Genomic DNA, 72,089 nt, shown 5'->3' on the forward strand with positions numbered 1-72,089 from the left:
TTCTTACAAGTTGCCTCCAGTCAACATGGAAACTAAGAATAATTTTCTGAGTGCAAGAGGAAAATCGTGAATAAAGTGAGTGCATCTTGACGTGCATATATATTACAGGAGCCTATATTGTTTTAACCTGTCAAATTATAGAGGAAAGTGAGATTACAAGCCCATAGATTTGCCTTTGCCTGATGGGGTGTTATTAGCAGACAGAATCAAATTATACTTTTGTGCAATATGTGTTTTTTGGAATTCTACACATACAAACATACAAGTACGTATACCCTCTGAACATCTGTGCATTTAAGTTTGGCCTTGAAAGTTTATTCTATGTCTAGGTGCTCTTTGATTTCAAGTTGCATGAGTCACACTCACAAAAAAGAAACAAGTAACATGTGTGCCTTTAATCTCTCTGTTCATATTGCTCAGGAAAGGCAAAAGGGTTATTTGCAAGAACTGCATTTCTTGAGAGAGGGAGAGAGAAAGGAGACCAGTTTAGATCAGCAGAGAAGTTCCTGTGCAGGGCAGTCTCTGCCTTGAAGAGCTGGCATCTTAAGTAACTGAATGATGGAACCTTTAGCATTTAAGTAATATGGGTCACAGGATGGAACATACTCATAGGTGTCATAGACGTCCACAGGACATGACTTTAGATCTTAGGAGTGCAGGTCTACCATTCTGGGCTGCATCAAAGGAAGTGACCAGCATGTCAAAGAAGGTGATTGTCCCTCTCTACTCTGTCCATACTCATGAGACTGTGTCCAGCTCTGGAGCCTCCAGCACAAGAAGGACTTGTTGGACCAAGTCCAGAGGAGGACCATGAGGATGGTCAAAGGGCTGGAACACCTGTCCTGTGAAGACAGGCTGAGAGAGTTGGTGTTGTTCAGCCTGGAGAAGAAAAGGCTCTGGGGAGACTTTACAGTGGTCTTCCAATACCTAAAGAAGGCCTACAGGAAAACTGGGGAGGGACTCCTTGCCAGGGAGTGTAAGGATAGGACAAGGGGGAATGGCTTTAAACTAAAAGGGGAGAGATTAAGATTAGATATTAGGAAGAGGTTATTTACTCTGAGGGTAGTGAAGCACTGGAACAGGTTGCCCAAATGAGCTGTGGATGCCCCATCCCTGGAAGTGTTCAAGGCCAGGTTAGGTGGGATTTTGGGTGACCTGCTCTAATGGGAGGTTTCCCTGCCCATGCAGGGGGTTTGGAACTAGATGATCTTTGAGGTCTCTTCCAACTCAAACCATTCTGTGATTCTTTGACCTACACCACAAAACTGATGAAAAGAGGACTTCCATGCTATGACTCCAAAGAGAGAAATGAACCTGCCCAGCCATCTTAGGTACTGCATCTTGGGAGGCCCATGGGAGCTTACAGGATCAGGCAGGTGGAAAGACAGTATGAGATGAAATGTCTAAAACAAAATCACTTTAATTTTCTTTAACTGGAAGGCAGTACAATTGCTTTTGATCCTCTAGTTTTAAAGGCATTTGTGAAGCTTTAAAAAAAGAATCTCAGATGATGATCTCCTGAATCACTTTATTTTGATTGAAAGAATCATACTCTTAAATTTACAGCCTTCACTGAATCATTCAGTGAACTCCTGGACTTTCTGTGAAAGATGTAGAATAAGGATCTTAATTGTTTAGATTTTATTTTATTTTATTTTTTATTATTATTTCATTTCATTTCATTTCATTTTTTATTTATTTTTATTTTATTTTAATCTGGTAGAGAAGCTCCATGTTTTAAGGCCTTTATGAGTAAAATTCTCTCTTTCATATGGTCTACATTAGATGACATGCTCTAAGTGTCAAGGAAAGGGCTTTATCTGTTGCTGGTGGCTAAAGTACAGCCTAGATTGTGGTACCACCTACACTGGCCTTTGCAGGGAACAGGTCATTAGGTTTGTGAGTCAAGGTTAGATCTGTATGCACATCTGTGAGTAAGCAACCAGAACACACACTGAGTAGTTGCTATCCTTCCCATAAAACTATCAGCTTCTGAGCATCTTCTTGTATATGGTAGAAAATGTATTAAAAGAAACATTGTCCACCTAGGTCTCTTGTGTGCTGGTCTAGCCCCACTGTGTTGTTGCAGCCAGTTCTGACCAACCCTCCAAATATGAAAAAAACTAGGCCCCTTTTCTGACTCATAATGGATGGAGATTGGCAGAATTGGAGGAATTTATTGTTAAACAAGTTTATAATCAATATGGTAAAGTCAAAACTGTTTTGTTGGGAAAGGTCTGAACTATTATAGAAAAATTCCTCACCTTCCAGATGGCTTAAATTTTACATTTTTATGTATGATGTTCCATTTTGTGGGATGCAAAACAGCTTCTTTCAAAAATTAAATTTATTATAATAATTAAGCAACATAAACAAAGATTAGTCAAAGCAAAATCAGACATTTGAACTGAACCCAACAAAAATGTTTTGAAACAAGTGGTTTTTAGTATATTTAAGATTTTGATTTGTGCAGTAATTTGGGGAGATGAACATTTTCAAAAAGATCTTAAAATGCAAGAAAACATTTTTTGTCTAACTGTATGGACAAAATTTTTGAATTTCTGTGTTCAGTATTTCTTATTGCTCCTTGCATATATATATATATATATTATTATTATTCTGTTGTTCATTTCTTCTACAACTGTTCTGATTATAATACAAATGGCACACAACTGGGATACATTTCTCAGTCTCTTTCTCAGTATTTAACCTCAGTGACCTTTTTAATTGGTTTGCAAGTCTCTTTCTCCATATGTAGTATGATCATATCGACCAGGAAACTGTCTGACAGTGTCAAAGTCAGTTTTACTACAGGCTCTTTTTCATCACAGATAGTTGGAGTATATATTGTGCAGCTACAGATATTCCCAAACATTGATCATCTGTTTTTATTGAGTTTAGACTTTTTTTTTTTTTTTTTTTTTTTTTTTTTTTTTTTGAGGCCTGACAGAGGTGTTACAACAGAAGAGTGTAGAAGTTATGGATCCTTTTCACTCATCCTCCTCCTAACATAGCCTGTAGGATGGTGAGAACCTAACTATAAGGGAATGCCAAGGTAAGATATATGTAATCAGCAGAAATACATCTTCTGGGATGTTCCTCCTGCTGTGGATGGGCTTCATCAACAGTTTCTGGTTTATTAGCAATAAGCAAGCACCTTGCTGTGACCTACTTCCCTCCAAGTCTCACAGATAAAGACAGGGTAAAATCCATGTCAATGTTGTGCACATGAAGTAGATGTTTGTGACCGAACTAGTTGCTATGTAGCCTTTATAATCAATGCAGAGAAATGGGCACTTCTAAGGCACGTCATCTTATTCCAAGATAAATACCTAAAAGAGAAAAACTACACCTCACAGATACCTATTTCTCATTACTGTCTGTGGAGAATTTAGACAGCAAGTTTCTCTAGCAGTTGTTGAAATGGGTATTGTTGGAGAAGTCTTCCAGTACTGTGATGAGATAGGTGTTCTTCCTGATCTGGCTTTGGCAGTATTCCAGACTGGATCAGGTCTCATCCCAAGGTGTAGTGCACAGGGAGGTCTTCACTATAGTATTCCAGGAGGAGTTATTACATCCAAGAAAGGTTGTAATACATGCTCGATTGCTCAACATTCATCAAACCAATGAACCAACCAAACAAAAAAACACAAAATGGGATTTCCAGGAATTAGAAAGGGGATGGAGCAGAAAATTCTGCAATTCTGGAGCCATGGGGATGACAGTTGCCTGATGAACTCCTGAGAGCTGCTTAGCCACTAGATTGGCTTTGAGAAACCTGAGGCAGTGGCAATGGCAAAAATCCAGGGCAATGGGGGATGGACTAGATGATTTTTAAGGTTCCTTTTCAACCCAAATGACTTGGTGGTTTCCTGGCCAGAGCAGATGTGTCCAGTGTGCAGGCTGACAAGGTTAGAAACCTGACTTTCATACAGTATTATTAGTGTTTCAAATCTTAAGTCACTGATATCAGTACCTTTTTTTTTTTTTTTTTTTTTTTTTTTTTTTTTTGGGTAAAGTTTATACCAAAAATGTTAGAGAAGTGTGAATCCTAAGATTGAGCTAAATGGTTCACTTAATGTTGTATTCTTAAAAGACATAAAATGTGTGGATGAACATGCACAAACACACACATTTTAGAAAGACGGTTTATTGAGCATAGCCACTTCTACAACTGAAGTAGAGTATGATGCCTGAGGAAATCTATAGTCATGCATTCCATTATCTGAAGATACTTTTCCATGGAAGGCTCATTTATTTTAAGCCCTAATATAAAATAATGAGTATTTGTTTTAAGTCAAGTCAGGACTAGAACTTATCTCCCAGGGGATATGTGTAATTCTGGTAATAACTAGAGAAGAATTTCTTTCCCCGGAGTGAACTGTACTGGATTTAGTAATGCATTGCTACACTGAGCACCAAAACTGTGCTCACTGTTAATTTAGCTTCTCTTCAGTGGAGCACTAGGGTGTTTCTTTTCTTAAACAAGCAAGTAGTCTCAGAGATTGACTTCAATATCGATACTCAGGAAATCAAGATGAAAATTATTTCTGTTTATTTCACAGATCTAATACTTCTGATTTTAGAGGAATAAGCTTTTCTGAAAATTGGATTTTAAGACCATAATAATAATTTTTGGTTCCACCCATGGATCTCAAATCATTATATAGAGATCAGTACTAATGGAATCAATATTTGGAAAATGTAGCAATTTATCAAAATTAATTTTATGAGGACAAACTATATAATTTATCTCTGGATTAAAATTTAAAATCTGTAGAAGGCCTCTTGTATACTTAATATATTATATACCTCAAAATATATAATACTATTGCCTAAACTGTAGACACAAACCAGGAAAAGCTTTCAGGTTTCAGTTTTTGTTCTAGTTGGATAACTCATGATTATGTGTATATATATATATATATATATATCAGGGACTTTTTATGCTGAATGACATAATATCCAGGAAAAGGGGTTGTTCTTATGCAGATTAAAGAAGCTGGATCTCACAGTACAGGTTAATCAACTCTCAAGTGGCGAAAGGCTATAGATGACGGTCTTCTGTAGTCCTGGTGAGTCCTCTGCTGAAGACATCCTATATGGGATGGCAAACTACCACTGTCTCCTCCAGTGCTGTTCCTCAGGGCTTGGTATTGAGGCTGAAACTGTTTAATGTCTTCATTAATGACTAGGATGATGGGACAGATGACAGCCTAAGCAAGTTTGTCGATGACATCAGGCTGGGGGAGCAAACTGACATTCTGCAGGGCTGAGCTGCTGTTCAGTGGACCTTCAGTAGTCTGGAGGAAGGGGCTAACAGGACCCTCATGAGGTTCAACAAATGCAAACAGAAATTCTTGTCCCTTTGGAGGAATAACACATACAACAATGATGGCAGAGACTGCTTGGATAGGGAGCAATTTTACACACTTAGACTGGGGGAATCCCAGTGGGTGGTAAACTGCATGAGTCATGCAAATTTGCCCAAAACACAAAAGACACTGGAAAACTGGAGAGAACCTAGTGAATGGCCACCAAGATGGTTATGAGACTGGGGAACATGATGCACAAGGAAAGACTTGCGGAGCTGAGTTTTTCCAGCTTGAGTTTTATCAATGTTTGGTTAGACAAAAAAGGAGGAAAAAGAGCAGAGGAAGAGGGGAGAAAAAAAAAAAAAAAAAAAAAAGAAAAAAGAAAAGAAAGAAGAAAGAAGAAAGAAGAAGAAAGAAAAGCATATAAAAAGAGAAAAAACATAAAAGGAAAAAGGCAAAATGAACAAACAAACAAACAGAAAAGCAAAAAAGAAAAAAAAGAAAGCTGTGGAATTTCTTATTTCTTTCTTTAGGAGATTTTCAAATTGGTTAGACAAAACCCTCAGCAATTTAATCTACCTCTAAAGTCAGTCCTGCTGTGATCAGAAGGTTGGCCAGGATGATTTTTAGGCTTCATCTGAACCTGAATCACCCAATGACTCTCTGATTCTGCAGTGAGCTATAAGAGTGCTGCGCTTTAGGAGAAGTTCTGGTGATAACCTTAATTTGACAGCAAGGCCCCTACAGAAGTAGAATTTAAGACACAAATGACTGTTATAATTTGGTCCTTAATCTGTATCCCAGGCAAAAGCCTTATGTTTCTTATGTTGATTCTTTCTTCTGTCACCATGGATCTTAAAGTCATCATTGCACTTTCAACAGGACAGGTCTATCTGCCAATACAGACCTTAAGATCTAGTTTATGCTTTTGGTTCCCCAAGAGTGCATTGCTGTAGAGGAAGACAGACTTTAAATCCAGATTGACTGAGCAATCCAGTGTGAGAAAATTCATGATCCTGAAAGAGCCCTAAAACAGTGATGATGATAGTGATGGAAAATAAGCTGCAGAACTTGGTAAGCTGTGACCACTGGGATAAAATATTTGTCATACCATCAAAAACAGAATGATGCTCTTAGGAATGAGAGAGGAAGAAGACAGGACAGATCACGCCATCTGACCATAAAAGAGCTGTGCCACACAGCTAAATGCAAACTAACGGGTGGAGGCTGAGTTACAATTTCATATTTAATACCTAAAACTTTTTTTTTAAATGGGGGGAGGGAGGAAGTGGAAGAGAAATCTGACACTAAAACTTGAGATTTCTCACCTCTGTAATAAAAAGCACAATAAGATTCTAAATCTCAGCTTTGCCATAAAGTCACTGGTGGCAAGAAATTAACAAACAAACAAACAAAAGAAAGACAACCATCCAGTGACCTTTCTTTTGCTGCCATGTTTCTTTAGAGTTAAAGGATGATTAGCAGCCACTTGAAAAACATATGTAAGAAGGGTGTCATGAAGATTCCATTTAATATGTTTGTGCAGCAGCAGGGAAGAGAGCTGCAGCTGCAAGTAAACCTGTTCTTTGCTCTAGTGAAAGTTTTGGCACAAAGATCAATACAGTGAGACCACAAATTAATTGCAATTATGCTAATATAATATACAGGGGTTAATGCAATTAAATGGAGAACAACAACAACAACAAAACCAACAACTAGGATTTGGTTCCTTAATAGGATGCCTGGATCCCATCTGGACAAACATGCTAGAATTCTAGAGACAGAAAGACTCTTTTAAAAGCTGCCTGAAGAACAGATGCTGTAAGTAGTGCTGGCTGGAGCTTACCAACCTTTTATTGTGTCCAAGCCACAAGTACAAAACAGCCTTGGTAAAAAAAAATAATAATGCTTTTGATAGAAACACTCAAGAGAACACTCCCCTAGTGCAGTGTCAGCTGAGACAGAATTAAATGACAGGAGTCAAAAACTAGTCAACAGAAAATAAATCTTGTCAAACAAATCTGTTTTCATTCTTTCATCAGAATGGTTCTTTCTGTTGAAGATACTTGTGCTAAGAGGGAATGTATTTAATGCTCCTACACAATATATGTTGCAAGGGATAAAAGTCAGCTGCACAGCAAACTAAAAGAGACTGTCAACAGAAAATTTGGGGATGTTGCAAGGGCTTATCATGGGGAATTTGACGGCCAGTCTAAACTACTGAACATTTTCATGGATCGTCTGAAAACCATGAATATAAACTCAACCACTAATTAAAAATGTATATATCAGCAATGCAACAGTTCACAGAATACTAAGTGATGGTCAGCTATTTATATAAGAAGATTGAGTTTTCTTGCTCCATTCAAGTAAAATATGATTTAATACAATTAAATCTGAAACTATGTATTTAGAACAAGAAATGCAGACATTTGATAAAGATTCAAATAATGCCTCCTCCAACAACATGACTCTGAGAAAGTACTAGAGGTTATGGTGAGTAAGCAATTCAACATCAGTTTCTAAATATGCTCCGTAGCAGCAACAAAAAAGACTAAATGTGACCTTTGAGTAAATGAACAAGGTAAAGTAGTGCATGGAGGTGAATTATCTCTGACTACAGCACTGGTTGGGATGATACTGAAAAATCTTTTGTTCTGTGAGTGTGCATTATTTGACAGATATCTAAAAGCTGGAGTGTATGCAAAAACTCCCTACAAAACAGCGAATCAAAAACACATAAAAATACCATGCGTAAAAAGGCCAGAGTCTGGTTTGTTAAAAGGTGACTTGATCACAGAGTACACTGAGAAAATACCAGAAGTTAAATATTTGTTTAATGCCTCAAGGGGAAATATAACAGAATCTGGTGTCAGGAAGTTGAAGCAGTATGCTGAAGTGAGAAAGAACAGCAGTGAACACAGGTCACTGGGACACACCACTGCAATAGTGGTGTCTTCATGTCTCTTGGGGTCATTGCATCAACACTGAATGACCTTTGGGAAAATTCCTGTTAAAAAAAACCATATTATCAGGCTCAATATAAGGGGTGAGGAAAAAGAATATTATTCTGAAAGAGATGGAAAACAATGCCGCTTGAAAGAAGAAAAAAAAAAAGTAGAAAAGTAGTATAGAGAATCTTCCTTTGATGATGAGACTAAAAGTACTTAAAGTATTTGCTATAGTTAATTCAGGGATATAAGTCTGAGCAGAAACTCATAGATTGTTACAGATGATAACAATTAGCTATGCATTTTTTCTCCATCATTTAAATATTCAATCAAAAATCTAAGCTACCACTTAATTTAATTAAATTCTTGTCATTAAAAATAAATAAATCTCAACACAAAATCTGTCTCTTTTGTCTGTGACACAGGTTAAAATTTGCATCTTCTATAAGTCTTTAAGGCTCCTTCTGCTATTTGGAGGTCTAGTTTAACACCACTGGCTTTTCAAATGTCATTTTCAAAATATGCTTTCTAATGATGAGCAAATACTGTTGGAGGTAAGCCATCACATAGGTTTGACTAAACCAATTAGCACACTTACATATTCAACACCTCCACCCCCAAAAATATGGTGAACACTTATACTAGCCTGTGCCTCACATATGAGACTTCCAGAATTTATTTTTTATATTTCAAGTTTTAAAAATTTTTGAAGAGTATTATACCACTAGAATCATCTCTAGAACTAAAACTATTTCACCAAAGTGTAGTCTAAACAGTAAAACACCATTACGTGATTTTTGGAAACATAAAAAGACTTTCATCAACCTTTTGAGCTGGCTGGGAAGTTGTCTAAAGACCTTGGGAAGAATAAATAGTTTAATGGGTGGATAAGATAAAACCAGATAATAATGAGGACATGACAATAAATATAGAACTCCTATAAAGAACTGTGAAGGTCATATCTCAAAACAGAAAATGCTGAAAATCAGTTCTCTATATATTTAGAAAACCCACAATTCAAGTGTTTTTCTTTTTCATCCCACAGAATCTCAGCTTTGATTATAATGAAGCTGATGACCTTTGTGATGTCCCGATAGTTTCCAAAATGCAAACAGAGATGCTGGAAGAAGCTAAATGAGAACTTCCCCCTCTTTCTTCAGCACTGGTTCTAAAGCCCAGATATGTCATTTCAACATGTTGTGAATGATCAATCCAATCTTAATTATCCCAACCTTTACCATATTACAGATAGCAGACTAGTTTGTTGACTGATAGAGGCTAAAAAATTTGCATGAAACCAAAGCTGAATCTATTGAATATTCAAACATATAGAGGCAGTGTACAGACATATAAAAAGTGTACAGACTTTTGTTTATTGTATTAGAAAATGTCTTATGTTTGAATGTGTCACAGAAACACTATGAGGAATTGGAGCTTTTATTTCATTTTGAAGAGAATGCTTAGATCCACAGAGGTATCAAGTTGGTGATTTCCAGGTAAATTGGTTATATTTAAGAGTCTGAATATATTTGAAAGCTTGGAGCTGAAAGACTTGTGTACAAGAAGCTTGCAGATGAATACAGGTGCTCAACCTGTGCCTCCCAAGAGACACCTCACGTCTAATTGATTTCTCTTTTGCTTCTGCTAGTAGTATTAGAAAAATGTGCTTAGTATGGTCAGTCTTCAAAATGCTTGCTTGACTAAAATTAATTAGACATCACAGCATCCTCAGAATAACTTACTGTTCCCTGCTTATTAGCTAGTAAACTGAAAGGAGAACTGAAGTTACTTTCCCAAAGCCACACATCACGTTGAGATTAGAACTTGTATTTCCACATTCTCAATTTTGTGCTGTAACAGTCTGATTATACTGCCGGTAGTTTATCACTTTGCCAGTGCTGTATGGCTCCCCTAGGTCTCCTTCTTTCTAATAGTGGTTAACTTTCAGACCATGTTAAATCCTCACTGGAAAGGTGGATGAGGGGGATTGGTTAGAATTGTTATGATGTTATGATGACTTTTTCACAGAGTTTTTAAAGATAACAAATTTTTTACTGTGTGGATGCCTAGAGCTAAGCGCTATTATACAACTAAATTAAGGCAGAGTTGCTAAGCACCATAATGCCCAATTAAATCAACAGAGGAATTGCTTGGTGAGCATCCCTGAAAACCTAGAAACTGTTATTTAACTGTATGAAGGTGGGCACTTAAATCTAAGGCTTGTCGTGCTGAACAATAAAACTGGGGGAGTTAGCCAGGGGAGCTTCTGCTGTTTGGTGACAGGCTGGGCATCCGTTAGCAGGTGGTGAGCAATTGCATTGTACATCAGTTACTTTGTATATTATTTTAATATTATCATCATTATTATTTTACCCTTCCTTTTCTGTCCTATTAAACTCAATCCACAAGTTTTTACTTTTTTTTTTTTTTTTTTTTTTTTTAAATCAATTCCCTTAACCATCCTACTGGGAGGGAAGTGAGCAAATGGCTGTGTGGCGCTTAACTGCCTTTCAGGTTAAACCAAAACACCAAAACACCTTGGTAGGCAATACCTGTTCTTATGAGGAAAAGGAAAATATTTGAGATGGATTCTTGTGGTCACAACAAGACCATTTGTTAGGCCATTGTTTCCCAGCAACTGTTGTAATCTTTGTCAGTCATGGGGACTGGCTTTCACTATATTGGGCTGCCCTAATCCTAGTACTGTAGTTCAAAAGAAAGGAAGCAAATACATGAAGGTTATGGAAGTACAAATGCAGTTATAGCCCCTATGTATTAACAAAGAGTAAAGATAATGCTAGCTGAAAAAAACAAGGAAATTGGTTGCCAAATAGAAGGTTTCCGCACCGTATCCCTTCAGGAAAACAGAAATAGCAAGTCAAAGCTTTAACGCAGAACAGTCCTATAATATCATATGTAGCCCCTCAGCTGTGGTAGACTGACAAGAAAAGAATGAGTACTCTTGAAGTCAAGAAAGAAAGCCCTAATAAAATTCCCCTGCACCTGAAGTTATGGTATCATTAAATATCATCCCTGTGACTCTTGTAATCTATATGGGCAGTTAAAGACTTGAGAGCTTGTCTCACAAAATTGACCTCCAAGGATGCTTACTTTTAATTTTCAAAGCTTCTTCCTGCCCAGCATGATGTATGGTGAGCTCTTTGCACCCTTCATTACAGATATGACTTCCCTCTTAGTGTTACTGAAATACTGGACAAAAAGAATAATCCAATTAGTTAAAGGTTCTTACCCATGTCCTGGGTTTTAAAGAATCTTGCACACATCAGTTTTACTTTTTTTCCCCCAGCCTCTGTTAATATGACCTGATTAGATATGAAGGTTTCAAATTCAGTGATTAGATATACCAGTAGTTTAAATGAAATCAGTACCTGTGCTTCCCTTTCCAGCTTACTTACTGTCACGCTTAAATAGATGTGGCTGAATATTGCAGGCAAGTGAACATCCAGATAATATTTTGCATCTAAGGTCTCATTCTAAGGTGTCTGCTTATTCAATGAAGCAACAGAATTAGATATTTGACTTGTCATGGCCTATCAAGACATGTCAGGCTAAATTTCCAGCTAATCTAAATCATCACAGGTCCATGTTACCCATGGACCAAAGCTGATTTCCAAGTTGAAAATCTGTCCCATTGCTTTTTCAGGACTTGAAATAAGTTGTTTATAAAAGAGCTCCTAGCCAAGAATTACTCATAGGATTTGGAAAGCAACTTCAAACATAAAATAAATTGTCCAGAATAGAAAATTCTCTGCATTTTCTCAGTGAACACAATGCAGAATTCATCATTGCTGCGGGAAACTTACTTTAGCCAGAAGCATCTGGCAGAATGCTTCCTCTGCCAGGCAGCAATATCATCATCCAAATACAATAGCTGGAAGCTCAGGGCATTCTCCTAGGTGCTGGAAGGTGTGGATTCCATTTCAAGTACACTGAGGAGGACTATCATGGCTGACAGGGTTCCTTTTGGTTTCAAGCCAGTCCAGCTGCCTTATGGCCCCAGCAGCATTTTCCTGTGACACAGCTAGCTGGAGCAGGCAGCAATTTGGACAGGTTCCCACGTGATCCCTGAATAACCTGTGGGGCTGGTTTCAATATGCTGAGTTAAAGTTGTGTGTGCTATGTTTAAGTTATAGCAAAAATAAGAACTTATATGTTTTTCACTGAGATGGTGGAGTGTTTTACAGAAAAAAAAAATAAAATTAAATAAAATTAAATTAAAAATAAAAATCAGGATTGTCTTTTGTTTAGCCAGTATGTTTGACAACTCTGCTTGCAGCAGCCTTAGACCCTAATGAAGTATTCAGAACTGCTCTGCTCCTACTAAAATCTAGGACATTCATTCTTGCCATTGGCTTGTTTTGTCCAACATCCCCGTCAAGGCTGTTGCACCAATGTTTCCAGATCATTAGCACTCCAGATATATAAGCTTACTTTTCTTAAAACTATCTATAATGACTTAATTGGTTCAGAGTAGCTTCACCAAGGTAGCAGAAGAACTAAGACAACTTGAATAAGCAGGTTTCTCATTTGCACACTAAGTTCTCCTTCCTCTATCACTTCACTGGGGTGAATCAACTAATTTTTATTTCTACTACCACAAATATTGCATTTTTAAGCCAACCATATTTATTACCTCTGTTTAAACACAATGCACACGTTTATCTGAAGCCAAAGACACTTTCTGTTTATTGTGAATTCTAGTGTGCAGGAAAAATAAGAGACTGATCTTGACCTCAGAAAATCCAGCCACGGAGAAAACAAATTATTTCATAGAGGGCTATCTGATCTCTCAAGAAATAAATGCTGTATCTCTGTTCTGCTTTTGTGTCTGTGTCTGATGTTCACATCACTCATACATCTTTATTTCTATAGATGACTAGGATTCTTCTCTATTCTTTGTTTTTGACTTATTATAAGGTGGCAGTTAAAAGTCCCTTAAAAATCAGAAATCTTTTCCATGTATGACATTTATTTATATTCAATGACAAAGGCACCTGCTATATGACCTTGTCATCTAGACATTTGTCACTGTCAGCTTGGGATTCCAAAAAGGTTTTAATTTTCGTTTGAAACACTGCCCTTCTCTCTTTTGGAGTGAACCTCTTCCTTGAGTGGCCAGCATGGGCTATTGACACCTTCACAATCATCACAGATCAAGACTGTAAATGTATTTTGCAAATGCTGAATCAAATACCACAGTTGTCTTATGAAATTCTACCTCCTTGGGAGAAATTCTACGGATCTTTCCAGAAGTGTAGAGCCAAATTCTCATCTTGAGATCTATCAGCTCAATAGGAGTTACTAGCTAGAATTTTGTTGCCTATACAATTCTGTGATTATGCAGGTCAGACTAGAATAGACTAACATTTTTTTTTTTTCACCTTAAAATTGATGTCTCAATTAAGCCATTTCAGTGGAATAATCTGAAATAACATCAATTGAAGTTGTGATCTACTTCTCTTTCTTTCCTTCTTTCTTCTTTCTTTTTAGTCAATTTACTTTGGTTCCAGCTTGCATTAATCAGGATTATCAGACCCACAGATTTTTATTTTGTTATTTTTTCCATGATGCCATTCTAAGGCCAAATTATTTTCATACCTTATCTGTAGAAAATCTGACTCACAATTTTTTAAAACTGTTTGGCATTGAGTAAATAATTCACAGAGCCCAAAGAGCAGAAGAGTCCCTGAAACAAGACAGTGGTATGGAGCAAAGAGCAGTTATTAGAAATAAATTAATACATGATGCACACTGCACTACACAACTTTCTCTTGTCTTATCTTTGCATGACATAATACAAAGTAAACACCTTTAGGGATGATGTTAAGAGATAATCTAAATACCTTCTTCATCATCTAGGAATTATTAAATTAATTTCTAGTGTATAAGGTATGCATAAAATTACTATTAAATTTAACTTTTTACTGCTTAAATACTGACATGGGGGCTGTGATTTAGGTAGCTTGCAATTTTAAAGAATCAAGGTAAATAACTTAATTAAATATTACATAACAGCCTCTGGGGGACATTGTCTACATTTTAAGCAGAAAGGGAATGAAAGTTTGAATGTATTAATAAGCAGGGGCAAAGATTTATGCCTTTAGTAACAGAAAGAGTAAACACTGCCATGATCAGATAAATCTTTCTTATCTAGAAGCATTAGGAATAGGACATGTGCATCCATTATATCTAAATTTTTAATAACTTTTGACAAATTTCACCTTTACTCAGGCATACACCTTGTCTTCTGCTTAGAATCATAGAATCATTCAGGTTGGAAAAGACCCTTCAGTTCACTGAGTCCAACCATCCCCCTTACCACGAAGTCCACCACTAAACCATGTCACTAAGTAACATCTGCACATCTCTTATATACATGGGGATGTCAACCCCCACTTCTCTAGGCAGCCTGTTCCAATGCCTAACCATACCTTCTCTGAAGAAATTATTCCTATCATCTTATCTAATCCTCTACTGGCAAAATTTGAGGCTGTTTCCTTATGTCCTATTATGTGTCATCTGACAAAAGAGACCAACACCTTCCTGGTGACAACCTCCGTTCAGGTAGTTGTGGAGAGCAGTGAGGTCTCCTCTCATCCTCTTTTTCTCCAGACTAAACAACCCCAATTCCCCCAGCCACTGCTCATAACTCTTGCTTTCTGATCCCTTATCCATACTTATTGTTATTCTCTGAATGTATTTGAGCAACTCAATATCTCTTGTAGTGAGGGGCCCAAACCTGAACATGATAGTTGAGGTTTGGTCTCACCAGTGCTGAGTACAGAGGGGCAATCACTTCCCTGCTCCTGCTGGCTGCTCTATTTCAGATGTGGACCAGGATGCCGTTGGCCTTCTTGGCCACCTGGGCACACTGGCTCATTTTCAGCCAACTGTAAACAAACACCCCCAGATCCTTTTCTGTCAGGCAGCTTTCCGGCCACTCTTTCCCAGGCCAATACTGCTACATGGGGTTATTACAATCTGAATGCAACAGCCAGCACTAACTACTGGACAATGCCATACAACTGGAGATATCCCACTGCACCAGCCTACAAGATCCCTCTGCAAAGCCTTTCTCCTCTCAAGCAGATCAACATCCCCCTTCATTTGGAGTTGTCTGAAAATTTACTGAGCTTTTACTCAGTTCCCTCATCAAGACCATTGATAAAGATATGAAAACTGTCCCTAATATTGAGCCTTGGGGAACAACTCGCATGACCAGCCACCAGTTGTATTTAACTCCATTTACAATGACTGTCTGGAGATTTGGCCAGTTTATTACTGTTGTATCAAAAAATACAACTACCCCAGCCATGAGCAGCCAGCTTCCCCAGGGGGATCGTTGTGGGAAACACCATCAACAACCTCGCTGAAGTCCAAGTTGTCTCATCATAAAAGGAAAACAGGTTAATCAAGCAGGTCCTGCCTTTGTTAAACCCATGCTGACTGGGGCTGCTCACCTGGCTGTCCCATACATGATGTGATGTCACTCAAGATGATCTGCTCCAAGACCTTCCTGGGTACTGAGGCCAGACTCACAGGCCTCTGATTCCCTGGATCCTCCTTCCTACCCTTCTGGTGGATGGGCACCATATCCACAAACCTTCAGTAGACTCAGACCTCCCTGATCAGCCAAGACTGCTGGTAAATTATTGAAAGAGGATTGGCAACCACTTCTACTAGCTTCTTCAGTACCCTTGGGTGGATCCCATCCAGCCCCATAGATTTGTGTGTGTTCAGGTGGTGTGTTTGCCACCTGGTTTATAATGGCTTCATTCTGTTCCCTCTCTGTCTTACAACTCAGCAGGTTGGCTATTCTGAGAAATTATTTGTCTTACTAATAAAGACTCAGGCAAAGAAGGAATTAAATACCTCATCCTTTTTCTTGTCTCTGGTCACAATGTTCAACTGGTGTATAGTATAGCAAACTTGACATAAATTCTCCCTGTATAGTAAACTTCAAGATATAGTTTTAAGCTAGTTATCTCCTATTGAACAGTAACACACACCATTTATTTAGGTTATATTGCAAAAATAGTGCAGTTCTGCTAACAGATAAATTAGAATTATTGTAAACAAATAATTTGTGCTGCCCTGGTTGTTTTAAAGTTAGTGATTCACCAGGAGTTTGCTCTTTTATTAGCTAAACATTTTTTTATTTTTATTTTTTGTCATCAGGTGCAATCTTGCAATCTGTTCCATAAATAATAAGTTTTTGAAGTGTAAGATATATTAATATCTTACAATTTAGAGTGCTGTTTTTTTTTTTTTGTTGTTGTTGTTGTTGTTGTTTTTTTTTTGTTTTGTTTTGTTTTTTAAGTAAATTTTGGCACGGAATTGTTACCAATTGTTACCAATGTTATCTGGTATGAAGAGATTCTCTCAGTGTATATATTGCAGTTCAGACGTCAGCTTTCTTATTAGAATGCATGGGATTGTTTTCTTTCCAGGGGTAAAACAGAAATGTAAACATTTGCATCATAAATCTCAGCTCTGTAGTTGTAAACATATTTTTTTTCCTCAAAACATATGAATATGTAGAATGTCAAGAATTTGTTTACAGGCCTTATTTTAATACTTTGACTGAATTGAGTATTTCAGCTTTGTGAGTTAACCTTAAGCAGCTCACAAACTCACAATACTCAATAAATGAATTCTCATTGGTGATCAGTTGTGCTAGTTGTTTAGTCACAACAGCAAATGACCAAAAAAGGAGAGCTTAAACCATAATTTCCCTCCCTCCCTCCCTCCCTCCCTCCCTCCCTCCCTCCCTTCCTTCCTTCCTTCCTTCCTTCCTTCCTTCCTTCCTTCCTTCCTTCCTTCCTTCCTTCCTTCCTTCCTTCTTTTCCTGCAACTCCTAGTATTTTCTTAAGAAATATATCCCCTCTGGCCTGAAAACCTATTCACCATGTCCTGTGGTTTGTAGATGCCCTGAAAAGGAATCAGTTTATGGAATAAAAAAAAATCAACTCCAAAATTGTCAATAGCGTTGTCAAGCATCCCTTGCTATTTTACCTTAGAGGTCCTTTTAAATTTTTAATAAGCTTACTGCTGTTCCTGGTCTTTTGCACTACAGTGCAATTAGGAAAAAACAGGAACAAGAAAACAAAAAAAAACATTTATATTAAAAGAATGTAAAGAATAAACAAAACAAAATAAAACAAAGCAAAAACATAAAATGGCCTTATGATAAAAACCGTAAGGCTTAAACCAGAATAATGCTGGAAAATCATTTGCAAACCCACTTTTCCTGCTCTTTAAAGAATCTATGAGTGGAAATTTTCAGTGTGCATGCTGTATACTGAAAGCTGGATGTATACAAACACACATTTTTCATGTGCAACTCTTCATTTTCTATCTTATCTCTTTGTCACAATACTAAGGTAACATAATTCTAGATAGACAGCACTGAAGAAAATTCTCTTTTCTTTTAATTACAATTCAACTGCAATCATCTGTCATGGATAATAGCCATGAGATAGAACTTCTCATGATATGAATGAACAGTTTTGCTATTAATACTAAAATGATTCACTCTCATATAGCCCTTTGCATCCCCAGTGACCCACTAAACAATAGCTAGACATGAGATTGTAGTTTCAAAGATGGTAACTACCAAAATCATGGTGCATAATGCTGCACATGAGCCCAGAAAAAAAACTTTTTCAAAACCAAGAAAGGAGAAAATTTATTCTTTCACTTGGATGCAGTGTTTAGGCATCCCTGCTGTGACCAGTTATCTGACCGTGATGTGCAATGAAGAATGCAGACCTCTTACTTGCCCCCAAACACCTATAGTCTAAGGACAGACCTCACAGCCTTCACCAGCATCCCCGTGGAAGGGAAAAACTTACAGGAAAGCTACTGAGACATGTATTGGAAATATACTGACTTCTTCTGTTAATTTTAAGATACAAACACACTATTTAGGAGCCATTATTTTATTGATTCTTATAGTTAAGTACAGAACCTTTTATCTTACTAAAGTCTTCCTTTCTGAATACTTTGTTCTATCTAATGTACCCTGGTGCCAACAGCACTGAGGGATTTAACCCAAACGATAGTTAGACACGACAACCAAGATATGTATTTTCAATCAAGAACTTTAGCTGTGACACTAAAATAACCTTGGAAAGTCACCTTACCTACCAGTTTTCTTCTCACCCACCCATCCTTTGTCTGTATTTAGACAGAAATGTGTGTGGGTTTTCTTTTGTTTTGTTTTTCACATTTGAAAGTGATATCTGTGAAACTGGTAGGTAAAACTCCTAATTCAGTGCAACCTTTGTCTTAGGTGGGTCCAGACAGACCTTCTGTCATTCCATTTATTATCAGTGAGACATTCAGTGAAAACACTGTGTGCCAATAAAAATGGAAACCATTACATTCACAGTAGACTTGACATAATGGAAACAATAACCTTCTCGTAACCCATAAGATAGACATACAGAGAACTCCAAGGCATCTTGAATTTTGAGAGTGCTATCATCTGCATGAGAGCAATTCAAATTTAAATCATATTTAATTTTTTACATTGTTTCCCTTTGGTTTGCTGCCAAAAGAATAGACTGCATCTGGGAGTGCACACTACATGGCAGGGTAGTAATGATCTTTGATCAATCTAATCTCTGTGAAGGACTCTGGGTTTGCCAGCACTACGGTGAACAATATTTCACTGGAAGCCTTGAACTCCTTCACCACACTTGTTTTATTTATTTGCACTGTTTACTGGTTTTGGTATCCACAATGATCATTTCCTCACAGTTCACATCCTCTAGTGATCTGCAAATGCTACTTAAGATCAGTGACAACATCTTTTCTTTGACTGTAAAGCCTCCTGTGTTTGGGTACCAGCTTCTTTTTGTTGTTGACATTTATCTTGCTCCCACCTCCCCCACATTGAGTATGTAAAGAGGCACATCTGCTTTTGTTTATGATGATGCTCACGTCAGCTGTGTTTTGCTGTACATTTCCTTTCCTTGGCTACCTCCCAGCCTTTGTGTTCACAAAGGAGAGTCAAACAGAACTGATATGCACTGAGCCAATTACCACCCTGTCCTGGGGACTCAACCATTGGTTCAGCCGAAGAACATGCAGCATTGTATAATCCTGAAAAATGTCACCCATTCCTTCACTAGGGCAGAAGAAATTGCTAGTACAATGAATAAGTGTTTTAGCAAACACCAGAAAATTCTGAAATCATTTTCTTTACCGACTTTTCCCAGTTCTTGACATGCAGAGGAAAAAGATAAATTCCTATTAAAATTATTCAGGCCTCTTCAGCTGGCTGTCAGTGGAATCAGCTCTATGCCTGTCCAAAGCATGAAGGTATTAACTTTACATTGGGGTAAGTTCTTGTTGCACAGGAAACAGACATCGGTGTCATGTCATTTAGGGTCATATTTATCTGCTGGACTTGTTCACCACACAGTGATTTTCCAATTTACTCAGAATGCATGTAGAAGATGTCATGTTGTTTTTGGCTGTCACTCCTGTCAGGCTTGCAAGTTTGCAGGATCTATCCTGGTTTGCACACAGGTGTTTCTCTGAAGAGAAAATGGTCACAATGACTCATTACTCTTGGCATCCTCGCAGTCTATCATGGTCAAATGTGTACTCAGGCTAGAGCAGGCACTATCAGGTTGAAAGGAGAAGAGGTGAGGGCCCTCAAGCAACTCGCAGTGTTGGCCTCCATCCCTGTTGTACTTCATGAATGGCACCTACTCCTGTGACTTCTCCCTGGCAGGTGACGGGGTCCTACCTGGCCATGCCATGTCCTACCACCCAGCCCTGAAGCATCAGAGACAGGTCATGTCAGTGTTACAACACAGAGCTGCAAAATTTGCTTCTTTCAGGTGAATGGGGATGACGCTTGACTGCTATGTAGAGAAACCACGTTCCATGCAAGGCAAGAAAGGGAGAGCAACACTTTGAAGCCTACTCATGCTCTGGCAGGCAGGGATGATGGCATCTTTCAAGCACATCCCTGTGAAAATCTGCCAGGCCAAAGCATGCCTGCTATATGGATGGTCTAATAAAATGGTTTAAAAATGTTAAAAAATTGATGTCAAACAGTGAAAGGTAAAAATTAATCTGGTCACTTTTTATATTGCAGGTGTATTTTATATGTGTTTTAAATGGATTACTACCTGCTTAATAGGGCTTAGCAGCCTGTTACAGATGCAAACACTTAAAATTACGCCAGGAGGATAAAATATGGAAAGTCTTAAGCTCTCATTACAGCTCTAACCAGCTGGATTTGTAGCTGTATAAAACAAATGAATTCTCATTTCTCATTGCCAGTTTATAAGAACCATGTGTATATGCGTTTGACCACATGGTTGTCTTCAGAAAGTGGAGGATTCTTTTCCAACCATTGCTCACAATGTGGCCAGATAGATGCCTGGGCTATGCATGCATGTGGGACACCTGCACCACCTTATTCAATTGTGCCAACAAAAAGGAAATATGGAGTTCACACCAGGGATCTGATGGACTAATATGGAAACTTCACACAAGCCCATGTTATTTCAGATTTCAGGTAGTTTGAATGATCTTCTAATATTTAGTCAACATTCTTACAAAGGTCTTTCTAACAAAATGGCTTGAACTTTTTGAAGCTATGGCTAGAAATGCTGATATGTCGTTAATTATAATGTCCAGGTATCAGAGATTTTAACAGCAGACAGTCCTGGCACATCTAAATGACTTCAGAGGTTTTCATAACTCCTTATTCATAGCATCTTACCTTTGTTACATGTGAGACACACAAGAAACTACACTGGCACCACTACAGTCTCCAGTGGACATAAATAAGCAGAAAAGACACAATAAGGCACAAAAATGAAAATGTATGCAGATATACTCCAGAGATTCAATGTCTCACGGCTAACAACAACACAAAATAGGACTGAAAGGTTTAAAACAAGGTTCAAGTAGTTCAGAAAATGGGGCTGTAGAGAAGGGAGGAAAAAAGACCCAGTGCACATGGTGTTTAAGTTCCAGACAGTGAATATAATTATAATAATGAACAAAACACAGGTAAATACATAACAGGTCCCCAGATGCTTAGAAACTACCCTGGACTTCTCCCTAGAATCAAAATCATGGCCATGCATTTCTCCCTACAATCAAAAACTGCAGGTACAAGTAACAAAGATGATTTTATCAGAACAAATGCTATTTCCTGTTAGGTGCTTACAGCATCTCCACAACATCCCAGCCCATTGACAGGGTCCACTCTACATTAAAATCAGCAGCTTGGCAATTAGAAAAAAAATGCTGCGTTGGCTTGCAAACAAAATGTGATTTGTGAAGCTCTCAAGGTTTCAGTCCACGAGTTTTGTTCAAAATGTGCTGCCTCCAACACTTTGAATCCTCAGATGAAAACAAAGTGCTCCTCTAATGTGACATGTCATTTTGCATAGTGTTCTGTTGGGTCCATTGCTCTTATTATTGTCTTTCTTGGAATAATACCAGAGCCTGCTTCAGATTTGGAAGATTAGCATTAACAGGATAGAAAAGAAGGTGGCAGCTGTTTCATGATGGCATTTAGATAGCTGATCTGTCTGCTGCCTAATCCACATATCATCTACATATCCAGTCAGCAGAAAGCAACTCAATAGAGAAGTTTACGGGAAAAAAGCCCTTTAAATCTAGGTGTGTATGGTTATCATCTTTCCTATACCACAGACAGAGAAAAATTATTTTTAGGTAGTTTCTCTAGCCATACTGACAGCTTTGCTTAGCTTCTTGTTGTAAGATGATGTTTGTCTCTAAAACTGTGGTGTGCACCCTTATGTTTAATAAATACTAATATAGGAAATTCTTAGGCTTTTGGGGTGGAGAAAAAGTTTTTCTGGTGAAGTATCCACATTTTGGAATACTTATTTCTAAAGACTCAGATTCATTTGAGATCCTCTTGTTGTAATAGGCATAGTCACAATAATTGTGATGCCAGATTGTGATAGCTGCAAAAAGCTCCCTTTAAATTCAAGAGCTCAAATGCTGTTTAACTTTATTTGGGTCTGTAAACCTCAAGAGCCCTTTGTAATCTCAGTCTATCAGTTATAAATTTATCATGGAGTCTGCTGACTCTCACTTATCAGTATTGCCTGCAATCAAGTTCTCTAGACAAAAAGAGTCTCACAATTGAGTAATGTTCAGGTCTTGTTGTGGTGTGTTGGTTTTGTTGTTGTTTTGTGGGTTTAAACTAAATAATTTCAATAGAAATCTTTAAGCAACAATAGGAGAAAACTGTAACCAGGTCTAAAGTCAAAGAGCATAAATGCGATTATTTGGAGCAAAGTAAAGGTCAGTAAAGGAATGGAACAATGAGAGTTTTCATTCAACTGGAAACTCTTAATTATACAGCAGATTTCCAGGAGAGGAGACTGGATGCTATTATCATTTCTCTCCACTCAGTGCTTCAGGTCTTGTGGCAGCGCTACATTGCCATGACTTATATCTGTTCAGAATATAGAATTTCACCTGCAGATAAAAGATGTAACCTGCTTTGGTTGGAGCATGGGCTTGCACGCAGACATCACGCGCTCCTTCTTAACTCCTTGCAGCCTTTTTGATAGAATTGCTGCACTTCGGAAACCTATGTACTTCTCATAGAAACCCCAACCCTCCTCCTTCTTACTTCTAAATCAAGGGGAAAGAATATACTAATGAATAGGAATTATGAGCCTAATGAGTAAGAATTGTGTTTTCCTTTCTGTAATGATTCGTTTACTTGCAGCATTCTATTCAGCTCCTGTACCGCTTTGTACACAGGGCTCCTGGCATGGAAAAACCCTAGTAAACAAGACAAACAAAACCAGGCTTCATGCTGTGTGGAAACCAGCTTGTTTGTGTTGGTACGCTTAGCAGATATTTTTTTTAAAGCATCCTTTTGGCTTAACAAGATTTAAAATTGTGTATTATGACATTCTCCTCACATTGCTTATGTTTTGTTAAATTTTCAGAAGTTTTTTGAATAATGCATGATATCATACGAAGCACAGAGTAAATTTGTTAATCAATGAGTACAGAATTAGAGATAAAAACAAGATAAAAACACCTTTTCAGTCATGTACTCCATATCCCTGTCAGAAGGTTATTTTTTTTCCCCTCTATATCACTAGCACATCCTGTTCCCTTTTCAATGCTGTAAGCATCGGTAATTTTATCATTGCATTTGTGGGAATGAATTGGAATTTATCCTTCATATAAAAATTGCATTTTTCTATACTTTTCTTTTTTTTCTTTTTTTTTTTTTTTTTTTTTTTTGTATAGTATTTAAATTAGATCTCTTCTGGATATGTCTCTACAATTGACATTTTACATAGCTTCTTCTATAGAATGTGTCCACTCTTTCATTAGCATTAACTCCCTTCAACTGTAATCTGAATCTGCTATTTATGGCTCAGAAATCTGTGGGAGTTTTGCTTCTACACGGTGAGGTCTACTAAATAATTAAATCTTAAAATGCTTTCAGAGAGGCCTTTTTGAATCACATCTGTTACTTCTTGTAGGAAATTTTGCTAGCAGATGTTTTTTTTTCTCCTCATTTCTTTTAAGATGCTAATGACATCTTAATCCTATTCCAGTTAACACTAATAAAGCAAATCTTCATCACAGATTTGTCAAACTGTAGAAAGACAATTGCTACAAGAGACCAGAGTTAATGGATGCTCTGCCCCAAACTTCCAGCAGAAGTCCTGCCTCTTCTGGCTGTCATGTGTCCCACTTCCCTCAGAAGTCATGGAATCACAGAATGGCTCGGGTTGGAAGAGACACTAAAGATCACCTAGTTCCAACCCCCTGCCATAGGCAGAGATGCCACCCACTAGATCAGGTTGCCCAAAGCCCCATCCAGCCTGGCCTTGAACACCTCCAGGGATAAGGCATCCACAGCTTCTCTGAGCAACCTTGTCCAGTGCCTCACCACCCTCTGAGTGAAGAATTTCCTCCTAACATCTAATCTAAATCTTTTCTCTTTTAGTGTAAAGCCATTCTGCCTTTGTCCTATCACTATCTGCCCAAGTAAAAAGTCCTTCTCCGTCTTTTTTATAAGCCCCCTTTAAATACTGAAAGACTGCAATGAGGTCTCTCTGAAGCCTTCTCTTCTTTAGGCCGAACATTTCCATCTCTCTCGATCTTTCTCAACAGGAGAGGTGCTCCAGCCCTTTGATGCCCAATTTACCTCAACTCCTTTCCAAGTGGGGACTCACCATTTTGTAAAGCATCATGGCTCATGCTTTCCCAGACTGCCATGTAGTTGGCTGGCAGGAAGAGATGTCCCTTCGACTTTATCCAGAATTACATCAGAACAGGAAGGCACCAAGAAGCCACCATTTTTGGCATCACCCCCGGTTTTTTTTTTTGTTTTTTTTTTTTTTTACCTGTCATACCTGCAGAGTTGAAGAGCATCCCCCGATTGTCCGTTTCCTTTGGATTGGGAAGTGCTCACATATAAATACACATACATTAATGTATACAAAAAAAGACCAAGGCAACACTGTCCGTGAATATGGAAAACCAGAAGAATGTGTGTAGGCATAACAAGGAAAAGCCCCAAAAGGGTTCCCAAGAAAGACCCCAGGAACCAGAATAAACAGGCAATCAGCCTGTGAATAAGAACTTGTATTTCGAGGAATTTTCACATAGAGAGGACAAGTAGTTGAAGGAATCGCTTTCCCTACAGCTCTGATGGAACGTACAGCAACCTCTAGGACCATTATGGAGTATGGGTTGGTGCTGCTATATGAACTTACCCATAGATAGGCCTTACAGAAAGTTTCAAAAACCTCTCGCTGACCAGCCAAGGGTGGAAAACATAGCAAAGTGCTGTGATCTGTTCATGTTGTTGTCCAGGCCTGCAGTGGTCAGAGAAAGGAGAACAGGTGTAAAAGGAAAAATGGAAGTGGTGTTTGAGGAAAAAAAAAAAGCTGTAGAAACCTTTCCAGAGATCAACAACCCATATCCTCTGTGAAAATCTTACTGAAGAGATGGACATAACTTCTACTCTCCAGATGCCTCCTCACAAATCTGAGTGTTGCCTTCTCAGCCAGACCCTGTCTGTCCTGCAACACATCCTGCTCCTGCCCAAATTCCCTCCCTGTGCTGTCCCAGACAGCCCTACAATGCCCCAAAGGCAGAGCCCATTCCTAGCTTCTATGGCAGTCCCAAAAATCCCAGCCCTGGAGCACCAGGCCTTGTCCTTCAGCTGCTGTCACAGAGACTCTGCAGAGGTGGCATCCTGTTGAAAGACAAGGAGGAGGATGGACCGGGTGATTATTTTGAAGCCAGCCTGAGACAAGTGGTTTCAATTTCAGGCTTTGCTGTAGATTTCTGGCATGTCTTCCTAGTGTCCTTATGATTCCTGTGACATCCCTACAGGTTAGCTGATGGAGCCCTGGTTGGTGTGTTCACTTTTTGTGGGTTTGTGTTTGGAAAGCTTATTCCCCCTTTAACACACACCACCTGTAAGTACTTAGATGAGGAAAAGCAGGTGTCTAATTCAGGCTTGTATATCCCTCTGGGCCCATGTGCCAACACTCCTTTGTGAACAAAGTGCCAGCTTAGTTGATGAAGGCTGGCTCCTTGCACCTGACAGCAGTGAAGGTCTCTGCTGCCATTGATCTCTTCCTATTCCCTTATTTATGGGCCAACCATCTTTCACTCTACACTTCAATATTTGCATGGAGTGGACTCTGAAAACCTCCAGCCTTTGGTGGTAAATATTTATGGAATTTTTGCCAGACCCCAGCGTTCATTTCTGTAATTCTGCAACAGTCCTGAATCCAAATGAATTGTTTCATTCTGTGCTGCTGTATTAAGCACCAGAAGCTGCAGGGCTTGCATAAATGATAAAGTAGTGCAAACACATTTTTGTGATGTATATGAAAAAAGTATTGAAATACAAATATTTTTGCTTCATTTTAATGACAATCCTCCCCTGTCCTCATGGCTGTCTCATCCACGCTCAACTAAACATTCTTTATATCAAGGAATGCATCATAACAATTTATTCAAAGTGTCTACCACACTGAGTTTTAATTTTATCTGAGGCCTTTAGAGTGTACAGAAGTAGTGATTATATGTCATTTGTAAATCTTTATCTTGGGAGATAAAACAGTTCAGTACACCAAACAAGAAATATTCCTCATATCACTAGTAGGCGGGCTGCAGCTCAGTATGTTAGATGAGGACAGCAAAGCTGACAAGGGTGATGCAATCCTACCATGAAAAAAGCATCCTCTGTTTCAACTCTGCAGGTTAAAATTGTATAAAATGTTGAAAATGTCAACCTATGGAAGCTGGGGTGGAGTGGTGATGGTGGTGGGGAGTTAACAGTCTTTAAGATGCACGAAAAATAGAAAAAACTTCCATAGAAAGAGACATAGAAGAACTTTTGGGCTTTATTTCCATTTCTCCCAAATGGATGAGATACAAAAAAATTAGTTTAATTCATGGCGTTTACACAAAAGGGTGAAAGTAATTATTGAAACAAAAACTGTCATCAGTTCCAGCAGAACAGAGCATCTGCTCAAGATGGATATCAAATAGAGATGATGAGATGATAGGAAAATCTGAAGAACAAATTATCAAAGCAAGTGAGAAAATACAAAGTACTTTAAGGCTATGAAGACATTAGGAAAGTGAGTTAATCATTACAAGGGAAGGCTATTGTAGAGGAGATCAAGAGACAACACACTGGAAGGGTCAGAGAAAATGTCTCCTCTTTTCATTCATGGCTATTTTAAACATGAAGTGGTGGAGCTACTTAGGATAATTAAACTTGGGCAAAGCAATTGAACAAAGCAGTGCACAGTAGGAACCACAGGCAGTTGTTAAACTACTCCCAATAGCACCCATTTGTAATATCAGATTCTTGTGGGACTAAGTGTCCCAAGGCACAGGATCCTTTGTTTTCCTCACAGCCTAGTTACAGTGCAAGGATTACTGTCAGGAAACTAATATCTTCTTTGAATCAGGCAGAAGCCTGAACAATTAGGAACTGGTTTATGTTTCAAGAACAGTGGTTTTATGAAAAGCTTTATTTCAGAAAAAGTAGTCCTAAATGTCCTTCTGTATCCCAGATATTTCCATATCCACCATTTAGTCCTTAAGTACTTTTTCTGCTCTAGGTTGCAAGCTCTCGTTACAATCATAAAAAGCTATAGAAACTGTTCAGTACAAACCCCTGGATGACATACATTCTTTCAAACAGTTATTCTCCTTTTTGTCTTCAGCTTATGACCCTGCAGTAACTTTCCCTGTTCTTCTTGCCTCCTTTCCCTTCCCCAAGCAGTCACTTAAACAATAATCCTCTTCTGCCTCTTTGTCTCTTTACAAAGAAAGGATACTTCTCCTTCTTACTATCCAGGTGAAGAAAACAAAATACAACATGACAGTGAAAGATGAGACAGTTTGCCTTGCAGTGCTACCATTATTAGACGCTTTAGGTAATTGGAGTGTGCTCAGTCCTTCTCATTTGAATCAAAAGGGCGCCTCCGCTGACTAGTATATTTTGGAGAGCTTTCTAATAGATGTGGTTATACACACTATGGCCACTGTGGCCAGAATGTTTATGTGCGTCCTTATCCTGCTTCCCGCCAACCCCTTTCATCTGTGGACCTCAGCCAAGGAGATGGAGTGGGTCATGAATTGGGGGAGTTTTTCTGCCAGCCTGCTCCCTCCTGCCCTTGTGCCTCCCTGTTGTGTGGCCAGAACCATGTTTATATGAGCAGGATCCGTAGGATTTACTTTTGTGGGACCTGTACATGTCTGACCACACTGGCAAATGTTTGAATAGATGCGCCTTTAAGTCTAGGAGCTCCTGAGGCATCTGCACTGTTAATGACAGAAAGATGCAGGACAGCAGAAACAACTGCAGTGAAAAACATAAATAGATTTAGAATGTTTGTACAAGTTTTCCAAATGGTACTGTCTGCTGTCTATTCTATTTTTTATTTTTTAACTTGTGAATACCCACAGTTTAATTGGTAAGGAGAAAATACTACTGACGATGAAATCTATAATACTTATCCTGCAGTTATGGGCACATCACTGCACATCCTTTTGTGTGTCTGCATTTGATTGCAAAGAAGTGGCCTAGTAGAATTAGGCCAACTCTTATGTGTTTATTAAGATAAGCTTGTTGCTAAAAATTACCTCCTGGTGAATAATAATGCAGTGCCATGAAATAAATTGAGAAGCTATTCAAATTTTTAATCTCCAAGGTTACTATGGCATAAGATACCAGATATTTTTGAAAAGTAAATCAAAGCTTTTCTAACCTGCTGGAACTCATTGAAAATGCTGAAAGAAGTAGTGGGTGAAGGGGAATGGATGAGCATAATGTGTTTAAAATTGCAAACAAAAGACTGGCTGAAGGTCCTCACAACTGACTTTTAAGAAACATTGGTCGTCAGAATTTAAATTCTGCCATAGATTAAAAGTGGTTAAAAGATAGACAATAAAATAGAAATAAAGAACCAGTTTTTTAGAGGGAAAAAAAAAAAAAAAAAAAAAAAAAAAAAAAGCATACTGAGTTGCCCCATGACTGCATGTTAGGATGTTAGGAACTACCAGTTTGTTATGAAATATCTGTACAAATGAAAAAGGAAGGATGAATTGTTTCAGATAATTAGAAGATGGGAGAAGCTCCAACATTTTCAAGACAGAAAACACCTTAGATCATAAGAAATTAATAGATAAAACAATAAACTGTGAGTCAGGAGGTGCTGGTTCTATTGTATATCTAGAGAAAAAAATGAGTGAAAATATTTGAGTTAACACTGCCAGTATGCAATATATATACATATACTTTGAACATTATTTGCACAAATATGCTTGTTCTAAGGAAATTTGTTTAGAAACATGATCTAATGTTCAGATTTAATTTCTGGTTAATTCAAGGACTCATTGCAGACAAGCAAATACCCTGGTGAATACCCTGGTGATCTAAATGTCTATGTGGTTTGTAGAGATTCTGCCCCTCATTTGGATTTTAGTTTGTCTTTGTTTCACTAGTGATTGTATGACTTTAAAAAGTAAATATTTTTTGTATAGTGCTTCCTTCAATAGTTCATGAAAACTTTTGACAGTCTTAGTTTCATTATGGTACAAAGCTGTTTTCTGAAAACTTGAGAAGTTTCCATTTTTGCTAGAGAGATAGAGATAAGAAAATAGCAAATGCAGTCTTTGATGGTACTGCATGAGCAATTTCCAGCACAGTGTTTGTGTGTGAGTCCCAGTAGGCACCTAAAATGTTGCATTCACCTTTGGTCACCTACTTTGAAGAAATACTCTTTTTTTATAGAAAGAGTTTTAGAGAGGATTTTTATCAGGAATAACTGGAATAAACCTGTGCTGTTGCAGAACACAGACTTGAGGGTTAGTCTCATTCTCCCATCTGATTCATTGTGTGACTACATGAATGCATGAACACTATGAAAAGGGAGAAGGGCTGTTTGCCTCTTTTAAAAGCTGTGGTGCTTTCTGTTGAGTTGGAGCATATTGAACCCAGATACTTAGAATAGACCAGAAGTTGACTTCACTAGCTCACAAAAAATAGCAGAGGAGGGATATGACTGCTGTCTATAAATGCACAAAAAAGGCAAATGCCAGAAGGAAAAAAGAGATCTATTAAAACTACTGCTACAGATAAGAGTTGTCATGAGAACTAGTCAAGAGTGACTAAATTTAGACAAGAAATTAAGTTTCTTTGCAGGTAGAACAATAGAGTTCTGGAGTTGAATTTTAGGATGGGTAACAGAACTCTATATTTGTTCCATGGTTAGTGCAGGCACCCTGGATATTGCATATTCTGTTTACTTGCTTATGGTTTTACTGTGCTTTGGGTCAGACAGTTCCCCCTAGAGGAAAGGGGCAGAATGCTTTTTCCCTGTGAGCACACTCTCGGGTTTGGAAACCATGCCAGGGGGCAGGGATGGGCAAGCATGTACTGAGGACAGAGCATGGAGGGAGTCTGTAACTTCTGCACAAACAGTGAGGAAGCTCAAAAGACCCTACAGTGGGTGCAAGCCCCAGACTGTGCCTTGAAGATGAGGGACAGAAGACTTTCCTAGGAACCCTTTTCTAGAACTGGGTGGCATTTCTTCAGACTAGGTGTGAAGAAATGGCTGGCTGCCTAGTACCCTTCAAGCCACTCTCTCTCTCCCCATCCTCAGCAAGATGAGGAGGAAAAAATATAAAGAAGGATTTTATGAGTTAAGGACAGGGAGATCACTCACCAATTACTGTTAGAACAGACTTGACCCGGGAAAGATTAATTTAATTTATTCAGATTTAATAACACAGCAGGACAATGAAAGATAAAAACAAAAATAAAACCACCTTTGATAGTAGTTCTTTACCATGGAGAATCTTTCACTATATGTTATGTCACTTGCATCAAAAGAGGTGCCGTGTTAATTAAAACAATTGAAATACTGCACAGCACTTGATATTTCTACTGGTACACTGTCAAAGTTGGAAAGGTAAATTACTAGAAAGAGGAGGAGATAAAATAATGGACATTTAATGTAATTATGTCAATTACTGGTAAAAGATGTCCTTCACTTGACTCCCACTTGATGTTGATCACTAGCTCTCCAAAATAAGCTAGAAGAGCTTGAAAGAAAAATGAAGAGCTAGAAGAGCTTGAAAGAAAAATGCCTAAAAAGGAGCTCTTCAAACTAACTAACTAACTAAATAATAATAATAAAAAAGGTTAACACCAATGGTGTGTGGGCCTCAGTTACTATAAAGTTCATAAATATGTTGCATTCTGAGCAATCTCATATACTTCATTATAGTTACAAGTGGATTGTTGCAAAAGCATGCCAATCATGGTAGGAAAAAGAAAATGATATGTCATGAAACCATTCCCTTGGCAGGCAATTAGTGCCCAGTGCACCAAGGACAAAATACTCCAAGAAAATACCACAAAGTACTAAAGAAGTAATCAGGCTTACCAATACACTGTAGAAATTTTAAAACCATACTGAGGAGACGGACACTCAGCCCCAAAGAGGAACTTCCTAAAAGTGAGGGAGGGAGCCGTGTGAAGGTGTTCGGGCTATCTATTGAGCTGCTTTGGGTTGTAAATGTGCAGCTGGGTACAACCCTCATGAACTGCCTGTCATTCCTTTTCTGTGATTCCTCTTTGTTGTCCCCCCACCCTGCATACTTTTAAATAACTCTTTTAGACATCTCAATGATATCTTCTGGAACTTGCACACAGCTCAAAAGTGCTCTATTTCCTTTTTTTATGTCAGTAAACAGCAGAGCTGGAGAAGGGGAAGATCCTTGGAAAAATCTCATTCCCCTTTTTTTGAAGTGGCTTATTCTTCTTTCATACTGCTGCTGGCCTTGTGCCAGGTATTGAATGCAGAGGGGAAAATTCAACTTTTACAACAGTCATTGGAAATATGTCTTGAGGGAGACATTACCAGAAAGACGAAAAATAGAGAAAACATATCGTGCTCTTTCCTTCAGTAGCTGGATGCAGAACAGCTGGATCCTGTTGTTCCTCATCTCCTAGTGTGTAGGTTACTGAAACAAAGGTCTCAGTACTCAAGATACTCAGATACTTCAGACACTCAAAGAAAGCCATAAGAATGCTGACAAAAAGCTAAGGGGTTATATTTTTCAAATATTTATATAGAAACTGTGAAGCTTTCTACAACAAGCTTAAAAGATTTGCATCTTCCCAAGGATTTGGTAATTTGGGTACTAATAGTATCTGCAATTTCAGAGACAAATTAGATCTCATCTTTGGCATATGTTCTAAGAAAAATGAGACTGTACTGGCATTTCAATAGGTCTGAAGTGTCACTATATTTAAAATTCTATTTAGAAATAAAGACCAGTATAGGTTAAAGGCAGCCTTGGGAAACACTACAAAAATTCTGAACACCCAGGGGGTAGCTTGGGCCTTTGTGGAGCAGGGAGTCTGCTAGGAGAATTTGCCCTTGAGGAAGAATTTTAAAAAATGTTAAAAACCTACACTGAGGAGAAAAAAAGGAAAAAAAAAAAAAAAGTTATCTCTTCCTTTACCTTCTATCTCTGTTTGTACATTTTTCTCCTTCTTTCTGCTTCAGACTCATCACTTCAACCTCTCTTTCTCTCCCTGTCCTCCTATGATGCAAAGATTCTGCTCCTGCTGTGCAGTCTGTGCTGGGTGTATTGTTTTGCCTATGTCAAACCTAAATAGGTGAAGATACTTGCCTTATCCTTCTCTAAGTGTGAAATCATCTCTGTAGGAGTATATGTCAAAACACACGCTCAATACTAAAGTGGCTTCTCAGAGAGTAGCATTTTTTTTTTTTATTAATATAGTTATTGAAAAAGGTCTATACAAAGATTCAAAAATTGCCGTCTTCTGTGTCTACTAGACAACCTACAGGAAAGCAAGGATGGCTGCTCTGAATGCAACTTGCTTAAGGCTTGTGCTCTCATTAAGATCATATGTCCTCTTTTTAATAGATTACCTTGTTGCTGCCCTGCCTTAGAAATTCATCAGGGGGCCTCTGAAGACTATTGGGTGTGGAGATTAAAATGAGCTGATAACATCTTTTCTCCTCTAAACCCAATCAGATATTCAGAAAAATAGAGGCCCTCATTTCTTTGTTTATTGGCTTGCTTTATTAAAAATCTATTTTGTCTTATTAAGAAGAGAGGAGAAACTCATAAAGGAACTTAAGAGATGACACTTTGAACTTTTTGTTAGGTGAAGCTTGAAAACCAAGGAGGGCTGAAAAATCACCATGTGTCAACACAGTGGAGGAATTATTCTGACAAACAGAAGAAGTCTGTGTACCAAATTCTTTCAATGTGTTTATTTATTGCTGATATTCTTATGCAGTACAGTAGTTTCATATTGCTACTGCCTAGTCATTTTTCTTTGGGAATGTATGAATCAGAATGACTTTTTCTGAACCATTTAAATGGGCTACTGCTACAGCATATTGTTAGGGGTCTGCATTGCAGTGGGTTACTGTGAGCTTTATGGTATGTTATGGTATGGAATAATAGTATGTGTGCTCTTTTCACCCCAGCCTATTTACTTTAAGTTAAAATAACTAAAATACAGGTCATCCAGTTGAAGTTACTACATGGCAAGTATAAGAATTTTGTAGTTGCACTGGGATATTGGTAAGTGATGTCTTTAATACATTGTAGAAGAATGGTTTTGTTTTTCATTTATTTTGTGTGGCAGATAGTCACTCAGCCAATCCATTACTATGTGTGTTGATTGTACAGTTTGATATGACTTTTCTCATTATCAGTCTCCTTGAGCTGATAAACAAGCTTGTTTTCAATAAAGGAATGATTCCTGCTTTATTGTAGTGACTAATTCTCTGCTTTTGGAATGGACAACTACTTCATATTAGTAAACAAGGTAGATAGAAAACCTGAAGATACCCTACAACATTTCTACAACTGGCCACACTAAAAGTCCTGCTTCCAACAAATGGCTGGTCATCTCAGTATGTAAGAATCTTGTATGCAGGAGGCTTTGATTTCTTTTCAGATGATGTCAAAAAGAGATATTTAATGATGTCAGAAAATCTACTTTTGGTAACTATTTATCTGGGTAACCCCTGGAACATTTGATAACCTTTGGAACACTCCCCAGCCTCCCAGGCCTTTCTAGCCACCCATCTTTGTGCACCTCTGTGTTTATGATGTCTGTCTTAGTTCTCTCTTCAGTCACTTGTTCCACAACATTGACAAAACTCCACAAAAGTTGTTCAGGTCAGTAGATGGTAAGCAGCAGATATTTCTTGTCCTCTATTTTGCTTTCTTTATTTGTTTCTTCACTGTGTTTAATCTCAGTAAATATCCTTCCCTTTCACAGGAAACCTATGGATAAGTAACCACAGAATCCCAAAATGATTGAGGTTGGAAGAGATCTCTGGAGGTCATCTAGGTTCAACCCCCTGCTCAAGCAGGGCCAGCTAGAGCTGCTTGCCCAGGACCGTCTTCAGATGGCCTTTGAATATGTCCAAGGAGGGAGACTCCACAACCTCTCTAGACAACCTGTGCCAGTGCACCATCACCTGCATGTAAGAAGTGTTTTCAAATATTCAGATGGAACCCAGTCGAGAGTTTGTCATCAGGTTCCTCATTTCAATGCAGCTCTCACTTACCACTTCTGGATTTGCAAAGAATTTTCTTATCTCTGAATACAGAGAAACAGCTTGTAACAATAACCTTTTTTTTTTAACAACAGAAATCTGTGTGTTCACACCCAAAACCTAATTATTTGCTGATTAAGTTAAGAAGGCACCAGTCTTTTCCCTATGAAATGAACAGTCTAGTTAATGCCAGGGTAGGGTTTACTGATGATGGATATTTAGGGCAAGAAAGGAAGCTGAAAAAACAGTAAATTACATGGAATTTGCACACAGGTTTGTATCCACCCATCTCTTGTCATCTGGGAATGTTCTTGTCTGGAGTCACAGAAGAAATAAAAGATGATTGAGAGTGTAAGGTGTAGACTTTAGGATTCATCAAGCTATGGGAGATCCCTGCTTAGGGAGAGTGTAAGAGAGCTCTGGAACTTGTTGGAGAAGTGGACTGGTAGGCAGTAAAGCTGGGAATATGTATAACAAAGAATGCATTTCATGTCAATGGGCTGATAGGCAGAGGAGGTGTAAATGGTAAAGCATCTTGATGGATGGAGCAGTGGAGAAAAGGGAGCCAGTGGAAGAGCATTAACTCTTCTAAGATGTCAGCTGTGTGCTACTAGCCCCGGAAATACACGTGCTATTTGTACACCAAGGACAGTGATACAGCCCCTTCCTTCCATGTCCCGCAGGAAGGTGATGCACCAAGTGACACCTTGGGAGCTCCTGTCCTCTTTATAATCCCTTTAAAGCTGTCCATGTCCAGGCCTTTACCAGGAGGGATGGATTCAATGAGAAAATTTTGATACACATTGGATTACAGGTCTGCTCCAGCCTATTTACTTCACTTACATGCAAGTGGAACGTTCTTATTGTTGTTACAGAAACATCTGAGCTTAAGAAAAAGTCCTGCTAAGCTTTTGGATTTGATTATACAATGGACTGTTATTCCTGTAAGGTGATTGTATATAGTGGATAAAATATAACTTCACTAAAGACAGGCATAAAGCTTGTGCAACATTTAAGTCCCAGGAATGCCCTCAGTGTAGGGCTTGACAGCTTCTGCCTTGGATACCAAGATTCAACATGTGCAAAAAAATTATACTCTTTGGTCCATTTCAGATATGTTGTCTTTCTGTTCAGCTGAGCAACTTCTCCTGTGTTTTGTTTTTCAAATACTGAAATTGTTTTATTTATTTTTGCCTGCATAGCTTTTTTTTTTTTTTTTTTTTTTTTTTTTTTCTAAACTAACACATCCTAGACATCCTAGCCTTTCCTTTAGGCCTTGACTGGAACTGTTTCTCCCTTTCCTCTCTATGCCAACTGCTAAAGGACTTCTATTTCAGTTTCATCTTTTGCCAAGGTAGAAAGAACAGGTCTGAATACAATTTACCTAGGAAGGCTAAAAACAGGCATATACTACAACCTTCCTCCAAAACACTTGCTGCTGACCACTAGAAGACACAGATCGGAACCACACTGTATCCATATCAGATAATAACTCAGGTATTAATTAATTAATTAATATATATATTAAAAAACAAACAAACAAACAAACAAAAAAAAACCAATTGAATAGACGTGAAAGTTTAGAAATACTAAAGAGACTTGTTTTATAGATTTTTCCTGACATGATCTATATCTTTATAATAATTAATCTCAGAAGATCTTCAGAAGTTCTTACCCTTTTCACATAAAGTGCATTTTGTGTACAACACTACAAGACAAAAGGACAGACCAGAATCTCAAAATGTTTTTATTTTCCAAACAATAAGTATACATTTATCTTCTGTATTGCAGCTGGTCATGCAAATTGTTTGTCTACCTGTAGTCTTCAGGGTTACATTTCAAAGTGCAAGTCAGACAAATGCATACATCTGAATGAGTTGACCTTTTCCACCTTCTGTTAATAGACCACTTTTGCTTTCAGCACATGTAAAGGTTTAGGGAATATTATGGAAAACCACACAGGTTAATTGTAGATAGTGCCATCAAAAGCTTTTTGTGACTGTCTTGTTTTGCCAGTCTGTAAACATTCACCTGAATCACAGCACCTTGTTTCAGCTCTTTGACTGAATAACCATCAAGAGAGAATCGCAAGTAAAAGGTAAGAAAATAATGCATAAATGTGGCAAATGAAAGATCTTAACAGATAAAAATATCTGAGAATAGTTTATGGATGTAGGCAGTATGAGATGTATTTAATAGCTGAATGAACTTGAATAAATATTTGCAAGCAACTGTTCTTCTCAGTGACTAGTTAGTTCAGACCTTTAAACTTTTGGGGAAAAGCTGAAGCAAAGCAAAGACCTCCTGAAGAGACATTTTGTGACAGCTTAGATAATTCCAGAAGGCTTTTGAACAACACATACTGGCATCATGCACTATAGAAGAAGCCAAACACATGATTTGGAGCATATGTCTCGGATCTGAAGAGAGTTTCTTTGCACCATAAATCATATCCTGGAAGAGATCAGAATGATAGCTAGAAATAAGCAGTTTCAGAAGGAAAAGAATAGTGAAAAGAACTTCAGAAATTGAACTTACGTATCAGTTGTTCAGTAGTCAAGTGTGACTACCTAATGAGTACTCAGGATTTTACCTGTAACGTGCCCTAGGAAATCTGGAATCATATTGAAGTAATTTCTTTAATGGAAGAAAGATGGTGCTATTATAAAATATGACAGATAACAATATCTTACTGGGGGAGGGGAGGAGAGGGAGGAGAGAAATAGTCCGCAACAGTCTGCAACCAAATTATTTGACTTTGCATAAGAAATTGCTGGCTCACATTATGAATTCATAAATATGAAGTTGCAGGGGGGCTACTTCTCATTAAATCAAATAAAAGCAGTGAGTGAAAAAAGGAAAAACATTGAGAATCACTTTTCCTCCTTTAGGCCCATGGGAAAACAGAACCATGTGAGGTGGAACATATTCTGCATTCTAGTTTTTCTTCCTTTATATGTGCGTTAATAATTTAAATAACCTTGAATGCATAAAGCCAAAATTTCAGTATTAGACAAAGATGGCAAATAATTTATCAACTGCAGGACAAATAGTTGCCTTTAATTGAAAGGAATATTTCTGCATTCTGCAACAATAACCTAACAACTGGAACTGATAAAAAAATTATTTGACTTTAAGCCAGTACTCTGGAATAATCTAATATTCTGATATTTACATTATTAATTTGTTTATTTTCACAATTCATTTTGATATAATTGACTAAAATCTACCTAGCTACTTCTTTTTCTTCCTTATTCTTAACTGCTGTATCTGTCTGCATCTCTGGTTTTATATATGCACATATAGATACACACAAAGAAGGATAGATGACTATATTTACATCTCAATACACCTCTTCCTTTCCTGTATAGCTTGTCTTATTTTATAGTTCTGGATTGTAAGCTCCTTCCTTATGGTGTATTACACTGTGTGACTCCAAATAATAGTGGCAAATTGAACTCAATGAGACTGCTTGTATTCAGTGAGACTGCTTACCACCTTCTTAACACTAAGTATGTGTACAAACCTTCACAAGACCACAATAGCAACAACAAATATGAGAAAGAAAGAAAAAGAGAAGAAAAATAGTGCTGAATGTTTAACAGCAGGTCTAAAGGGCAGAGGAGTCCGAGAAGGCTGAACATCTTACAGGAATGAAATTTTGAAGGCAAAAGGGCAGACCATTCCTATGTGCTGAAAGATGAGGTGGCCGGGAAGAAGACCAGCCTGGCTGAACTCAGAGTTTCTTCTGGAACTCAGGAAGAAAAACTGAATTTATGACCTTTGGGATAAGGGGCTGGTAACACAGAAGGACTAAAAATATGGTGTGAGGATATGCAGGGAGAAAATTGGAAGGGGTAAAGCCCAGCTAGAACTTAACTTGGTTACTACTGTAAAAAAAAAAAAAGAAAAAACAAACAAACAAAAACAAAACAAAACAAACAAAAAAAAAACTGTTAAAAAACAAAAGTTTTTATAAATACAAGAACAACAAAAGGAGAACTAGATAGAATCTCCATCCTTTATTAGATGCAGGGTGAAACAGTGTGATGAGAGATGAGGAAAAGGCCGAGGCACTTAATTCCTTATTTACCTGAGTCTTTATTAGAAAGACGAGTAGTTCTCGGGGTACCCAGCCTGCTGAGTTGTAGCATAGACAGAGAGCAGAATGAAGCCCTTATAAATCAAAGGGAAATGGTCACCCCAGGACTCAATATTGGGGCCAATTTTCATATCTTTATCAGTGGTCTTGATGAGGGGACTGAGTACACCCTCAGTAAGTTTTCAGACAACACCAAGTGAGGGGGGATGTTGATCTACTTGAGAGTAGAAAGGCTCTGCAGAGGGATCTGGATAGGCTGATGTAGTGGGATGCATCCAGGTGTATGGCATTCACCAATAGTTAGTGCTGGCTGCTGCACTCAGGCTGTAATAGCCCTGTGCAGCAGTATTGTTAGAAATGGCTCATTCTTCAAAATAGGATGATGACCTGGGGAAGAGTGGCTGGAAAGCTGCCTGGTGGAGTCGCCATTGTTGGAGGTGCTTAGGAGATGTGTGGATATAGTGCTAAACATGGGTTAGTGGTGGATTTGGTAGTAAGGTGGATGGCTGAACTTGATGGTCTAAAGGGTCTTTTCCAATCTAAATGATTCTATGATTTTATGTTATGTGTATCTGCATACATGATTTGTTGGAAGAAGGATCTGGTCATCACCTGTAGCAGTTGCAATCTGGAAAAAAATAATGAAAAAAAAAAAAAAAGCAATTTCTTTTCAATTTCTTTATAACTATGGAGTTAGAATCACTATTATTATTTTATATCTTTTTCCTGACTCATATTTGATTGCACTAGTGGCAGTTTGCTTGTGGAAGGTCTGGTTGAACTTTGCAGTAGACTGAAGTGCTCTCACCATTGAAGTGCTCTCTCTTCAGGAGACCAGGCAGTTGCAGCCCACTACTATCTATTTAACCCTGAACTGGGGAGTTAATCTCTTAGCATCTCCTTCCTGTAGCCCAGTCTGTGGGCAATTTGGTGCCAGTGTTGTGTGTAAGAGGGATGTTTATTCCACAGATTTTTACTGTTACTGCTGTTTATAGGCAGTAAGCACATTGATAAATACTTGCAAATATGAATCTACATCCACTAGTATCCAGGTTGACCACCAAATCTGATCATCATTATAGGTCAGCAGGTGGCTTCTTCATCACTGCCTTGGAGTGAAAAGGTTCATTTTCCTCTAAGTCAAGTTGCAGTTGTTTGATTCTTTGCTGCCTCTAGTACATGCATGGGAAAAGTATAAGATGTAAATTACAGAAAGGTTAATGACTGAGAATAGATGATCCTTTAAAGCTTTCAGCTATTAGCATGCTTTCAAACTTTCTATCATGCTTCAGATAAATGATTCAGGATTTTTTTTAGCTGCAGTCGTAAGAGCTAGGCTGCTTTTGTGATGCTTAATGACTCCTGTGTAAAAACTCTAGGCGTTTCTGTAGACATGTATTCCTCTTGTATTTGTTCTCTGTAGAAGGGTGTTTTTCCAACTGGGCAGTAGAGGATATCAAAGGAAGCTTAGGCCCAGTGTTATATCAGGCTGGCAGCCAGTTGTGTGATGCCAGCGTTTCAGTGCCTGTGAGATGAATGGCAAATTTCTCACCCTTTTCTGAAATGGCATTGGCATTAGCAGGAGGACCAGACCTGGCTATATCTCTCCAAATTTTCCTCTTTTAACAAAACAGCAGGGCCTGAGGTGGATGGAGCCCAAAGACACTGTTAGAGCCAACTTGTTCTTTTTGCAATTTGCCATGAGGTTGGATATCTTTCAGAATAAGCTGCTTTCCAGACTAACAGCAGACAGGCAACAGGCTGCAGAAACTGGTGGAGGAAAAGAACAAAACACAGACACAATATCATAGCACGGCTGGTGTAGTGGCAGAATCTCAGCTGGTTACTGGGTAGGGTTCAATTAAACTTTTTCAGGGATGCTCTAAAAATAGGTAGATATCTACCTTAATTTCTTCATAAACAGGTTCTGCTGTGGCCAGGAGGGATGGTTGAAGTTTCAGTAATTATAAAAATGATGTATGAAAATAAAATGAAACCACAATCTTGACTATAGCTGTATATTTCTGCAGTTGTGTGGGTGTCGCTGCTCATGAAGCTGTGGTAAGTGAGATACAGTGCAGAAACTGGTCAATGCACAAGAGAGACACATGGACACCTCCAACAGTCAACACACAACATTATAGTGCTTGTCCGAATGTTTCCTTCTGTTACCTTCTTTCTCAGACCATATTTATTTGCTATATACATTTCATTCCGCAGCCTTTCCCAAAATTTATATTCTGCCAAATCATTCCGAATTTGTTAATGTCTCTATCTTGCCATCTTGGGAACTTTAACTTACAGCTAGAAACATGAACTGTGTATTAAGTTGATTTATTTGTTGAGTGGACTGTGGACATTGGAAGAATAGCTATAAGGATTAATTAACATAGCAAAACAGAAAAGTCGTCTATGGCAGTTATCTATGGTGGTATGAAAATAGATTCCAGCTTTTTGCTCAAAAATGCATAACTTGCTGATTTATTGTTTGTTTTCATCTGTTAGTAGTTAGCTAGTGGTAAAGATATCCACATCAGTAAGCAAAACACAGTATCTTGCAATATATAGTTTCTCCCTTCTCCATTAACATTTTTTTTGTTTTTAATAATAAGCCCCTAACTTAGGCACGCTGGTTGATTCATACTTTAAATTTCAACACAAATAAAAAAAATATATCAAAAATTAAATGAGGAAATTTTTCCAAACTATTGATGTAGTTTGGAATGATTCACATAGCATTACTAACTGATGTAATAGTATGTGAATCTTGAGTCAAAAGAATACCCTACATCCCTCAGAAATAATCACAGTACTTGTGTATATGACTGAGTGGGATTTGGATGTTGCTTCTAAACAGTGGATACAAGTAGCTTCTGGGGAACAGGAAAAGTTTCCAAGCAGTTCAGTGTTCAGAAGTCCATGCTGCACAATGATCTTTACATTTTAGTGCTACTCCACACACGTGATTCTCTGAGGCTGTGACATCTGAGTGCATATACTGCTGAGTTTTAGGGAGGAAGTTATGACTGGAAGTTTATTTCTCTTTTAATTTATGATGGAAAAAATGAATAAAACCAAAAACTTTCAGAGATGTACAGTGTAGAATAAACTTATCATGATGACTAAGAGTGCAAAGAGCCCTATAACAATGAGACACAAGAGTCAGAAGAGTACATCAGGACTTTACCACAGCAATAAAAGATAACTAAGAGACCACGTTTGTAAATTAAGCCCTTTAAACACATATCAAGACCTGTGTTCTCCATTAAAATAATAGCTAGATCCACAGTGAAACTCCCTTTTGGATTTGCCACACAGCATGGAAAGGAGGAGAGTTCACTCATAAAATGAAGACCTCCTTTCAACAAACTTGTTTTATTCCTCCTGAGACAGAGATATTCGAGATATCCCAAAGGATGTGGCCCTTCTTCAGAGTGAAGAATCAAGTAGGAAGGTTAATAGAACAACATATTTACAGGAGTATGTTAATGATATTCTGTTATATTCTCAGAATATTTGCACAGAACATCTTTGAGTGCACTAAGATGTAAATGGATATGAATAAATGTTGAGAAGGCTGCCCTTGAAAATTCATTGTTAATTTGGTAACTGTTGTAGATTATCTTGAGTCAGATGTAATTAGATGAAGTTACATCTGAGCAAGAGGAGCTGATGACCTGACCTAAAACAATGGAGCTGTGCACAGCCTGGCAATAGTGCTTGCAATTGAACTAAGACCTAATTCCATCACACTAAGATGCCAGCAATTTTCTTGTGTTTTCTGCTGCTCTGACATTTTAACTGCTGCAAGATTTCAATGTGGGAACACCAAGACTGCTGTCCCAAGCTTACTTTTTAAATGGACATGAAATACATCAGGCTGTAGGAGGGATATTTTTGTTGTGACCAAGCAAACCTCTTATCCACACCATCATTAGTTCTGAGATTTATTTTCTGGACTCTTCCTTAGTTTCAGATGTTATGCCATTTGGTTATGCCATTTGTTTTTCTGCAATGGAAGAAAAATATATTTGAAGCATTCGCTTTTTTTTTTTTTTTTTTTTAATCTAATGGAAAACTTGAGAAAATAGTTACAGTCATTTTGTAATTATTGTAGTAAAACACAGTATCTTAGACAGAGAGGAATGTTCTAAGTATCTGAGTAATACAACATTACACATTAACAAAGTTACGTTACATGACTAAGTATAAAATGCTGATCAATTAATTTTATTTTATTTTTTTCTTCACATCTCTTTCAACACTGAAAAAGCAGCATAAGAAAATACTAAATATATTTATGCCACATAGAAGGAAGAGTCTGGGGAAGATTAAAAGTAAATTCATTAAGTCCAACAACAGTATTAAGACATATTTTTGTAGTAATGTTCATGCAGATTTTAAAGCTACATTTGGAGAATGAAAATGTAATAAGAATGAGTCAGCATAGGTTTGGAAAGAAGAAATTATGACAAACAATTCTGATTACCTTTTTAAATAGAATAATGATTGGCTTATGTAGAGGGAAATGTGGTAGACATTTTATAGATGGATTTTTAGGAAAGCTTTCAGCAAGGTTTCACATGATGGATTACTGCACAAAGCCCTCTAAATATGGATTAGGTGATGAATACTTAAGATGGCTAAGGAATTGCTTAGAAGATAAAAATGAGGGAATTAAAAGTTTGCATTGTTCACCAAAGCTAGGATCTTTCATGGGAGTCCTACTGGCTTCAGCAGGATGTGTCAGGACAGTCATGTGAAGCAGAAGCTCAGAGGACTCTGCACTGTGTGCCTTCATATTAATAATTTACATGTTATCACAATATGGGGGTGAGACTTTTTCAAATAGCTGACATTGGTTGTTTTAACACCATGTTGAGATTGTAACTCAAGGGCCTCTCAAGCAGACCCAGACACACTGGTACTTTGGTACTGAGCCATTAAGCTCAGTGCAGAACCACAATGATAGAGCTGTAATGTACTGGGCTCTACACTTACCTGAAATAACTTATGACAACAAATAAACTAATATGAAAAGATCCAGGAATATTAATCAGTTATAAATGGGCAATTCACACAAGAACAGTAGTTCTAGGAATTTTACGTGAGTAGAACATTATTTTATGAAAATTGTATTACTGTCCATTTAAGATTTAGGCTGTATCTTTCCTTCTTCAGGTACATCTCTCTGGGGAAAGATGTTCTGCAAATCTTGGTCTGGTATGGAAAGACGAGCGCTTTTAAACACAATATCTAAAGTTCTTTAAAATAGATCATTACCTTCCAATATGGCTAAGGAAACCAATTCACATATAAATGAAACAATTTGCCCTATGGGTCCACAGCAGAGTTGGGAATAGTCTTACAAAGCCTGGTGCACTGTCTTATTCACTGTTTTAATTAGAAAATTAAATTAGTTTAAGAATCACAGAATCATAGAATGGCTCGGGTTGGAAGAGACATTAAAGATCACCTAGTTCCAACCCCCTGCCATGGGCAGAGATGCCACCCACTAGATCAGGTTGCCCATGGCCAAACTAGTCTTGAACACTTCCAAGGATGAGTCATCCACAATTTCTCTGGACAACCTGTTCCAGTGCCTCACCACCCTCTAAGTGAAGAATTTCCTCCTAAACTCTAATCTGAATCTCCCCTCTTTTAGTTTAAAACCACTCCCCCTTGTCCTGTCATTATCTATTTGATCAAAAAGCCACTCTCCATCTTTTTTATAAGCCCCCTTTAAGTACTGAAAAGCTGCAATGAGGTCACCCCAGAGCCTTCTCTTCTTTAGGCTGAACATCCACAGCTCTCTCAGCCTTTCCTTATAGAAGATATTCTCCTATGATTCTAAGAAGGATGAATTCAAGGTTGATAATACAGGCTCAAGAATGATAATTGAAATATGCACAGTTGGCATATAATGACTTCTCCAGAATGCAGTTTAGCTTGTGAGAACTAGTGTAAATTTGCTTTGAGAAAGAAAGTTTAAGTGATAGTATGATGTATTTGAGCTACCTAAGAACTGGTGCAAATTTTGAAGTTTTGAATACAACTGAAATAAAGAAATAAGATTATTACTGTAGTTTGTTCCATGATTCCTATATACATGTATATAGACATCCAATCCTACAAATAGCTGCCTTTTTATAGAGATCCTACTTTGACTACCTGTACTTCTATTCAGGCGTTGATGGTGATAGAAAGATACCTTTCATAGGGAAGGAACAGGAGCACATGATCTTCTTATTAATTATGTTCACACTAGCCATGAGCTCAAGAAAAAAAAGGCAGTACTTACTCCAATTTCTAATACAAAATGCTTGTTCCCTATTTTCCTATCTTTCTCCTCCTCAAAATTCTTACTCAATAAACTCAAAATCATCTTGCTTCAAATTAAATGTAATGAATACTGAACATCAAATACCAAAAATGAATTGTTTCAAATCAAATGGCTATAGAATTAGCTATAAGGCTCCAATGCTTGAATCTCCACAGACATGAACTTTAATAGAATCTCTTGCCAAATTGCAGTTGTGATGGAAGTTTTTGATGATATTCAATTTTTACCAGCTAGTAATAAATATAGTGCAACACTGTAAGTTGACCTTGCAAAGGCATCTGATGGAACAGATTGTAGTCAGCTGTAGGGATTTACTTGAAAACTGTAGCAAAGTAGATGTTCAAGAGGCAATGTTATAGTATAGATGCCCCTCTCTATATTTTGAACAGATTGAAAGGGAATACAGGCAACGTTCAAACGTTTCTTTATTGTTATGCATATTAAAAGCCCAGGGTAAAACTTTGCATTTTTATGACTCTGTATATAGATAGTATTGTTCTCCATCCAAATGTACAATATGAAAACTTGTCTGCATCAGTCATTTTGAAATAATTGCTTTAATTTGAGGCTGTGGCTGAAAGTGAACACAAGGTTGGTGTCATCTCCTAGCAGTCACTTTTTTTTTTCTCCAACAATTTCCTTTTTTCCAGCATGACAAATAACAAATGCCTGGTGGTAACTTTAAATTTAAAATTCATTGCCAACCAGCTGATAAGAAACATATCAAATATTGGATTTCACTGTATAAATAAGCATATCCAGAAGAACAAAGAAGATTCTGATGACTTTCATTTGTTGTACTGCCTTGGTTATCAAATTTCCCACTAATCAAAACTTTCATTTCTGTCATGTCTCTGACAGCTTTACATATCATATTTATTTACCATACACCTCTGTTTATCAAAGTTCTGTTTATAACATCTCTCATGCGAAGGAACGATACTCTGCATACAGAAATGCAGCTGGTATTACAGATTTTGACTTGCAGTCCTGTCTTTTTTAAAGCCAAGATTTAAAGGATAAAGGAAAATTGCCATTGTCTGCAAACATGAGAACAAAATGCCTGTGCTTACTCTGAGAGATTATGAGCAATGATGGAAGACACTGTAATACAATGTGCTTAGAAATCCCATTTGGTGAGTGCTAAGAAGCTAAAAAGGGAATTTGATTGCCCACACAGAATAAATGCTGAGTTTGGAAACAAAATTTGGGCCTTAGTTTTTAAAACTGCTAAGTGTCACTGGTAGGATTAGCTTCATCTTTCTGTTGTGCTTTGGTTTTTCAGATCTCTCATGTCCTGTGCTTTTAGTTCTATTGGAATTATCTCCCCACATCTTGCCCAGTCTTAAATGTGGCTCACAGGAAAATGTCCATTGTAGCTGCCAACAGGGCAACTGGATATGAATTCCTGTGGCTTTATGGGCAATGCCTCAACCAGCTCATAAAAAGTCTACCATTTAATTTTAGCACTAAGAACAAGACAAGAAAGACAATTAAGGAAAAAATATGTAAAAAAAAAAAATCAGCTACAAAAGTTTGTTTTGCCTTTGTTTTACTTTAGGAGGCCAATGAAGGACACACATGTAAGCTCGTAGTTCTCATCCAGTTTCTCAAAAATCTTGTATTGGGTTTACTTGACAAGGGTTTGGCTGCAGGGGTGGCTTCTGTCAGCAGAGCCCAGCAGCAGCCCCATGTCAGATCAGAACCCGCTCCAGACTGCTCCAAAAGGAACCCACTGCTGGCCAGAGCTGAGACAGTGAGTGACACTGGCTGTGTCTCTCTGACAGCAGATTTAAGAAAGGGAAAAAGGTTGTTGTGCAACAGCAGCTGTTCGAGGAGAGTGAGAACAGCCCTGCAGGCATCAAGATCAGTGCAGCAGGAGGGCAGGAGGTGCTCCAGGCATGCAGCACAAGTTCTCCTGCGGCCTGTGGAGAGGCCCCAGGTGGAGCAGGCTGTCCCCCTGCAGCGCATGGGTCCCACATGGAGCAGATGTTATCTTATTACAGGCTGCAGCTCATGGAGGAGCCCCCGGTGGAGCAGGTGGATGTGGCCTGGAGGAGGCTGTGGCCCATGGAGAGCCCCCGCAGGAGCAGGCCCCGGGCTGGAGCTGCAGCCCGTGGAGAGGAGCCCACGCAGGAGCAGGGGGACTGGGGGGAGCTGCCGGCACCTGTGGGGGACCCGTGCTGGAGCAGTTTGCTCCTGGAGGATGGACCCCGTGGGATGGAGCTGTGTGGGAGCAGTTGTTGAAGAGCTACTGCCTGTGGGCATCCATTGGAGGGACCTCATGTGGAGCAGGGGCGGAGAGGGACCATGAGGGAGTGGCAGAGATGAAGCATCAGGGACTGACCGAAGCCCCATTCCCTGTTCCCCTGTGCCCCTTGGGGGGAGGAGATGGAAGAAAGTGGGAGGGAGGAAGGTGTTTTTATTTTGCTTTTAGTTCTCACTGTTCTACTCTGATGGTGATAGATAATAAATTACATTTATTTCCATATGCTGGGTATGTTTGGCAGTAATTGGTGAGCGATCTCCCTGTCCTTACCTCAACCCTTGAGCTCTTACCTTCATATTTTTACTTCCCCTATCCCTTTGATGAGGGAGAGTGACAGAGTGGCTGTGTTGGAGTTCAGCTGCCCAGCAGGGAAAACCACCACAAATCTACATGTCCCCCTAAAGCAGAGTGTACCCTTTCAGTCTTCTCAGGTCTTTTGATTCTCTCTCATCCTTTGCACTGTCACATGTGAATGTATAAACACAGCCAAGAACTGAGTTGTTTTTAGGAGAAACAACCTATCTGCTTGTTTGCTCCAGACCACAAGGCTGTAGGTGCCATACAATAGAACAAAAGCCATAATTTCTTTTGCATAAAACAGGTCGAGGTAGAGAAAGTTGATGGGTATACACAGCAAGGTCATCAGAAGGCAGCAATGAGATATAACTGGTTAGCATGATGTGCATTGCAGAATTCATATTGAAATAGTTAAAATGTTAGTTATTAAACAGTTCAGTCATCTTTTTAAAATCTGTACTGGATTAAAAGTATTCAACAACCTTAATGGAATGACTCATTTTCTGTCAATCCTTCAAAAGAAAGTCAGGTTCCCAAAGATAGTGAAAATAAATGAAAAACAAATGCCTTGTATCTTTGTCTCCTTGAAATTGTGCCTGTAATTTCATTAGAATTAAAACAAAACAAAATATTTAGAATTAATACTTTAAATAGAATCAAAGCATTTGAAGCTATCTTCCATGCTCAAATAGTGGAAATTCTAAGCTTAAAAACAGACAATCTACAACACTCAAAATAAGAAGTGTCTGACAGGATGGCTTATTCTCAGGGTCCAAGCATTAACAATATTTCTCATCTGTCTTAGGTAAAAACTCCAGTTATATGCAAAGCGTGTATAATTCTTGAACTGGTAGATGTCTCTAATGTCTGCAAGCAAGCTCTGTATATACAGAATTGCAAGCCAGAGAGCTGAAATCAATTTTGATTGTGAAGACAGGAAAAAGACCTTTGTGGAGGAGTTCACAGAGTTACTACCTGGTAAGGAGGCTGAATGGCAAGGAGTGGAACACTGATAACAGAGGTGTTTAGCTATAGTGCAGAAAGTCAGCAAGAACATCTCCACTCTTGCAGACGAGACGGTGGGGTACTTAGTGCTGAAAGGCATCCAAGTCTAATTTTATTTTTTACATCTCCGAAAGTTTCTCTTCAGTAATGCAGTATTCTCAAAAAGAGGATCACAGATTTGTTCCAATGCAGAGATGTTGTCTTACATTGCCCACCAAGGGGTATTCAGTATGAGGAAAGAAAACTAGCTTCTATTTATGTGGCACATTTTTAGTAGATTTTTTTTTTTTTTTTGGTGATGAATTATTTACATGATGACAACTGAAAGCAATAGCACATGTCTTATTACTTTTCTGCAGAGGTGGATCTGAGTCACTATTAAATTTTAGTGATTCTGGATCAGACCTGGATCAGAGCTGGAAAAGAAAATTCAAGCAAACAGGTATTTATTGCTGCCCAGAGAAGATTCCTGAGGCAACTCATGTTGTTTGGGGATATCTGCAAATCTGACTGTGCCCCAATATTGGACATGAAATCCTTATTTTTATATACGATTTTGTAGTACTATAGTGTGTGGAAAACCCAGTTATATATTCTGGGAGTCGCAGTTTTCTAGTGGTATGTGACATGGTTGACATGGACATAGCCTAAAATATGCTATAATAATTTCACTTGCAATAATTACATTTAAAAGCTTGCTTTTAAACACTGGTTTCTATTTATTAATGGGCGTTGCTCATTTTAGTAGGCAATTGCAGGTTTAAGCTGTGGTCTGTTTTATCATGAATCAGGCCATGAGCAATCATCTTCCAAATTTATCCTTAATAGCATTTTTTCAGACATCTTTTTGCTTTGGGTATGATATTTACTATTGAAAGACTCTTTCATTCTTAAAGATGTCTTTTCAAATTCCTCTAAATTTCCAAAGACAACAGACATTTCTTTTCTTTGTCTTGCCTTTTTCTTGTTCAGGATAATTGCTGATCAAACAGAAATTTGAAGGAGCCCTATTTTGCAATAAAAAATTTCAAGCTTTGCAGTGCTTTTCCTTTTCCTTTTTTTTTTTTTTTTTTTTTTTTTCTTGAAATGTTACTGTCTTTTTCTGCTCTTTCTAGATGCTGTAAAAATACATAAAAAAATACAGCTTATAATGAACTTGTCTTGTGTGATAATTGTGTTTTATGAATAAGCAAAGCACTGACAGGCTGATCTGCTGCAGAGGAGAGGCTAGTAAAAATCAGAGAGTGAGAAGCTCTTGCTCCTCTTTGATCTAACTTTTATGGTATGTGCATTCACTTACCAGGTCACTGAACTGAGGCTCTGGGTTTATTCAAAATCAGACACTACTTGAAAAAACCTGAGGATGGTCTCCAAAACAGGAGAAAATTCAGCAGACTCAAATGCAAGATGTTGCACTTCAGTAGGGAGAATGAACCAAATACAAAACAGGCAGAAAGCTACTAGGTAATAACTCACCAAATAAGACCCTGAGAGCAAAAAGAGGATAGAATAAGGTGGATACAAATAATGACATCATGTTATTGCAAACAAGGTGAGCATCATGCCGAGATATACGAGCAGAAGGAATTACAGCCTGCTGGAAGAGTGAAGCAACTTTTTTGTACTTTTCCATGTTGACAAGAATTTCTGGAGTAGACTGCCCAGCTTTGAGCACTGTGCCTCAACAAAGATGACCAGTTAAAAAGAAGATAGCAATGTGAAAAGCTGGAGGTCTAGAAATCATAAGCTAAGAAAAAAGATAAAGTAACTGGAGAAGATTAACAGAGAGAATAAGGAACAGAAGTCTCGAGTCTTGGAAAATGCAATAATATTGTAAATAGGAAGAATATTATCCATTTTCTACTGCCAGGATGAGTGGATCAAGAAAACGGGGGGAAGTGACGATCTGCTGGAGGGTAGGAGGGCACTGCCGAGGGACCTGGACAGGTTGAATTGATGAATATATGTACAGTTGTGAGGAGGAAATGTGAAGCTGCTACAAGATCAAGGAAAAAGTTTTGTCAGCTTTGCATGCTGCAGGTTTTTTTGCCATTTTCCCTGGAAGATCATATAAAATACAACCATGTAATTACTAAAGTGTCTCAGGAGCATCCCACTGGCATTACTGTGTGTATTTTATGGGCTTAGAGAAAAAGCTATGATGGGAGAAGTGACTTGCTCTTGAGCCAACAGTGCTATCTGCAGAGCTGCAACAAGCTGTTCTGAATGGTGACTCAGCCTAAAAGGAAATATGGACAGGCCCAAGTCTGTGCCAACCTTATCAGGGAAAAGGGACCTCTTTGCAGATGTGGAACCTTTAGGTTGATGAATGAACACTTTCTAAGTTCCTACCAAAACCTGCATCACCTTGGATACAATTTATAGATTCTGGTTTCATTGCAAACTGAGCACAAATCACCTATTAAGCACAAGTCTGGCTGCTGTTAGCTATGGTTTTTGTGGCTGGCTGTGGCTGTGCCATGTTAACGTTTTGGCAAGGAGGGCTCTGAACTGTTTGCCAGCTCACTGGTTTTCCTAAATGCTGAGGAATATAGGTAACATGCTTGCTCTGTCATGCTGAAAAGTATAAGAAATCACTTGTGAATGAAGATCAAGGGGCAAAGTGTCTGTTACTGTATAGAAGTGCAAAAACCTGGAGAAAGTTTGTGTTTAAACTGAAGGACTTGAAAACAACAAAGGGGGAGAAGCAGTCTTGTATGACATTGCTTTAGTATTGCCCTTTCCTTTGTGTGTTATTTCCTTGTCCAGCACAGACAACAAAGAGCACAATGGCTCTCATCAGACACCTTTCCAGATGATCATATCCAGAAGTGCTCCATCTGGACTTGATTTGTTGGGCAACCCAGTGGCAACCAGCACAATCTCAGCCATTGCTGTGCTGCTTTCACCAGTAATGCAGTACTTTCCACTGCTACTAGAAGTGGCATTCTCAATCTCCTATTTTTAAAGCTCAACCTGTAGGAGCTGGGTGGGGAAGCAACCTCTGAGTCCTGAAATTGAGCGGACATGGGGTTGCTCTTTGCGAGTCCAAGCAGCATGGCATGTATCACCTTCGTATGTTCAAACTCTTCCCTCTTATCCCCATAACATGGTGCCCATATCCAAATTGCCTGATGGAAACAATCCTTGGCATTAGTTGTCTTCTGAGCTGTGCCTGGGTGTAGTCTGGGCAGTGCTGCTTGGCATGGGCCAGTTCCATGCAAGTTCTAACTGCTATGCAAAACAGATATTTGCTGGAAATTGCCAGAGTCTGTGCCTTGGCCCTGTTTTATTGTATTGATGAAGCCTAAGAGAAGATCTGCTAATAAAATGACTGTTATGTGCAATACAGCAGGCCTGGTTAAAGGCATATGGGAATTATTTTCAAGGTACTGAAGGTGCTGCCTGTGTAGGTCAACACCTGTGGCTTTCAGAGGATAGCTGGTTTGTGAATCAGACCATTAGATGTCTTCTCGAACCTTAATGATTCCATGAATCTCTGATTCTGTGTGGGATGGCCAGGTTCTGGGAATCACTTCACTATACACTTCTGGTGAAAAGAAATTAATATTTCATGTAAGTTTCTACACAAATCATTTCTCTGACCAAGTTCATAGTGTGGCTGCATGAGATCCTATATCTATACAGGGCAGGCATCTGATCTTCATGACTGGGGCAAGTCTGGGATCCCTCCTTCCTGTGGAAATGCAGATTAATTATGTTAATACTTACATTTTATATACAACTATAAAAATGAAAAGTGGAAATATCACAACCAGTGCTCTAACACCCATTTATGTGGTCTTGTTTTTGAACCTACTTTTTAGATTTCCCTTTTAAAATATAAACTCTTAGGGTTGTTGGGACATTGTATTTGTTGGTAGAGGGCTTAGTAAATGTGAGTTTTGATCTTATTAAAATAAATAATCAAAATTAAAATGTTATGTGGCACTAAAATAAAGGTTAACCAGCTAATTAATAAGGAAGAAGTTTCAGTCCTCTGCTCCAAATATGTGTTTGGCATGCTATTTTTTTCACTACATATTTGCCCATACTGAGCTTTCTGGCTTAAGCAGGCATAGTAATAGAAATTACTAAAAGTACTATATTTGTTTTTTGGATTCTTTTGGCTGTGCACATTTCTCACCAATATCAGGTTACTATTTTGACATGTCACAAACCTGCTACCTTTTACCCTGCTTTTAAATGAATGTCCTCTCTAAAATCAATTTAGTCAATAGTCTCTTATTATGTGCAAAGGAATTTAGGTTACATCATGAAAGACAGATAAAATACAGTAGTGTTATTTTAAATAACAATAAAGAGAAAGAGGTTGGTTGTGGCTTTGGATTTCTTCCATGTCCTGTGGTACTGTGGTACATTACTCTCATTACTTTGTAAAAGATGTCATGTGGAAGAAAGAGAAGGCAAAGGTAGTAAGTCTTTGTCAAAGCGATACAAAATAAACAAACAGAAACCTGCTTCTGTAGACATGCCTATATCAAAAGAAAATCACCATTGCCAATGGTACAGTTAGCTTATGGTGCAGAGGTGTCCAGTGAGCAGCAGTGGGTCGGGGATGTACAGAGGATCCAGACTCATCTGTACAGGAAGATGACCCCATCTCTGAAGTGTTAACAGTCTAGTCTGGCCATAACAACCACTGAGATGACCTTCGTGTCACTCTAAGGGTCTTGGCAGACATGCCATCAAATAGATGCAGAGATTAAAAAAAAATGACCCCATTCCTCTTGGCTACAGGTGAGGCAGCATTTCATTTAGCAATATATTTTGCCATTTCCCTGGCTGAATATAGCAGTTCTTTGGATTTCATTATCAGGACTGGTGAACCTAGCACTTCTCATGAGCACACTGATCTGGTGAGAAGTAGAGAGCTGAGGTGTCCTGTAGCTTAATAATTTCGTCTTGAGGTGATGGGAATATTATATGACACAGGCTGACAAGAGACACTAAATTTAAAACCATACATCTGACAACTCCATTTTCTTTGGAGATTTGCAACTTGTGCACAGTCTAAGTATGCTCATGCACTGCTGAGAAATTTCTTGGTGGTGTTGACATATCATAAACGGTTAAGAGCAAAATGAAATTGTTTAGTATAACTATTTTACTCCAGTTAGTAGCACAATTAGTTTCCTTTCAGCAGGAAAGTAAAGGACCTTATTCACTGCTTTCACATTGGTATACAATCAGTAAATAGTAAAACAAATGTTATTACTGTGGCATAAACACGCATTGTGCATTAGGGTTTTGGTAGTCCTGTGGTGGTATGAGAAGAGAGAGTTGGTGGATACTGGCTGAGACATTAATTTAAGTACTGATCAACACAACTGGGAATAGTCTCAAGAAACCAAGACCCTGCTTGTTGTCAAGATTTCTGGAAGGGGGAAGACTTCTGAGCTGTGCTTTGAAAGAGGGCAAGTTATTTGGAGCATGTTCATGAGGAACCCTTTTCAGCATAGGAATCTCCAACACAGAAACACCTTGGTGTCAAAACTGGGATGTGGGTAGTGAGGCTGACTGGAAACACAGACTATCCAACCATGTTGCTTCAAGAGAATGGTTGGATCCCTCAGGAAGGAATCTGCTTGTGCGTGCCATCTGAAGCTATTGAGTAACCTTAATGGGATGGCAATTGGGATGGCAATTGTGGCAGACCAAACAGTTCTTGCTGGTATCATATACCTTATGTAGAGGCTGTGGTGAGGAACAAGGATGAACCATCCACCTCCCACAGAAGAATATTCTTAGGAGCATACATTTCCCTGTAAATGGTGAGGCAGTAAATTGCTGGAAGCAAGACCTTAAGCAAGTATTGGGAAAGAGTATGCTCAAACTTTCCTGTTTAGGTTATGTTGGGTTTTGTTGCTTTGAGTTTTCTTGTTTTAAGAAGATAATATTTCTAACTTTTATTATATAAAACCTAATAGGTTTCAGTTGGATGAAACCTACTAGAGAAAAGGGTGTGTTCATTTTAAAGCCTCTGATGTCCTTTGAGATCTTAATCTAAGGGGCAGTCTTAAGCTTTTTCACCTCATTTCTATGACTGGTTTGGTCTCTTGTTACACAGATATATTGATCATAAACAGGTGCTGACATCATGAAAAATGAAAGGCAGTGGGAAAAGTAACAAAGATCCCTGAAAGGTCCAGAAACTGAGACCACGTGTTGTACAAAGGAAGTGGAGAGTGCAGAGGGGCTGCTGTGGAGGGATGAAAAGATAAGTGCATATAGCAAGGCAATAAACCAGTAAAAGTAATCTTTGTGGTAGCATCCTAAGTCTTTCTGAGGTGGGAAAAAATTATATTCATCACAAGCAGTGAAAAATGGTGGACCAGACCAAAAGTGGTGAGCTTAAATTGCATCTAAGTTTGATAGAAGGATGCCTTCCTATTGGTTAGGAGAGTGAAGCACTGGAAAAGATTACCCAGAGAGGTTATGGAGTCTCTGACACCCAGAACAGATTAGGAAAACATCCCTTAGAAATAAATAGTTATATTTGATCCTGATTAAGGATTGGGTAGAGCAGGGTGGACTACTTGACCTCTTGCAGCTCTGTGATTTTGTGATTGTATCACAGGAAGATAAGACTTTGGATGGAAAGATGGTGCTGTGTGGATAGATAAGAAAAACTGAAATTGGAGATTTTTTTCCAATTTGAGGTTTTTCTCCAAGTTTTCTCAGTTATATGACTGATGTGTCAATGATGCTGAGACAGGAATATCCTTTCTGAGCTCCAGCAAGGATGAGATCATGAGAGTTGCTGAGTACCGGGATGGGAAGCAGGGAATCCCAGCTGATGATTGACTAAAACTTGGACTGTAACCAGCAGAGCTGGAAATGAAGGAGAAGATGAAGGGCAAGATCCAGCAACAGCAAGAGTAAGAGAGAAATGGAGAAATTCTGGGATTTTAAACTAGCATACAAAATAGGAAAAAGTTAAGAATGGTAATCAGGGTGTTTGCAAAGGAAAGTATCAACAACTGCAGAGTTGAGCACTGTGGTAAGAAGAGGAGTAGAGGAGTGGCTATAGGATGTGAAGATAGAATCATAGAATCATAGAATATCCTGAGTTGGAAGGGACCCTTAAGGATCATCAAGTCCAACTCTTGACACCGCACAGGTCTACCCAAAAGTTCAGACCATGTGCCTAAGTTCACAGTCCAATCTCTTCTTAAATTCAGACAGGCTCGGTGCAGTGACCACTTCCCTGGGGAGCCTGTTCCAGTGTGCAACCACCCTCTCTGTGAAGAACCCCCTCCTGACGTCAAGCCTAAATTTCCCCTGCCTCAGCTTAACCCCGTTCCCACGGGTCCTGTCACTAGTGTTTATGGAGAAAAGGTCTCCTGCCTCTTGACAACCCCTTACGAGGAAGTTGTAGACTGTGATGAGGTCCCCCCTCAGCCTCCTCTTCTCCAGGCTGAACAGGCCCAGTGACCTCAGCCGTTCCTCGTACGTCTTCCCCTCAAGGCCTTTCACCATCTTCGTAGCCCTCCTCTGGACACTTTCCAACAGTTTCATGTCCTTTTTATACTGTGGTGCCCAGAACTGCACACAGTACTCGAGGTGAGGCCGCACCAGCGCAGAGTAGAGCGGGACAATCACCTCCCTTGACCTACTAGCGATGCCATGCTTGATGCACCCCAGGACATGGTTGGCCCTCCTGGCTTCCAGGGCACACTGCTGGCTCATATTCAACTTGCTGTCTACCACGACCCCCAGATCCCTCTCTTCTAGGCTGCTCTCCAGCGTCTCATCGCCCAGTCTGTACATGCAGCCAGGGTTTCCCCGTCCCAGGTGCAGGACCCGGCACTTGCTCTTATTGAACTTCATGCGGTTGGTGATCGCCCAGCTCTCCAACCTGTCCAGATCCCTCTGCAAGGCCTTTACGCCCTCATTCGAGTCCACAACTCCTCCAAGTTTGGTGTCATCAGCAAACTTGCTCAAAATACCCTCTATTCCTACATCCAGATCGTTTATAAAAATATTGAAAAGTACCGGCCCTAAAATGGAGCCTTGAGGGACCCCACTGGTGACCGCCCGCCAGCCTGACGCAGCTCCATTTACCATAACCCTTTGGGCCCTGCCCGTTAGCCAATTGCTCACCCATCGTATGATGTTTTTATTTAGCTATGTGGTGGACATTTTGTCCAGTAGGATCCTATGGGAAACCGTGTCAAAAGCCTTGCTGAAGTCCAAAAAAATCACATCAGCTGGTTTCCCTTGGTCCACCATACGGGTGATCTTATCATAAAAGGAAATCAGGTTAGTTAGGCAGGACCTACCCTTCACAAACCCATGCTGGCTGGGACCAATGACTGCTTTGTCCCCCAGGTGCGCCTCAATAAGTCCGAGAACCAACTTCTCCATGATTTTACCAGGCACTGACGTGAGACTGACAGGCCTGTAATTGCTAGGGTCTTCTTTCTGACCCTTCTTGAAAATCGGCACAACATTTGCCAGCTTCCAGTCTACCGGGACCTCTCCAAATTCCCAGGATCGTTGAAAAATAATTGATAGAGGTTCCGCGATGACGTCCGCCAGCTCTTTCAGCACTCGGGGATGAATCCCATCCGGACCCATGGACTTGTAGGGATCCAGGTGGAGTAGCAAATCCCGCACACGTTCAGGGTCAGTTGGGAGTTTGTCATCCCCACCGTCCCGGTCCTCCAGCTCAGGGCACCCTGGGTCCCGAAGCCCATCATCGGCATTGAAGACAGAGGCAAAGAAGGCGTTAAGCGTCTCTGCTTTGCCTACGTCATCGTCTGTGAGGAGACCTTCCCTATCAAGGAGCGGCCCTATGTATTCTTTAGTTCTCCTTTTTCCATTTACATATCTAAAAAAACCCTTTTTATTTTCTCTCACAGACACAGCCAGCTTCAACTCTAGCTGTGCTTTGGCCACTCGAACTTTCTCTCTACAAACACGAACAGCATCCCTGTATTCTTTCCATGACGCCTGGCCCTCCTTCCAGTAGCGAAACACTCTCTGTTTCCGCCTAATCTCCATTAGAACATTCCTGGTCAGCCACGCCGGCCTCCTGCCCCGCCTGCCTGACTTGCGATATTTTGGAATTGCCTTATCTTGTGCTTCTAGGAGGCATCGCTTAAAGAGTGACCAGCACTGGTGGACATCGAGGCCTTCAAGAGCAGTTTCCCAGGGGACCTTACTGACTAGTTCCCTGAGCAGCCTGAAGTCCGCTTTCCCCATATCTAGGGATGAGGTTTTGGTGGCACTTTTCCTTCTGTCACCATAAATTTTGAACTCAAGATGACCAAATTCTCTGTCCTTACCAGGGAAAGAAGAAAGAAGAAGGGAGGCAGAGTAAAGAAAGAAGGATGTATTCTCAGTTCTGTGGTTGCTAAAGGCTTCTTATATCAGTCTTCACTGGGACTACTTGGAAAAGCTCTTACTGAAAAAAAGTACTTTATGATCTGACCCATGAAGGTTTGTGCTAAAATAATAGACTGCTGAGGAAGGCAGCTACAAAAAATATATGTATTTTTAAAGACAGAATGTGTTCTGTGTGTTTCAGAAGTGATACAGGCCCCTGTTAAAGTGTCTGCTTTTGATAGTGTCTACAACTATCGAACCTGTTTTTAGGACTGATGTGATATTGATAAACCTGTTCTAATCTGAAGGACACTCTGTTTTTGTAGAAAACCTTTTACAGTCCTGTTAAAGAAATCACATGATAATACTTGTACTTCCATGAGGATCCGTCTTGCAGATCTGCTCTGGGCAGTTAAGGGGCATATTTAAGTTATGTGCAAGCCTCTCATGTAAACTTTGCTACACTTCTGCTGGAAGTATCTCCAGAGGCATTTTTTTTTTTTCCCTTAGGAGTTCCAGTGAAAAGAGTTCTTGATTTAAATCTTCCCCTCACACTAAGCGCAACCCAAAGTTATCACCATATGCACAGGGAGGAGAGATAGAGACAAAGTCTTCAGAGTTTACAAAGTAAGTGTATTTGTAAGATGCAAATGGGCACCCTCTAACTGTCCTGGCCCTGCGGTCTGCTCTGACAGGTGGAACCCTGCATGCAGCACTGCTAGAGTAAATGAGCTCTGTGTGAGCACAAGGTTGCTTGAAGGACAAGGTCCTAATACCAAGAGAACTAAAGCAGGCTTTAAAAATCCTTCTGGCACACTAAGCAGCTTTTGCAGAGCAGGGAAGGCTATGTGGGAATTTGTTTTTGTTTTGGAAATGGAGGTTGTGAACTACATAATTCACTAAGAAAATTGTTTATTATTGCATGGTACTGGCTTCAGCTATGCACATGCAAAATCCTTTTTTTTTTTTTTTTTTTTTTTTTTTTTCCCATACTTGGCAGAACCCATGGCTTTCCTACCTCTACAAGCCTGGCTGAAAGTACCAGAGAAGTGTGTTAGATTGAGAAGGATAATATGCACCTTTCCCCTTTTCCAGTTTCCCTGGAGACTCTTAAGAGATACATATATCTTGCTAAGCACTCTCCACTTCTATTTATACTCTACAGTGCAACAGGAATTACTGTAAGAATCTTTCTCCTGGGGAACATGTCCTTAGTCTTTTCTTAGGTTAAGTATGGATTTGCAAAGCAGGTTGTTTTATGCTATTCAGTTAATCATTGATGTTGGAAATATAGGAAACAGAGTACACTGAAAATCTGGAAGAACATCTTCTGTGAAGTGCTTAGTTCTCCTGTACATACTTCAGTGTTCAAAGAGTGAAAATATTTATTAGAAAAGACATGAACTTTGGATTGGAATCAAGCAGAGAATCTTTAGACATCCCTGGCAAAAATTTGCCAAGTTCATAACTGTACAGAGAACCTGTACCAGTGCTGTTACTGTTCTGTTGGTACTCTCACGCTGTACAGCCTGGGATGCATCAGTAGCACACTGGTTATATTAATCTACTGAGCTACAGAGGGACAGAAAGTGTCCTTGAGCACACAATCCCAACTGTTTTTTCACTCCTTGTCACTGTTTTGGAGACTGTTTCAGCTAATTATCTCCAAGGCAAAGACTGCTCTGGGGTTGACTCTGTGCACGCTGTGACATTGTCTCACCAAGGGCATGATGTGCATACCTGTGGTGTCATGCTGAAATATGCCAGCTTGGTGGACTACTTAGTAAGCTCAGAGGTATCATTTGAGATACTTTTAATAGAAAAAAAAAATGTTTATTTGTTCCTTCTTGGTGTCAAAGGGGCACCACAGGCTCAGGAGACTGGTGGCCACCTGCTCACTGTATAGTGAGAGAGGCTTTACTTCAGACCTCTTGAAGCACTGAAGATGCTGATCAGTCCTTTAGAAACAAGCTATGTCTTAGCTTGGGCACAACAGTGTCCTGTCAGATTCAAATGCCTTTAACAGTGTTACTGTTACTGAGGCAGTGTTACTGCCTCAGGTCTACCCAGCAAACATGAACAGAGAAATCAAGCATGTGAGTATCCTTATGTCCAAGTCGTTATGGATAGGCATATGGTGTCCATTCTTATTTTGTTCCCTAACACTTCATGTTATGAAAATGTGGTTATAATCGTTGGTAACCGCCAAATTATGCAGGGTGACGTTTTACATATGAATATCCGGAAGATTTCAGCCATTGTGGTTGCATTGTGTTGTTCATTTTCCAGAAATCTGGTGTTGCTGGATTGAAATTGTTTGTATCTGCTTTGAAAAAGGGTAGTCATAGGGGAGTGGAGTGGAAAGAGTTTTATTTAACTTATTCCGGTGAAAAAACAGTGCTTTAAGAGGGAATGATATAAAGGAAAACCTTCTGGCTGTAGATCAGATTTCTGATCACTAGAGGAACACATTTCTGAAACAGAATTCAGGCAGGGTTGCACTTTAAATTGTTTTATGTTTATAGAATTACAATATAAATTATTATGTTTATGCAAAGAACTGTTATGTGATCACTTGCAATAGGAGACTTGATTAAGTGCCCCAGGATAGCCCTTCTACGAGTTTGTATTTTCTGTTCTTTTGTTTTGTGTTAATATACTTTGCCTTTATAGCCATACAATTTCATCAGTTCTTGGGTCTTTATCAGTTCAATTATTCTAGTAAAATAATCACTCCCTAAGACAAAAGGTTTTCTTATTTTACTTCCAAGAGTAGACTTAACTGGAAAATTATTTTCTTTTCTTTTCTGGACATTTCTGTTTAAACAAAGGAAGACAACTAAGAACCTTGGTTTAGCCTTTACATTTTCCTACAGTTTTAAATCAAGACCACAACTTTGCATTCCGTTGTAAAAACATCAGTAAATATGGTTTGTTTTCCTTGAAGCTCACATTTTGAAAAGGTATTATCTTGTGGGACTGCAGTTTCAGAAATGGACTTCCAGCAAAATCATGATGTATTCTGTTTAATGAAGTTCAAGGAGCTCAGAATCATAGATCCAAATGGCACTGAATAAAAAGAGAAACATTAACGAGTGTCTCAATCAGTTCAGTGTCTTACATTTATGCAAATGAAAGAAAGATAGAAGGGCAAAACTGCTTTCCCCACTTCCTCTGGAATAGTACGCTACAGTAATACAGCTCTGTGGGAGCAACTCTCTTTAGCTGTTCAGCCCTGTTTTGAACCCAGCTTTGTTTCAGCCTGAAGAGATTAATTGAGAGAGATCAAAGAGGTCTTTAAGGTCAGCTAAATTGTGTTTCTCTTTGCTTGCCCTCTTCCCAGGCTGAAGGCTTATGGGACTTGAGCAAGAAGATTCACGTCACCTTGAGCTTTGTAGCAGTGATGCACTAGTCCTGCTGTATTCCATACCTTTGTGCATTCAAAAGTTGATGCTGATACTGCCACTTCAAAGGCTCCATTTCACTTCAGGGGATTCTATCTTTAAAGCACTCAACATCAGTGAAGGGATTTTTACATCATGTCACATCCCACTTTTGGAAGTTTCTTGTTAATAGGGGTTCCTGCTCCTGAGGTTCTTCTCCCAGTTCTTGTTGTTGCTGGGATGTCTCTCAAAAGATCTTTTTAGCATCCCTCCAGAGGATTTTCTGTCTCTAGGAACATCCCTTAAGAGCTTCTTATTGTTTAGGCCCAGGTCTTTAGAAAAGTTGTGATATCCTTTAACAAGACCCTATTTGTAGGCCAGATCATGCAATCTCTACTCAGTGCTGAATTCACTGTAACTAACTCACCTGAGTAAGATGAGTATTACCTGGACAAAGCTTTACTTTATGAGCAGATTTATTTCTTCTCCCATTACACAAGTCTATTTAAAAAGACAATATGTATATACTGCAAAAATGAGGACACTGCTTGCTACCATTAGCATTTTAATTAGAAATGGTCAAATCATGTATTATGAAATCAAACACTGAATCATGCTTATGTCCTGCAACTTTTTGGAGGAAAGTCACCCTTTTCTTTTCATTTCTTTCCTCTCTGTTGCACTTTCCTGCCTGGACTGGAAAATACCACATCTTTTAGTACTACAGCATTATTGGAAACAAAAAAGTACCAGAAAATTGATTTGAAAACCTCTTCTCATGAGATTTGGAAATCTAAGAGGTCCACATAAGAAACTGAACTATTGGGTGTTTGCATGAACTAAGTCTATGAACTTTTTTAGTTATTCATATGACTTAGTCAATCAGAGGGCTGTAAGATGAATGATTTCAGAATGTTGGTGTGTGATTTTAGAGTCAACTCTAGCACCTAGATCCTTTATATTTCTGGCAGATAAACTTAAAAAAAAATTGTGCCAGCAAAGACAAGGAAGGATTTTACAATATTTAAAAATTGCATAGGCTTATAACGCTGCAGGCAGTTTTCTCATTCCATTTGACTTAGGAATGTGCTTCTGGTATTCTCCATTGTCAAATGGTGTTTATTTTTTATTTATTTATTTATTTTTTATTATTATTATTTTTTACTTCTTTAAGTTGACTTGCCTGTCATTGTGACCTTGGAGTATGTATGGATTGTGGAAAGCCATGAAGAGGGAAGTTGTTGCAGAAACATTAAGCAAATCAGACCGCAAAAAATGAAAATGTTTTTGGAAATCTTAACAGAGAAGCAAATAATTACATGACCATGGGAATAAATACAATCTGGTTTTCAATGGATTTGTATTTTGTAACCATTTCACTTGTTAACTGAGAAAAGGGAGAGCAGGTGTGGCCTAAAGATCTTGGAAGAGCTTGGCTAAGACCTGGATCAATGATGGACATTTCACTAGTGAGATGGATCTAGGGACAGAACCTACTGAAGCAGGGAAGAAAGGGAGTTGCCTGAAACATGTTTTGAAGTACGCGATAGAAGGGAGAGAGGAAAGTAGCAGCTCTAGGCACTGTAAAGCAGAGGTGTGTGGAACTGCGTCAGAGTAAAGGGTCTTTGTCAGGCAATAACTGAAAAAAACTTGTAGCAAGGGAAGAATTTAGTCCCTTAAACTGGAAACAAACAAACAAACAAACAACACAAAGACAACAGTCAAGAGGAAAAGCTTAAAAACAGTGAGGCAGGAAAGCTGTGTAAATGAGACAAGCAGTGGACTTCCATGGGAGGAAGCTGAAAACTTGAAGGGGAAGAGTTTGGTTTTTTGTTGTTTTATTTTTTAGATTAAAATAATTCTGAAATTCTGCATTGCTGGCATGTCATAAAATGGATTATGTTTAAAAAATGATATTATAAAATTAACCATACATCCACTTGTATAAAGTTTCATTTTAAAACACATTCAATTTTTTAAAGAGAAAATTGTATGTGATTTTTGAGCAGAAAACAAAGCAAGGTTATATGCTATTACTAATAGTTCTACTGGCATGTCAGAGAATTTTTTTTTTTTTCTTGAGATATTAACAGTTCTGTAAAGAGCTATTTTGGTTCAAGGTTTAACAGTATTTCTTTTCAACAGTCATAAGATGCTTTGAAGAAGAAAAGAGTGAGATATTTCACTTGGTAGTACAGTATCTGGCTGTAGTATCCTATTAAATGTTTGTGGCAAAGAAGCATATTAAGAATAAAAACCCAACTAATATATAGAGATTGGATAAAAAATAATAATAAGGAGTTTTATTACTATTTTATGTTATGTTTTGAAACAAACACTTGCTTAAATAAAATATATGGTGGTTTTTTTGTTGTTGTTGTTTTTTTTTTTTTTTTTTTTTCCCCCTTGAAAATTTGTTTCTTTAAAAGATTTCAGTGATGTCTAGCCATGGCCATTTCCCAAGGCTAAAAAAAGCCCGTAGTTTGTTCATAATGTGGTTTTTAATCTGACTAGTGCTCATGCTCTCTCAGACTCTGACAGTCAGGTTTATGTTGAAGTATGATTCTCCATTTTAATTGAGTTTAAAATCTCTCACTTAATTTCCCTAACATTTCTAGCTCTGCTTTCAAAGATACTGTTTTCATCAGTAATTGCAGAGGGAAATTAAAAATCAGTAAGATTCTTTCCGTGTCTCCCTCTTTCTGAAAGCAAAAATCTTCCAATCAGAAATTATTCACATTCATACTGTATGCAATAAATGAAGTTTTCTGCTGAGAATGAGAGATTATTGCGATAAATATCAAACACGACTTTGAATGAAATGCAGAGCCATATGAGGCATACTTAGTAGGAGATACCTTCTTGAATAATGTCAGAATCATCTCTGTAGCTAAGAAAGAGAAGATAATTTGGAGCAGAAATAGCTAGTTGGAAAATAAAATTAAAAAAAAAAAAAAAAGAACACTCAGCAAACCAAAAAACACAAACATGCACCCAAAAAAAAAAAAAAAAAAAAAAGGATCCTCACAGTGTTATCTCAAGCAGTAAAATCCGCTTGTTTAAGGACCTATTAATCATAGCACAAAATGCTGCCCAATTTACATAACTGAGCAGCAGAATATAAAATTTGGCTGAGGTAAAATGAACATTAATTAGGCAGCTCTTGTAAGTGGCAGCGAGTTTCTCTATTCTCCCTGAAAGTTTTTGTAAGTACCCAGTAATTTCACTTGGGATTAGGGCTGTCTGGCAGGAATTAGCTGGCACTTCTTCCCTGGTTTCTCATCTCTGTCATGCCTTTAATAATGCATGTTGTAAGGGGCATGGTTCATCTGTGCCAGAGACTGCAGATAAACTCTGAGGTCTTAGAAGTCGAAGTTTGCATCTATATGAAGTGTTGTACGTACCCATGATGATTTAAAGTGCATACTACCACGAGCAAGCTCAACCATCCTGGGCCCTCAAAGACCAGCAATGTCCCTGGGTGCCCCAGTGGGTATGTGAATTTCCAGTATACTAACTGCACCTGGCACTGGGAAATTTATAAAATGTCCTACAGCGTTGTCATGGCTGTTATGTGTGCCACAGCCAGCTGGGACCTCGTGGTTACGGTTAGGGAAAAACTCTGATTCTTGTACTCTTCAGGGACTGACCCTGTCTATGGCACTAAGTGGGACTGCTGGGATCTCTCCACACAGGTCAGTCAGTAAAGCAAATATATAGCCCAGATTTTATTTTATATTTCCATTCTTTTCCTTGATAAGGGTAATTTTTCTTCAAAACATTTTAAGTTGCGTGGTAACTTTTTCACTTTAAGTCCTTTGAAGACAACACAATTAGTGTATTGAGTTAGCTAATGAGTGATTAGGAGTAAATAATGGCTCTCGGTTATTGTTTCTTGCTGAGGTAAACATTGCTGCATTGTTTACAGTTCATTGTTGTTTTGAAGGTTATCTCAGTGATCACAAAGGCAAAAGATTGTTCTCTTTTGTTATGAAGTGAAAGGCTGAGATTTTGGATTACAGACAACATGGCAGAAAACCATTACTTTTTAGCAGAAAAAGTAACATGCTGCCAAATTGCTTTAGGTTAGCACAAATCATTTCCTGTCCAACACCACCAGAATAAATGTCAGTGCAGGGACTGGATTTTGAATTTTTCATGACAATTTCTGGCTACTTCTTTTAGATGGGTTTCTTAAATTATCTTTAACTTTGGCTATAGTTTTACAGCTATCAGTAGGGAACTACTGTAAGGACAGTATTCTGTGATTAAAAAATGTTCAGAAAGAAAGACAGAATGTTAATATTTATCCTAAAAGTAATCATGGGGAAATTTTCGTATTAGAGAAAAAAATAAAATGAATAGTTTCTCTTCACTGATAGCTGAATTATATTATAGGTTTAGAAAAGTAATATTGAAAACATTATAGATCAACTTATCTTATACCTTTGCATTCCATATATGATTCAGTGTCTAATACTTGGAGTTTAGTTTTGAATTAAAATACACTGTCTTAGAAAAAAAGTTGTTCTCTGTCAGGATCAGTAGTAAGTTTTTGAATTACTGATAAAGATTTGAGTTGATTATAAGAGTGCCAGCATAAGAAGTTCTGTTCCCAGAATTACTGTATTTGAGTTAAGGCCACAATATATCGTTGGGCGGATATAGTGACATGAGAGAAATTTTATTAGCCAACCATTTACCTAAGGTAAAGTCTTACCACCTTTTTGTTTTAGACATTTAAAGAATATGAACCACAGATTACTGTGCTAAATCAACAGAGAATATCCTTTAAGACCCTCTAAATCAAAATTATGTGTAGGTATACAATAAATTTTTATTTTGTAGTTTCAGGATCACAGAATCCCAGAGCAGCAGAGGCTGGCAGGGCCCTCTGGAGGCCATCAGGTTCAGCCTTGGTTCACCAGAGCAGGGTGCACATCACCACATCCAGGCAGCTTTTGAAGATCTCCAATAAAGATGAGGGAGACTCCACAACCTTTCCAGGTAACCTGTGCCAGTGCTCTGTCAGATATTCATTTGCATTTTCATTGCATTTTTTTTCAACAGCGTGACAGTTGCTTTCATACAGTTTGGGGATAAACAACTATGTAGATGTGAAATGAGGTGCACAGATGTATTCTTCCTCATTAAGGTGGAACAACTGAGAGGGCGAATGTGGAGAAAAGCTTACAAAAATGAATGCAGATGTCTGTACACATCTGGAACAGGTTTGTTTTCCTACAAAATTCTCTTTACTGCTTTTTTGTTGTCCACACCTATCCTATTTGTTTAACAGGGCAATGAAAATTCAATCCATGCCCTGATGAAAATTATAATAGTCTCATAATTGCAAAAAAAAAAAAAAAGTATGAAAAGATGGGATAAGGACACAGGACATGCCAACTTGCTGAAGAGACACAAAGCTTGTTCCATGATTATGGTATTGTGAATTACTTTTTATCTTTAATCAGACATTTCCCTGTTCCCTTCAATTGCTCTCTTTCTGTTGTGAGAATAAACCATGTGATCTACATATATTTTGGACACCTGTAATTAACATCGCAAGCTGCTTTTTTTTTTTTTTTTTTTTTTTTAAGAAACAAAAGAATATTCTTTTAAACAAAAGAATATATTTTTGTTTTGAAATTCTCATGTAACCCACAAAAATATCCTTGCCGTGTCCCGCCATCATGCAAGACTTGAGGAATCTTCCTCGGGGATGGATGGTAATAAATCCTACTGAAAGATCACATCATGTCTATGTATTAAAGTTATCAGCTATGAGCAGAACATTTACTGATTACCCAAGGCAAGGAAGTGCACGATGGGTATTCATTATCAAAGAGAGGATCCATCGTGTGTCTGCTCTTTGCTGGGTGAAACATTTTATACATGGACATGGTGAGGAGGTCTTGCTGCCTCAGAGACCTGAGATGACCCTTTTAACAGCTGGGGAACATATCCTGCATACTTGATGTTTTCCAGGTGGTCCAAGTAATGTACAAAGTAGTTTTTTTAACTCAGGATAACTTTTTGATTGTTTTTGTTATGTGGAGCACATACAGCATTGCAGGCAGAGTCTCTGCAGATCTCTGCTGTTGCTACAGTGTGGAGGTTCAAGCTGTGTGCTTGGTCTTTGTAATTCTTTGTTCACACTCCATTTCTGGTTAATAGATGAAGGACAGGGTTGTTTTCACTTTGTGCTGGTAGAAGTGTACCTCTCTCCACAGTAAGAAGCAGTTGGGAGCTGGGGGCTGTGAGCAGCAGAAAGGCCTGTCAGTGATGGGGACACACATCAGCCTTCCTGCTGCAAGGGCAGCAACTTTCACCAGCCACATCCCGAATCCTGATGGACTGCGTCTAGGGAGGTGTTGCAGGAACCCACCCTGGTGCCACACCAACTCTGCTCAGATGGGCACCTCTTCCACCATGCAGGTTGCCTCCTGGAAAGATGGGGAAGTGCAGATGAGGAACACCTTTAATCTCTGCTGGTGCATGAGGAAACGATGAAGCTGTCATACCAGTGTCTATCTGAAAGGGGAAGCATGTTAGGAAGAGTTTGCACACATAGTACCCCACCTGATGTGGCCTCGTGGCTTCCAGCAGTCACCAGTTTGGATTGCTAGGGTTAGAGGTTACCTCTTGACCATCACATCAAAAAGTTCCTGATCTTCCAGTAATGTCTTCTCCCCTCCAAATCTCTTCACAGTTTTGGCCTCTATAACATTTTGTGACAGAAAGTTCTCCAGTCACACTAACAAGTACTTTCAGTTCAAACCTATTACCAGGTAATTTCACCACATGTCCCAGTTTGCACCTTTCCAATACAATTCACAGTTTCTCACCATTTCTCTTCCTGCCATTTCTTTCAATGTGTTTCCCCATCTATTCATGTTACTTCCAGAGTTTTCGTGTGGAGGATTTTCGATGGCCCAAATCATCCTCATTGTCCTTCTTTGCATCATACATGCTGTATCCAGGATGTATCACACCAGGATTTTATTCAGGGATCTAGCATTTTCCCTGTGCCTTTCCCAATGTGTTTCCTTTGCCTCTGACTGCTGCAGGATATTGAACTGACATTTTAGAAAAGCCTGTCCACAGTGACTTTGAGATCTCTTTCCTGCATGTATAAAATAAAGGAAATTTTAACAATAGAGAAATGAACACAGCAATAATTTATTAAAAACACTACAACACTGAGTCACCAGTATAAGCATGCAAATAAGCTAAACACTTTCCTCCCTAGTGTCTGTACCCACAGCTTTTTGCCATTTTGCCAGAATATCTGACCAAATGCTTCTTTTTGTGAATTATTTTCCCCCACCTTGGTTTTGCACTGCTCCTGGTGAGCAGCTTGTTCCCAGTGGCTGTTGAAGCTACTGAGTGGCTTGTGCCTCATATCTTTTGCCCAGTGCTGAAGCCTTGTTCCTCCATTGGGCACGTCCTGAGGCTGCTAACCAGCCTACTGCTGAAATCTCACCTCTTTGTGGGTAAATGTCAGAGGCAAGGCGGGGGAGAGTCACTGTAGTAGTTGACTCGGCTTTCTTGCTTCCTCCTTGCAATTTGAAAGGCACAATCTGCCACCAAGCTGCCTTTCCCTTGTCACACCACATATGAGACTTATAGCTGCTAGATCTCATACAGTAAGCAGCAGCTTTTACATCTGGGGATGTGTGAGTGTCACCTCCTCTGGGTTGTCTCTCCGTGTATCTGCCGGTATCTGGCATCTTCAGTTTTCTTGGCCACTTGCAGCATCTGTGCCTCTTGCAAAGCTTGGCTGGCATCACATCCACGTGCCTACCAATGTTTGTTTCACTCTCATTCCAGTTTGGAGATTAAAAATGCAATGGAGATACAGCAGGGATGAGCTCCCCAGAAACCTCTTTCCTTTTGCCCCAGTCTGCCATATCCTATAGTAAGTGGAAATGACTGGTGGGTGAACCCTATTTGACACTGACTATATCTGTGGGTCTAAGCTTGCGTAGCCCAGCATGCTCCAAGATCTCAGCTCCAAGCACACAGATCAAGGATCAGCTGGAAGGCACCTGTGTATCCAAATCAGGATGTGGGAAACAAGGGGTAAGGAGGGACAGTCTGGTTCATACCCAAGTCTTGCCTGAATATGCAGATAAGGTGTGGGTGGTGTGTTGATCCAGATTAGAAAGTCTTCCTGGGCTGCTATCAGGTCCTGTTTTATTGTCTGCTAATCATATGATATGGTTTGATTTCATTATCTGTACCATCAAAGTTTAAAAGGCTTTCAACGAAAGCAGCCCTACATCAGCTTACAAAGTGCCATCCATGTAAATGAACTCCCTTATTCTCACCTTTACTCTGGTTCCTCGGGTAGAAGAAGAGATCTTTCTCCCATGAGCTGCAGCAAGGCAATACCACTGTAAAATGAACCTTATGAATTGCACATTGACATAATTAATAGGAGCATTTTAGCTCACTTTGCAAACACGCACTAGGGCTGCCTTACAATTCTTCACTGGTGGGAGAGAAAAATATAAGCTTCTTTTTAACAAATAACCTAGGTTCTAACACAGCTATAAACAGAGACATCATTAGCAGAATTAACATTTTTGTTTTCAGCACTTTCTTTTCACAGCTGCATTATCAGATAATGCCTTAACATATACTTGAGATGGCTAACACTAGAGGCATACAGCTCAAGCAGCCTTGACTCAAACCATGTTTTTCTGTGACATGCAGAGGGAATCCCCACCCCAAAAGTCCTCATAACCTTGAGCCTATCTAAACAATTGTTACAGGGTGACGAGGAGAAGCACAACCCTCCTCAACAATGTGGTGGCAGGGGAAAGGTGCCACGTACTGCATTGTGATACGGAGAAGAGCCTGTCATTGGAAATGCTGGGCTTTTTTTTACTGGCATAAATATAGATTATTTTTTTGTGCTCTGAAAGTGGAAACCAAACAGAGTACTTACTGTGTGAGACATGTGACACACCAAAACAGTTTCTGCTGGCTTGGATCATGCTATCAGAGCTGAGCCACTTGGCCTCTCTTTCCCCTTCTGTTAATGGCACCACTTAAGTGAAGATGCTGCCTGCTGGGTCTAAAGCTAATTTATCCTCTCACAGAAGAAAGGTACTGCGGAGTGCTAAGAATAGAGGCAAGACTTCTAAAAGCAGTCTGAAAGTAAAGGTTGATTTCTGATTAAGCAAAACACCCTCTGTCCTGGGTGCTACTAGAGACAAATGTGTCCATCCTCCTAGTAGGATGTAATACCGAGGAATAAAGCAGTGCTCAAAACCTCAGAAATTTGGCTGTATTTAGGTGAACAACTGCCACTGAAATCAATGGAAATATATTGTATAAATATCATTCAAGATCAAGACCACAGAGACAAAGCAATTTTAACGAACCATCCACTAAATTTTTAAAATGGTGTTTACTTTTGGAGTTAATCTGTAGCTAAGGCTCACTACAATGGCACACTGGAGTCCTTGGAGAACTTTTAAAGTACCCACTTAAAGGAAGAGATGCTTTAATTCCAGCATACAGTGAGCATTTGGGCATTGCTTGCCTTTGTCCCCGGACTCTCTAGTGAGTCATTTACTCTTTTTGCCTCTGTTCCCACCTGTAAAAGTGGGATAAAGTGCCATAGAGTAAGGCACTTGGGAGTGCTCAGACACTGTGATGATTATGATAGTGAAGAAGGGACATTTTAGGCATTTGGATAAATCACAGCTAGATGCTACAGGAGGGCAAGCATGGCATTTGTGCCAAGTGGTATTTGTGTAGCAGCCCTTCCTATATCCCATTTTTTCACACTACAACTTTAGCTCAGGGATTCTTTGTGTTCCTGCTGCAAATATTTCCAGGTTTACTACCCTGTTTCTGAGGAATTATTAAAAAATTTAATTCAAGGCTGCTCAATATATTGACATACAGATTACTTTATTCTGGATTCTAATTAACATCTCTTTCCAAAACACCTTGTATTTCCATTTACTGATAGGAATTCCTGTTTAATTTATTAATTTCTGAGGATCAAACCCAGTTTGGGGGCAGAGAGAGAGAGAGAGAGCATATAGGTTTCTTATTGAACTGCCTTTTCTTTTAACCTGGGATGTCTGCTTAAAATGTTAGTCATCCTGTGTAGAGCTAGGGGAAATATTCATCCAGCTCTAATACTGATCAACATACTTATTGCTACAACATACTTAAAAACAAATTAAGAATGGTCAAGTGTGACACCTCAGTGCAGAGCAGAACTCACTCAACTCTCATCTCTTCCACTGTACAACCTTGTGTGTGAGTATCGTGCCTTAAGGCAGAAAGACCTCTGCAATCTGTGTATATTCAGTGTGCCTCATTTCTTCTTACCCTCGGTGTCCTACCTAGCTTGTCCACCTCTTCCAGATAATGTGACACCCCTGTCCTCACAATGCACCTTGCCTGATCTCCTCCAGTATCTGTCCGAGGTTTACAAACAGAGGGCTTGGGGAACTAAGATGAAAGTTTCACACTGTCTCTGCATGTGCACTGAGGCCAGTTCTGCAGTGCACTCCCGCATAAATACAGGAATCCAAAACAAGTGTTGGGGGCCATGTTCCAGCCTGCGTGCCTGGGCCTGCTGATACAGGCTGCTGTTTGGCTAGCAGCACTAATCAGTCAGGCTTCAGGAGTGGACAGAAAGCATTTTCAGCCAGCAGGCTGAGCCATAAAATCTAAAACTCAGCAAGAGCTGCTTATAAAAGTATGAAACAAAGTAGTGAAAATTAATCATGTGTATCTGTGGGTTTTTTTAGGTTAGATCCTTTTTCAAGATAGAAAACAAAGGTCTATTTCTGCAGCAGTCATGACAGTTTTTCATTTTGACTTATCACTTGTAAGTGATTTTGGAGGAAAAAAATGAAAGGTTAAAAAAAAAAA

Source organism: Aythya fuligula, chromosome 2 (genome assembly GCF_009819795.1).
Source record: "Aythya fuligula isolate bAytFul2 chromosome 2, bAytFul2.pri, whole genome shotgun sequence".
Lineage (NCBI taxonomy): Eukaryota > Metazoa > Chordata > Aves > Anseriformes > Anatidae > Aythya > Aythya fuligula.